This window comes from Solanum lycopersicum, chromosome 5 (genome assembly GCF_036512215.1).
Source record: "Solanum lycopersicum chromosome 5, SLM_r2.1".
Taxonomy (NCBI): Eukaryota; Viridiplantae; Streptophyta; class Magnoliopsida; order Solanales; family Solanaceae; genus Solanum; species Solanum lycopersicum.
The window spans coordinates 12,458,912-12,531,000 of NC_090804.1; the positions used below are offsets into that span (position 1 = coordinate 12,458,912).

The 72,089-nt window shown below is 36.4% G+C and overlaps 1 protein-coding gene, 1 long non-coding RNA gene and 1 pseudogene across 7 annotated transcripts; 2 read left to right on the forward strand and 1 right to left on the reverse strand.

The window, feature by feature from the left end:
• Positions 1–9,661: 9,661 nt before the first annotated feature.
• On the forward strand, positions 9,662–54,951 carry LOC101245547 (methanol O-anthraniloyltransferase-like; annotated as a pseudogene).
• On the reverse strand, positions 42,662–47,481 carry LOC104647356 (uncharacterized). 6 transcript variants are annotated; one of them, XR_011221173.1, is made up of 6 exons: positions 47,031–47,481; positions 45,546–45,646; positions 44,092–44,265; positions 43,837–43,942; positions 43,614–43,718; positions 42,662–42,938 (listed from the first exon to the last, which is right to left on the reverse strand). It is a non-coding gene; the product is annotated as an uncharacterized lncRNA (long non-coding RNA). The 6 variants fall into 6 exon arrangements; XR_011221172.1 differs by having other exon boundaries at positions 46,947–47,087; XR_011221171.1 differs by lacking the exon at positions 47,031–47,481 and adding an exon at positions 46,682–46,813.
• Positions 54,952–58,664: 3,713 nt separating the features above from the next.
• On the forward strand, positions 58,665–60,465 carry LOC101250692 (methanol O-anthraniloyltransferase). The gene is made up of 2 exons (XM_004239188.4): positions 58,665–59,200; positions 59,495–60,465. The coding sequence occupies exons 1-2, from the start codon at positions 58,760–58,762 to the stop codon at positions 60,398–60,400; spliced, it is 1,347 nt and encodes a 448-aa protein (XP_004239236.2). The 5' UTR covers positions 58,665–58,759; the 3' UTR covers positions 60,401–60,465.
• Positions 60,466–72,089: the final 11,624 nt, after the last annotated feature.

Here is a 72,089-nt window from a genome sequence, read left to right on the forward strand (position 1 = left end):
TTGTGATCTTTATATAGTTAAGGTTGAAAGATGTTCCCGATTATTATTACCTAGTAAATGTTGATAGAAATTTTAAAATTTCGAAAGTTAACCATATGTAACATGCAATTTTTATTGGTTTGGGTGGGGACAACCTATTAAAGTTTTATTTGTTTATTAGTGAATAAATTCCAAGGAATTGAAGCCATGATGAGTTGGGAAGAAATTAAAAGCATGGGTAATAAATTGGAATTATATGAAAAAGGGGAAAACTTGGCACTTTGGTCATGTTGTCACCGCCATTGGTTTCTGTAACCAGTGGCTTCGTTTTAAATAATTTTTAATTATTTATTATATCATAAGTTTAGTTTTTAATATATTAAGATAACTAAATAGTGTCACGACCCAAATCCGGACCGTAACTGGCACCCACACTTACCCTCCTATGTGAGCGAACCAACCAATCTGAACTCTAACATTTCAATATAATATCAACAGTAAATAATGCGGAAGACTCAAACTCATTAAATAAAACCAATTCATTAACTTCTAAAATTCAACATTTATTATTCCCCAAAATCTGAAAGTCATCATCACAAGAACATATATGATCAAATTACTAAACTAAGAGTATTCTAAAAGCTAAAACAAGTAAAAGCTAGTCCATGCCGGAACTTCAAGGCATCAAGACATGAGGAAGAAGATCCAGTCCAAGCTAGAAGCATTAGCTCACCCTGAAGATCCGATGTGACGAAGACTGGCTAGAATTGCGGTTGAGTTGAAGATGACGGTACGTTTGCTGCACTCCACAAATAAACAAGAAGAAAACATAAAAGTAGGGGGTCAGTACAAACACAAGTACTGAGTAGGTATCATCGGCCAACTCAAAATAGGAAACAGTATATATTAAGCAATATCATAAAATCAACTAATATCCTTAGCATGCAGCATTTACAATTACCATAACCCTTGGTTACAACACCAAGCTCATCAATGAGGACTCACGCCTCCTCATTATTTGGGAATTAGGTTCATTAGATTGAGTATATTAACATCTTTCAAGATTCATTATCTTTATTCCTCTTGTGTCGGTACGTGACACCCCGCTCCTCATATACTATCCTGGTGTCGGAACGTGACACTCCGATCCTCATTCTATCCTGGTGTCGGAACGTGACACCCGATCCATATTCTATCCTGGTACCGGAACGTGGCACCCGATCCATATACTATCCTGGTGTCGGAACGTGGCACCCGATCCATATACTATCCTGGTGTCGGAACGTGACACCCGATCCATATACTATCCTGATATCGGAACGTGACACTCCGATCCTCATATACTATCCTGGTACCGGAACGTGGCACCCGATCCCCTAATCTCACTACTTTCGTTCATCAAGCCTTCCTTTATATCAAGACATCATCATTAACAAAGTTGATTAGGGTTTCTTTTTCAAGATTTAGGATTCAATAGCTTCATCATGCTTATTTTACCACAATTACATAATCACATTCATGCAAGCATACAATTAAGCATATAGAAGGGTTTACAATACTACCCATACATATCATTCGCTATTAAGAGTTTACTACGAATAGTATAAAAAAAACCATAACCTACCTCCACCGAAGACTAGTGATCAAGCAAGCAAATTCCCAAAGCTTTGTTCTTCTTTCTTCCTCGTTCGATTCTCCCTCTCTCTCTTGTTCTTTCTATTTTCTTTATTCAAATCTTCTTTATTTTACCCTAATTAGTATATAATTAAGAAGAAAAGATGGCAATAATAACCCACTAATTAACTTAAGGTCACCTCTTTTAACCCCCAAGTAATTAGACTTATTAACATTAACCCACTAACTTTATAATTAAAGCAGGAATAGTCAAAAACGCCCCTTAAAACGTATAAAGAAATCCGACCCAGACTGGGATTTCGCAGTCTGTGACGGCCCGTCGCGCCTGTAACGGTCCGTCCTGCTGCTCGTCACAGAGTTCAGAGACTCAATTTCTCTGAAGAGTCTGTGGCGGTCCGTCCTGCCATTCCGTCACGAAGTTCAGAGAGTCGATTTTCAGTACCCAATTTCAGATTTTCTAAGTGTTTTGAAACGAGACCCTGCGACGGTCCGTCGTGCCCATGACGGTTCGTCGTGGGGTCCGTCGCCTCAGCCTGTTTTTCCAGAAATAAAATTTGCTGCTCAAAACGACTAAATAGGTCGTTACAATAGATACCAATTTACCCATCGTTCGTCCCCGAACGATCACAAGAAGGAAAACAAGGGCGAAAAGGAGTACCTGAATCTGTAAACAGATGTGGGTATCTTTCTCGCATATCAGCTTCTTTCTCCCAAGTGGCTTCTTCGACTGGTCAATTCTTCCATTGAACTTTGATGGACGCAATCTCCCTTGATCTCAACTTGCGAATTTCTCTATCTAGAATGGCAACAGGCTCCTCTTCATAAGTCAAATGCTCATCAAGCAAAACTGAATCCCAACGGATAATGTAGTTTCCATCCCCATGGTATCTTTTCAACATCGACACGTGGAATACCGGATGTACTCCGGACAGACCTGGAGGCAAGGCTAACTCATAAGCCACCTCCCCTACTCGCTTAAGTACTTCAAAGGGACCAATGTACCTTGGGCTTAGCTTGCCTCTTTTACCAAACCGCATCACCCCTTTCATTGGCGAAACTTTCAACAAGACTTGTTCGCCCTCCATGAACTCTAAGTCTCTAACCTTTCGATCTGCATATTCTTTTTGCCTACTTTGCGCCGCTAGGAGCTTTTCTTGAATAGATTTCACTTTCTCTATCGAATCCCTCAAAAGATCAGTACCCCAAGGTCTAACCTCGAATGCATCAAACCAACCAATGAGGGACCTACATCTCCTACCATACAATGCTTCAAATGGAGCCATATCAATTCTTGAGTGATAGCTATTATTGTATGAAAACTCCGCTAAGGGTAAGAAGCTATCCCAATGGCCACTAAACTCTATCACACATGCGCGAAGCATATCCTCCAACACTTGAATCGTTCTCTCAGACTAACCATCGGTCTGAGGATGGAACGCAGTACTAAGGTCCAACCTAGTACCCAATTTCTCATGCAATGTTTTCCAAAATTTAGAAGTAAACTGCGTACCTCTATCTGATATGATAGATAGTGGAACCCCATGCAACCGAACGATTTCTGAGATATAGATCTTGGCTAACTTCTCGGCATTGTAAGTCACCTTAACCGGAATAAAATGAGCAGAATTAGTTAACCTATCAACAATCACCCAAATAGAGTCGTACTTACCCATCGTCTTTGGAAGACCAACCACAAAGTCCATTGCGATTCTCTCCCATTTCCATTCCGGAATGGGCATCCTCTGAAGTGTTCCTCCGGGCCTTTGGTGTTCATACTTTACTTGTTGACAGTTTGGACATTTGCCAATAAAATCCACAATATCACGCTTCATTCTACTCCACCAAAAGTGTTGCTTTAGGTCACGGTACATCTTGGTTGCACCAGGATGTATAGAATATCCGGAACTATGAGCCTCTGTAAGAATGGTGTTGATCAAATCATCGACACGGGGTACACACACCCTTCCCTTAATCCTCAAAGCACCTTCCTCATCGATCGTCGCTTCTTTAGCCTCTCCTCGCAACACTTTATCTCGGATCCGGATCAATTTTTCATCATTAAACTGCTTTCCCTTAATCTTGTCAAGGAAGGAAGATCTTGCCTCCACACAAGCTAAAAATCCTCCCTTCTCATTTACTTCTAACCTCATAAGGTCGTTAGCCAGAATCTGAACTTCTCTAGCCAATGGGCGTCTAGAAGCTTGCAAGTGAGCTAGATTTCCCATGCTTCCCGCCTTTCTACTTAAAGCATCCGCTACAACATTCGCCTTCCCCGGATGATACAAAATAGTGATGTCGTAGTCCTTCAGTAGTTCTATCCATCTCCTTAGTCTCAAGTTCAAATCTTTCTGAGTAAAGACATACTGTAGGCTACGATGATCCGTATAGACCTCACACTTAACCCCATATAAATAGTGTCTCCATTGCTTTAATGCAAACACTACCGCGGCCAATTCCAAATCATGAGTTGGATAGTTACGTTCATGCACTTTTAATTGTCTTGAAGCATAAGCAATCACATTCTTCTCTTGCATTAGCACTGCACCCAAACCCGAATAGGATGCATCACAATAGACAATGAAATTCTTACTTTCCACTGGCAAGGTGAGAATTGGTGCAGTAGTCAACAGAGTCTTGAGCTTCTGAAAGCTTTCCTCACACTCATCCGACCATACGAATGGGACATTTTGCTTAGTCAAGTTCGTCAGTTGGGAAGCAATAGAAGAGAATCCCTTGACAAATCGGCGGTAGTAGCTAGCTAACCCAACAAAGCTCCTTATTTCTGACACATTAGTAGGTCTTACCCAATTCTTCACTGTCTCAATCTTAGAAGGATCAACCATCACCCCATCCTTAGAAACCACATGCCCCAAGAAGGACACTGCATCTAGCCAAAACTCACACTTGGAGAATTTGGCATAAAGCTTTTTCTCCCTCAACATTTCCAATACCCTTCTTAAATGCTCTTCATGTTCCTTCTTGCTCTTTGAGTATACCAATATATCATCAATGAATACGATCACAAAGAGATCCAGATATGGCTTAAAAATCCCGTTCATCAAGCTCATGAAAGCAGCAGGAGCATTCGTAAGACCAAAAGACATCACTACAAATTTGTAATGCCCATACCTGGTTCTAAAAGTAGTCTTTGGCACATCCGTTGCCCGTATTTTCAATTGATGATAACCGGATCTCAAGTCAATCTTGGAAAAGACACAAGCACCTTGTAACTGATCGAACAAGTCATCAATGCGAGGAAGAGGATACTTGTTCTTTATGGTTACCTTGTTCAACTTCCGGTAGTCTATGCACATCCGAAAACTCCCATCCTTCTTCTTCACAAACAACACCGGAGCTCCCCAAGGAGATGCACTTGGTCTAATGAAGCCTTTGCTCAACAACTCTTGAAGTTGGGCTTTTAACTCTCTTAACTCCGCGGGGGCCATTCTATAAGGGGGTATAGAAATGGGGCGAGTACCCGGTTCAAGATCAATACAGAAGTCAATATCCCTATCTGGTGGCATACTAGGAAGATCTGCAGGGAACACATCCAGAAACTCACGGACCACCGAAACCGACTCAATCGAAGATACTTAGGTAGTGTCATCCTTGAGATGTGCCAAGAAAGCTAAACACCCTTTACTAACCATTTTAATAGCGCGAAGAAAGGAGATGATACGCACCGGATTGGAAGTGTAGTCACCCTCCCAAACTAACGGATCTGTCCCAGGCTTGGCTAACGTCACCGTTTTAGCATTACAATCCAAGATCGCAAAATTCGAAGAAAGCCAAGTCATACCCAGAATTACATCAAAGTCAACCATTTCTAAGATAACCAAATCTACATAAGTGTTGCTCCCCACAAAATTCACCAAACAAGACCTTTATACTTTTCAACTATCACAGACTCACCCACCGGAGTAGAAACACGAATAGGTATGTCAAGTAATTCACAAGGTAAATTTAGACCATTAACAAATGAAGAAGATACATAAGAAAATGTGGATCCAGGATCAAACAATACAGAAGCCATGCAATCACAAACCGAAAGATTACCTGTGATGACAGCATCTGATGTTTCCGCTTCTGACCGCCCAGGGAAAGCGTAACAACAGGCCCTTTTTTGTTTGTTTGTCCGTTGTCCCTACCATGTTGTGATGTAGTGGCTCCAGTTTTCCCATCACCCCGACCGTTTTGGTGACCACCATTACTTCGACCACCGCGTCCTCCAGAATGACGACCTCTTCCATAACCACCTCTACCTCTAACATTGGGAGGTCTGTAACTATGTTTTGGACAATACCTCTTAATGTGTCCAATCTCCCCACATCCATAACACTCTTTGGGTTCAAGCATAGGTCTCTCAGAGAAGTATTGACCGGTCTGAGGTGGACCCCCAACTACAGTCTGTAGTGAAGACTGAATTGGTCGGACTGAGTAACCTCCTGAACCCTGTCCTCTAGAGTAAGAACCATTAAACTCACCTCCCTTTCGAAACCTTTTTGATGTAGTTGCCATGGTGAAGTCATCTGGCTTCACTCCTTCCACCTCTACCACAAAGTCTACCACTTCTTGGAAAGATTTCGCTGTAGCCGCTACCTGTAAGGCTGAAATCCGCAACTCTGATCTCAACCCTTTCACAAAATGGCGAATCTGCTCTTGTGGACTGAAACACAGTTGGGTGGCATACCGGGATAATGCACGAAACTTAGCCTCATATGCAGTAACCGACATCCTACCTTGCTCTAGGCTCAAGAACTCATCCCTTTTCCTATCCCTCAAAGTTCGGGGGATATACTTCTCCATAAACAAGCTAGAGAATGAGGCCCAAGTCATAGGTGGTGCCTCTGTTGGTTGACACTCAACATGTGACCGCCACCACATTTTGGCTTTCCCTTGAAACTGATAACTCACGAACTCAACACCAAACCGTTCTACTATACCCATCTTGTGTAGTAGCTCATGACAGTCAACCAGAAAATCTTAAGCATCCTCAGATTCAACACCCTTGAAGACTGGAGGTTTCAATTTCAAGAACTTACTGAAAAGTTCATGCTGATCATTTGTCATTATAGTCCCAGTAGTCAGACGTGGAAACGTGCCTATGTCCAATGAGGCATCCATACGAGGAGCCATAGTGGCTGCATGTTGTACCTCTGAAACCGGAGGTGTTGGTGCAGAAAACACTGGAGGTGCCTGACCCTGATCAGACAACCCACTAAGATAAGCGAGAACCTGATTGATCATCTCTGGGGTAGGTTGGGGTGGCGATCCCTCATTATGCACTTGTTCATTTTCCCCATCCTCCCCTTCTCTTATTACTTTCTCAGTCGGTGGAGGAGTCACTGCCCTAGTATCAGATGGGCTAGGTGCTCGTCCTCTTCCCCTAGAGGACGTCCTCCCACGACCTCTACCACGGCCTCTTGCCGCTGCTCTTCTTCGAGCTACAGCCCCAGTGGCTGGCTCAGACGCACCCTGTCCCGCCGGTGCTGGTGTTGGTGTTGGCGTAGTCGTTGATCTAGTTCTAACCATCTGCGAAAGAGAGTGAAGATGGTCAGAATTTGTATCACATAGATACCAATTGGATTCAAGTAGTAGCACGAAAGAAAGAAAGAAAGAATGGAATTTTCCTAAAGTCTTATAGCCTCTCAAAGAAAAGTAAAGGCGTCCCCCTACCGTTCCTTAAGACTCTACTAGACTTGTTCTTGTGTGATAAGACCAATGAACCTAATGCTCTGATACCAAGTTTGTCACGACCCAAATCCGGACCGTGACTGGCACCCACACTTACCCTCCTATGTGAGCGAACCAACCAATCTGAACTCTAACATTTCAATATAATATCAACAGTAAATAATGCGGAAGACTCAAACTCATTAAATAAAACCAATTCATTAACTTGTAAAATTCAACATCTATTATTCCCCAAAATCTGGAAGTCATTATCACAAGAACATCTATGATCAAATTACTAAACTAAGAATATTCTAAAAGCTAAAACAAGTAAAAGCTAGTCCATGCCGGAACTTCAAGGCATCAAGACATGAGGAAGAAGATCCAGTCCAAGCTAGAAGCATTAGCTCACCCTGAAGATCCGATGTGACGAAGACTGGCTAGAGTTGCGGTTGAGTTGAAGATGACGGTACGTTTGCTGCACTCCACAAATAAACAAGAAGAAAAAATAAAAGTAGGGGGTCAGTACAAACACAAGTACTGAGTAGGTATCATCGGCCAACTCAAAATAGAAAACAGTATATATTAAGCAATATCATAAAATCAACTAATATCCTTAGCATGCAGCATTTACAATTACCATAACCCTTGGTTACAACACCAAGCTCATCAATGAGGACTCACGCCTCCTCATTATACTCATTTGGGAATTAGGTTCATTAGATTGAGTATATTAACATCTTTCAAGATTCATTATCTTTATTCCTCTTGTGTCGGTACGTGACACCCCGCTCCGCATATACTATCCTGGTGTCGGAACGTGACACTCCGATCCTCATTCTATCCTGGTGTCGGAACGTGACACCCGATCCATATTCTATCCTGGTACCGGAACGTGGCACCCGATCCATATACTATCCTGGTGTCGGAACGTGGCACCCGATCCATATATTATCCTGGTGTCGGAACTTGACACCCGATCCATATACTATCCTGGTGTCGGAACGTGACACTCCGATCCTCATATACTATCCTGGTACTGGAACGTGGCACCCGATCCCCTAATCTCACTACTTTCGTTCATCAAGCCTTCCTTTATACCAAGGCATCATCATTAACAAAGTAGATTAGGGTTTCTTTTTCAAGATTTAGGATTCAATAGCTTCATCATGCTTATTTTACCACAATTACATAATCACATTCATGCAAGCATACAATTAAGCATATAGAAGGGTTTACAATACTACCCATACATATCATTCGCTATTAAGAGTTTACTACGAATAGTATAAAAAAACCATAACCTATCTCCACCGAAGACTAGTGATCAAGCAAGCAAATTCCCAAAGCTTTGTTCTTCTTTCTTCCTCGTTCGATTCTCCCTCTCTTTCTTGTTCTTTCTATTTTCTTTATTCAAACCTTCTTTCTTTTACCCTAATTAGTATATAATTAAGAAGAAAAGATGGCAATAATAACCCACTAATTAACTTAAGGTCACCTCTTTTAACCCCAAGTAATTAGACTTATTAACATTAACCCACTAACTTTATAATTAAAGCAGGAATAGTCAAAAACATCCCTTAAAACGTATAAAGAAATCCGACCCAGACTGGGATTTCGCAGTCTGTGACGGCCCGTCGCGCCTGCGACGGTCCGTCCTGCTGCCCGTCACACAGTTCAGAGACTCAATTTCTCTGAAGAGTCTGTGACGGTCCGTCACACCTCTGACGGTCCGTCCTGCCATTCCGTCACGAAGTTCAGAGAGTCGATTTTCAGTACCCAATTTCAGATTTTCTAAGTGTTTTGAAACGAGACCCTGCGACGGTCCGTCGTGCCCATGACGGTCCGTCGTGGGGTCCGTCGCCTCAGCCTGTTTTTCCAGAAATAAAATCTGCTGCTCAAAACGACTAAACAGGTCGTTACAAATAGCAAGTGTATTGTAGTATATGAAGAGCATTAAGTTGATGTTATTTAGAGATATTGAAACTCTAGGCTTGATATTTGGAAATAAAAAAAAATTGAAAATATTGACATATTAACTAGTATCTAGATTAAGATAACTTGATTATAGATTCGATGTGGATTTTTGTGGTCAAGGCTAGACATGTACAAACATGAGTGTTACAAGAAAAAAGGAAACCATTTTTGTTCAAAATTTCTAGAATTAAAGCAGCAGACATATGTTATTTATTGTACATTATGTTTGTACTGCCAATCTTTCTTGGTGTGGATCTTCTTACATTATTAGACAAAACACTTAAAAAAATGTCTTTAAAAATACTCAAAAATTGAATGCAAATTAATAAGCTTATGGTCCTTGTTGATACTCTATTAATCCATCTCCAAATATTTTATCAAAAATACATGTTTGTGACACAAAATGCAAATTTCACTTAGACATCACAAACCAAAATTAATAGTTCCATCAAGTGTAACACCTAGTGAAATAAAATATCTCTCTGAAATAGATGATCAAGGAAGTGCTCATTTTCAAATTCCCATAATAATGTTTTAAAAATATAATTCTTTAATGGAAGGTAAAGATCCAGCAAAAATTATTAAAGATGGATTATCTAAAACACTTGTGTTTTATCATCCATTAGCTGGTAGATTCATTGAAGGGCCTAATAAAAAGCTTATGGTAAATTGTAATGGTGAAGGAATCATGTTTATTGAAGGTGATGCTAATGTGGAGCTTGAAAAATTAGGTGAATCATTAACCACCATGTCCATATTTTGATTTACTACTTCACAATGTTCCTGGTTCTGATGGAATCATAGGTTGTCCTTTATGTATAGGTGACTTGTTTTACTTGTGGTGGATTTGCTGTTGGTTTTAGACTTAATCACACAATTATGGATGCTTATGGCTTCACTATGTTTTTTTGGTTCAACTAACATATTTTATTGATTCCATCAAGTATCCCAATTACAATCTATTTCACCAATTGGCTAATGTACATCAATTATATAATTTATCTATCCATTTCGTATCTCTGCTTGTGTGGTTGCTTCCCCTAATTCTACTTCTACTCTCCTCCTTAATCATCTTCAGGATTTTCATTGATCTTGTTACAACTTTTCCCACAAGGCCCCGTTTATCGCCTGCCAGATGTGGTATATTAGTGCCGCAATGATTGCCTTGATTACTGATCTTCTAGTTTTTCCCTGAAATCTTCTTGTTACTCTTTATCCCAATCTTCAGCCATTCAAGTACTCCCTTCAGACATTTCTTTGAAGACTCACATTCAAAGAATAGATGGTTGATACTTTCTGGTTAACTTCCACATAATAGGCATTCCACCTCCTGGCAAATGCTCATATTAGCAAGTCTGTCCCTAGTTAAAGTGCATGACTATCCGACAAATAAAACTATGTTTTGGTATGTTCATTTTGTTCCAGACATCCATCCACCACGGCCATTGACTGTCATTTCCTCATCTCCATCGGTATCCACTTTGAATCGTGTATACTCCTTTATAAGATATCCAAGTATTCTCATCATATCCAGGCGCAAACTTCTCTTTAATGATGCATATTTTCCAACAACTGTCAGTAGTTGGTTGATATTGCCACCAATCTTTTCCTTTTAAGTATATTTGATTCACCCATTTTAACAATAAGTTGTTTGCCTTTTTTGCTATGTTCCATACATACCCAATCTGATTTTTTCCCAAGCTATGAATGGTGACTTATTTTGAATACTTTTTAGAAATTTCTTTGGTAACAGGAAAATAGATGACCAGTAAGTATGTATATGTAGCAGAACTGAGTTTACCAACTGCATACGACAGATTCCTTGTCCCTATGTTCTTATTCGACATACCATTTTGTCCACTAGCATTTAAGTCTACCTCTACCTGTGTTAGTTTCTGAGATGAAATGGGGACCCCCCCCCCCCCCCCCCAGATATTTAAAGGCAGTGATCTTTTTGCATAACCAGTGATCTCACATATATCTTCTAAGTACCTCCTATCCATATTAGCACTAAAGATGTTTGACTTGCCTGTATTCGTAGTTAGCCTAGATGCTTCAGAGAAAGTTAACAATCCTTGTAGCATTAGTTTAATCGACGCAAATTCTCCTTTACAGCACATTAGCATATCATCAAGAAAGCAGAGGTGATTCATCCCCATACTTCTGCACTTTGGATGGAACTTAAATCCTTCTTGTGTAGTAATCCATTTCATCAATCTAGAGAAGTACTCCATGCATATTGCAAATAGGAGAGGGGATACGAAATCCCATTGTCTCAGCCCTCTTCTTCCTTTTATATTTTCGTATAAACCACCATTTATAGCAATCACATATTGAGTTGTAGTGATACAATCCATAATACACTTAATGAATTTGTATGGGAATTGTGATCCATATAGCATTTCTTCTACAAAATCCCATTCAACACTATCATACGCTTTCCTGTGATCAATTTTGAGCAGACAACTTTTAGATGCATTCTTCCTATTATACAATCTCACCAAATCTTGACATATAAGCATGTTTTGTACAATAGTTCTTCCAGCAAAAAAAGCACTTTGATTTTCTGAGATGATGCTTGACAAAACTTGTTTCAGTCTATTGCACAGCATTTTTTAGATCACCTTGTATGTTTTGTTGCAACATGCAATTTACATTCTCAGCATGCCTCCTTTGTGGTAGCAAAGTAATCACTGTGTCATTCACTCCTCTTAGCATATCCCAATTTGAAAGTACTCTAGTATCCCTTTCGTAATATCCTCTCCAACTATTTCCCAGCAATCCTTGAAAATTTGCTTCCATACCCATCAGGTGATTTATTACCATCTATCGCCCATAATGCTTGTTTCACTTCTTCTTTCGTAAGTCCTTTTTGTGTCTCTGTTACCAGATTGCCATTCTGAAGTATGTTACTGCACACATGCTTCCTGTTGTGATTCTTATCTCCCAATAACCTTGTATAATAGTCCACAAATGCTTTACTCACCTCTGCGATTTCAGTATGTTACACCCCAATAGTATATGCGACTGTGAAAATTCTGTTGGTACTCCTCCTTGACTTGAGATAGCTACGAAATTTTTTTGTATTCTGATCCCCTTCTTTAAGCCATTGTATTTTACTTTTTTGTCCCAAGAATTGATTTTTTGTTTTTCCAGTGTCCTCACCTCCTGCGCTAGCTTATTCTCCTCATTATACAGGTCCTTATTCCCTGAGTTTACTATTGGAATTGTGTCAATTTCTCCATCGACATTTCTGCTCTTTTTTCTATTATACTAAACTTGGTCTTTGTTCAGTGTTTTAAGCACTCTTCTGAGTCTATTTAATTTTCCCACTACTTTGAATACATGTCGCCCTTCACATTTCTCTTTCCAGTTTTCTTTAACCTTATTATGGAATTCCGCTGCTAAACCCCACATATTAAAATATCAAAATGGTCGTCTTCCTCCTCTGCTTCCCTCTTGTTCCCATCTAATTATTGCTGGGTAATGATCATAAAGCCCTTCGTTCATGAAATATATCTCTGTTGCTGGCATTTGTGTCACCCATTCACTGTTGATCAGTGTTGAATGCCTTGAATTGGACCCTTAATTATCTGTCAATTATGTATTTTGGGCCCAAGCCTGTTAGGGCGTAGCTTAGCACTATATATAGACGCTATGGTAAACCCTATTCTGTAATTCTGTTTTTTGCCTCTCCATAATAAAACTGCTCCCCCTCTTCCCGTGGACGTAGCCAACTTATTGGTGAACCACGTAAATCTGTTGTCTTGTTTTTCACGTTTATATTTTTTCGTATTATCTCGAATTCCGCACAACAAATTGGTATCAGAGCCTCTCGGTTAATCGGTATTTTTTTGATAATTCGAGATGTCTGCTTTGAACGTGAAAATCAACAAATTCACAGGGAGGAACAGTTTCAGTTTATGGCAGATCAAGATGCGGGCTTTGTTGAAACAGCAAAGCTTCTGGGCGCCGTTGTCGAAAGACAAGAACGCCGTCATTACTCCTGAGATGGCGATTCTGGAGGTAAAGGCGCACTCGACGATCATGTTGTGTCTCGCGGATGACGTCATCACGGAGGTCTCGGATGAAGAGACTGCTGCTGGTCTGTGGTTGAAGCTGGAGAGTTTGTACATGACAAAACCTCTAACCAACAAGCTTCTTCTGATACAACGTCTATTCGGTTTACGAATGGCTGAAGGTACACAACTCAGGGAACATTTAGAGCAATTGAATACTTTGTTATTAGAATTGCGTAATATCGATGTGAAGATCGAGGATGAAGATGCTGCCCTGATTCTGTTAGTATCTCTCCCAATGTCGTTTGAGAATTTTTTTCAATCGTTCATTGTTGGGAAAGATACTGTGTCGCTGGAAGAAGTCAGATCGGCCCTTCATAGCAGGGAATTACGGCATAAGGCTAACGGCACAAGTACGGAAATACAGCCTTCCGATCTGTTCACCAGTAGCGGAAAGGGAAGGAAAAACGGTGGAAAGAAAAATAAGCCGATGTCGAAGGGTTCAAAGCCGGATGATGTTTGTAATTACTGCAAGGAGAAGGGACATTGGAAATTTGATTGTCCGAAGAAGAAGAAGCAATCGGAAAAACAATCAGTTCTGCTGCTGTTGCTGAAGAAGACACCAATTCTGAAGTAGACATTGCCCTAGTTGCGGATGAGCACACTCATCATTCAGATGTGTGGGTTCTCGATTCTGGGGCATCCTATCACATCTGTCCTAGGAGAGAGTGGTTCACGACTTATGAGCAGGTAGACGGAGGCAACATCTCGATGGCCAATAGTTCTGTCTGCAAGGTGGTTGGGACAGGCTCGATTAAGATAAGGACACATGATGGTAGCTTCTGCACATTGAACGAGGTCAGGCACGTTCCATTGATGACGAAAAATCTGATATCTCTCAGTCTTTTGGACAGCAAGGGATTCAGCTGGTCGGGAAAAAATGGAGTCTTGCGGGTCTGGAAGGGTTCAAATCTGATTCTGAAAGGTGTCATGTGTGGTACTTTGTATTTTCTACATGGTTCCACGGTTACAGGTTCAGCCCATGTTGCATCGTCAGAAGTTCACCAGAAGGATATGACTAAGTTATGGCACATGAGACTTGGTCATATGGGTGAAAGAGGGATGCAAATTCTGTCAAAGGAGGATCTTCTTGCTGGTCATAAGGTTAAGAGCCTAGAGTTTTGTGAACATTGTGTTTTTGGAAAACTACATCGCAACAAGTTTCCAAAGGCCATTCACAGAACAAAAGGCACACTTGATTATATCCATTCTGATTGCTGGGGTCCATGCCGTGTTGAGTCTTTGGGGAGGCTGCAGATTTTTTGTGTCCATTATTGATGACTACTCAAGGATGACTTGGGTGTACATGATGAAGCATAAAAGTGAAGCTTTCCAGAAGTTCAAGGAGTGGAAAATTTTGATGGAAAATCAAACAGGGAAGAAGATCAAGAGGTTGCGAACTGATAATGGGCTGGAATTCTGCTGGTCTGAATTTGATCAATTCTGTAAGGATGAAGGGATTGCTCGACATCGTACAGTCAGAAATACACCACAGCAGAACGGTGTAGCTGAGCGGATGAATCAAACACTTCTGGAGAGAGCAAGGTGCATGCTCTCTAATGCTGGGCTAGATAGAAGATTCTGGGTAGAAGCGGTTAGTACAGCTTGCTACTTGATTAACCGCGGACCACATACAGGCATACAGTGCAAAATACCTATGGAGATGTGGTCAGGAAAAGTTGCTGATTATTCAAATCTGAAAGCTTTTGGTTGTACGGCTTACTATCACGTCAGTGAAGGTAAGTTAGAACCAAGAGCTAAAAAGGGAGTATTTGTGGGCTACGAAGATGGAGTGAAAGGTTTCAGAATCTGGTCTCCAGCAGAAAAGAGGGTTATTATGAGCAGGAACGTTGTCTTTGATGAAAGTTCTCTGCTTAGAACCATTGTGAAGCCTACAACTACATCAGAAACTGGGAGTCTTGATAAACAGGTGGAGTTTCAAGTCATTCAGAACGAGAGCGATTTGAAAGAACCTGAAGAGGAGGATCAAGAGCCACAGACAGAAACTGATATTCCAGAATCTATGCCATCAGATATCCATCGGAGTATAGCTCAAGATCGGCCAAGGAGGGTTGGAGTTCGGCCACCTACGAGGTATGGTTTTGAGGACATGGTGGGTTATGCACTGCAGGTTACTGAAGAGGTAGATACATCTGAGCCGTCTACTTACAAAGAAGCCATTTTAAGTCCTGATTCTGAAAAATGGTTTGCTGCTATGGGAGATGAGATGGAGTTCCTACACAAGAATCAGACATGGGATCTGGTCATGCAGCCTTCGGGGAGAAAGACTATTACTTGCAAATGGGTTTTCAAGAAGAAGGAAGGGATATCACCAGCAGAAGGAGTCAAGTATAAAGCCAGGGTTTGTTGCCAGAGGTTTCAACCAAAGAGAGGGAGTGGACTACAATGAGATCTTCTCACCAGTGGTCAGACATACTTCCATCCGAGTGTTACTAGCGATAGTTACAGATCAGAATCTGGAGCTTGAACAACTTGATGTGAAGACAACGTTTCTACATGGAGAGTTGGAGGAAGAGATATACATGACTCAGTCGGATGGTTTCCAAGTTCCAGGGAAGGAAAATCACGTCTGCAAGTTGAAGAAGTCCTTATATGGACTTAAGCAGTCTCCAAGGCAGTGGTACAAAAGGTTTGATAGCTATATGGTGAAGTTGGGCTATACTCGGAGCTCATATGATTGTTGTTTATACTACAATAGGCTCAAGGATGGTTCATTCATCTATCTGGTGCTTTATGTAGATGATATGCTGATAGCTGCAAAGAAGAAGTATGACATTCAGAAGCTGAAGGGTTTACTTAGTGCTGAGTTTGAGATGAAGGATCTGGGAGCCGCTCGGAAGATTCTAGGGATGGAGATCATTAGAGACAGAGAGAGAAGGAAACTTTTCTTGTCACAGAGAAGCTACATTCAGAAGGTCTTGGCGAGGTTTGGCATGTCTTCATCTAAGCCTATTGATACCCCCAGTGCTGCCAATATCCATCTCACTGCCATGTTCGCTCCACAGTCAGAAGAAGAGAAGGAGTATATGTCACGAGTCCCTTATGCCAGTGCCGTAGGAAGTTTGATCTATGTTATGGTCTGTACAAGGCCAGATTTAGCACATGCAGTCAGTGTAGTGAGCAGATTCATGGGACAACCAGGGAAAGAACATTGGCAGGCTGTGAAGAGAATTTTCCGGTACCTTAGAGGTACATCTGACGTTGGTCTCATTTATGGAGGTGATACTCAGTGCTTGGTTACTGCTATTCTGATTCTGACTATGCTGGAGATGTTGACACAAGAAGATCGATGACTGGCTATGTGTTTACCCTTGGAGGATCTGTTGTCAGTTGGAAGGCAACTTTGCAACCTACAGTGACTTTGTCTACTACGGAAGCGGAGTACATGGCCTTGACAGAGGCTGCAAAAGAAGGGATTTGGCTGAAAGGGCTGGTTAGTGATCTTGGTCTGCATCATGATCAGGCTACAGTGTATTGTGACAGTTTGAGCGCAATTTGTCTAGCCAAGGATCAAGTCCATCATGAGAGAACCAAGCATATTAACGTGAGATATCATTTTCTGAGAAGTGAGAAGAGAATCAAGGTGAAGAAAGTAGGAACTGCTGATAATCCTGCTGATATGTTCACAAAGCCGGTTCCACAGAGCAAGTTTCAACACTGTTTGGACTTGCTCAACATCAGAAGCTGTTAATTGCCCTGCGGGGCAATTTTGAGGAAGAGGGGGAGGCCTGACACTATCATAGTGCGTCTGAAGAATCTGTTTGGAGAATTCAAGTCAAGGTGGAGATTTGTTGAATGCCTTGAATTGGGCCCTTAATTATCTGTCAATTATGTATTTTGGGCCCAAGCCTGTTAGGGCGTAGCTTAGCACTATATATAGACGCTATGGCAAACCCTATTCTGTAATTCTGTTTTTTGCCTCTCCATAATAAAACTGATCCCCCTCTTCCTGTGGACGTAGCCAACTTATTGGTGAACCACATAAATCTATTGTCTTGTTTTTCGCGTTTATATTTTCTCGTATTATCTCGAATTCCGCACAACAATCATCACTCTTATCAATTTTACTTTTCACTCTATCATTCTCTACCTGTTTATTGTTCCATGTGAAAAAAGCCCCTGACGATTTCATGTCATGTAGATCACACACCCTTATGCAATGTCTAAGATCTCTTACTTCTGCTAATGTGACTTGTCTACCGAATCTCTCTTCTATATTCAAAACACATTTGAAATTCCCCATCACCGCCCATGGTCCAGAAATTGTGAACTGATTTTCTCCATTTTCATCTATAGTCCTCTTCTTAACCCTTTGTCATTGTACCCACACACCATTTTCTGTACCCCTATGTGTTACTACATTGTGGACTATCAAAGAATCACATTGCATTATATTTATATCATATACTTCTAGTTTACATACCATCCAAATTCTTCCTCTAGGATGATGTGAGAGGTTTGCTATAGACGACCATCCTTTACAAAGATTAAGAGCAACTTATGTAGCTTTTATTCTCTTAATCTTTGTCTGTAGGAGACCAAATAGGCAAACACTGGAATTATGCATGAACATATACATTTCCTTTTGCTTGTGTACCTATTTAGTCCCCTAACATTTCAAAATCCTATGTTATCCATTAGGGATGTGCAATCCCTCTTCCCCTCGTCGCCCATTTTTGGCATACAAACTCGTTTCTCCAGCTCCATTTTTGTCTACTGATTCATTTCTCCCTTCTCCTTATCTAATGCTTATTATTAATTGTTCCCTGTTGGTATATTAATATTTTGAGTATGCAAGATCCTTCTTACATGTGATTTTACTCTATGAAATGGCACTTCCCTCCCTTTTCCACTTTCTATTATTTCTGTTGGTGCTTCTTCTTGATCAGGCTTGCCTCGTTGCTGCCCATCATCTCTCTTGTTATCTGCAGTAACTTCTCTTTGTTATCCTACATTCCTTCAACTCATGCCCATAATTCTTACATTTAGTGCACCACACCGGTTTCCACTCATAGGGCGCCTTCTCGATGAATTCCTTGTTTAATTCTATCTCCGTCCTTCACGGCTTCACAACTACTTGTTTTATTTAAAGAAAAGATATTTTATTGTTCTTGACTTTGTTAGAATCGCCACTTAATTTTTTAGGAAAAATCAAGAAAACTTGATTTTCAAAAGACTAAGACAGGAAATCCGATCGAAAAAGCAACTGTCTTTATTCGCTAAAAAGTCTAACTTAAATTTTGAGATAAAAATTATTTAGAGTTGTTTGAAAATGAAGCATTAAATTTACTATCTAAGTGACTTTTAATTTCTAAAATTTATTTTAAGTTATTTACTTGATTTAATTAAATCGTTAAAACAAAGTGACGTGTTACGAGGATTTAGATTTTTAATCCTAAACTAACAACGTTAATTAGCAAGTAAATAAACAATAAATAAGAGAGAGGGAGAGATAGAGAGAGAGAGAGAGAGAGTTGGGTCCGAATCCGATTTCTGTCTGTCTGGACCAGTATTTGGACCCATTTTGTTTTGGGCCTCTGGCCCATTTCCACCTGTCCTAAATTTCTAATAATACAATAACAAAAAAGAAACAAGGGCTTCGGCCCGAAAATAAAAAAAATACAAAATTTAGAAAATAAATAGAGGCCGTTTGGCTCCAACTTCTTCACTCTCCGATTTCTTCGCTTGTTTCGAATTATTCGCGCTCCAAGACCTGTTGGTCGTTCTTTGCGTCTAACGGACTCGAATGGAAATAGAATTGAGCTCCATGGCCCAATAGGAAAATGCGAGGAGGAGATCAAGCACGAACTCAGAAGGATTCATACAACGAATAAAAAGACAACATTAACATTTAACATAACAAGAATAAATCAGACATACTTCAGTTGGGATTGACTCTTAATTTTATCTATTCTAGTATATATATGGATGCTACTTTTGTGTAAAGGAGAAAAGAGAAATTGTAACTAGAGAAATTTCTAATAATACAATAACAAAAAAGAAACAAGGGCTTCGGCCCGAAAATAAAAAAAAATACAAAATTTAGAAAATAAATAGAGGCCGTTTGGCTCCAACTTCTTCACTCTCCGATTTCTTCGCTTGTTTCGAATTATTCGCGCTCCAAGACCTGTTGGTCGTTCTTTGCGTCTAACAGACTCGAATGGAAATAGAATTGGGCCTCCATGGCCCAATAGGAAAATGCGAGGAGGAGATCAAGCACGAACTCAGAAGGATTCATACAACGAATAAAAAGACAACATTAACATTTAACATAACAAGAATAAATCAGACATACTTCAGTTGGGATAAAGTCAATTAATAAATTTAACATCAAGGGGAACCAAACGCAGCTATCGAGACTAATATAATAAGCAAACTCTTAAGAGAGACAAAAGCAGACAAATTTAATGAATGGCAAGAATTTCTAGTTACAATTTCTCTTTTCTCCTTTACACAAAAGTAGCATCCATATATATACTAGAATAGATAAAATTAAGAGTCAATCAAGAGGGGGACATGAAGAGGAGATCATAATATAGGGATTGAGTCAAGAGCCCACGTTAAACAATAGCAAACCAAAAAAACGAAAAAGGAAATATGTTTCACTATTGGCAAATAAAATGTCTCACACAATAATCAAAACTAACTCTACAAAGGAACTTAATGTTAATTCATTATGCTGAAAGACATAAATTTTAGAGATAACAACCAGCCAAATCATTTTAGAGGAGAATAATATAATGTCATGTCCGACGAACTAAACACACCAGTTATGCTAAGACATACATCATATTTTGAGATTCGAGTTGGAACAAGAATATAATTTGAATGCTTGACATTCCGGACAATAGTCTACTATAGGTTTCAAAACAAGATTATCAGATTAAGGTATGCAAATCGATACAATTTTAAAAGAGAAAACTCGAGCTAAACTTATGCTCTACCAAATAATCACTAACATACTACTTTCAATCAGGGAACAAAGAGTAGAACTGGAATGGGAAGGACATGAACCTAATCAATAATGTAAAGCCAGCTTGTGAAGACAAGAGAACCCTTTCATGTTAAAAACAAAACCATCAGCCAGTGAGAAAGACTTGGAGAAGTCAAAGAAACATGTAATCACCAAAAATTAAACGGGTCCCATAATTTCATACCAAAATTGACATTAAAATAGCAACCAACCATGACGTAAATTGAAATTTTTAGTCTATACTTGAAAATATGCTAGAGGAGGCAACAAAACAGCTTCTTCAGCACTTGAGAACATATAGTCAAAACAAGAAAAATATTTCAACAAATGGAGATAGAATAAAATCACGACGGTTAGCTAATATCGAACTAACTTCGAGACGAACACAATCATAGATTTCAACTCTAAGAACATGGAAGAACAAATTTAGATATGAAACTATCACATATACCCATTTGGGATCCTGAACATAAAATACACCAAAACAACGAAATACATTCAAAATGGACCAAAGGGTGACAAATTGTTTACCATGTTGCGGCCAGCGAACGGGACGAACGAGCTTGAAACTGCACCAACTTCCACAGCAGAGAAGCGACTCCGGACTTGGATGAACAAGATAAAGCCAAAGCCAAGACGGAACCAAATGTCTTCAAGAACTTTTGTTTTAAATGTATTTCTTCTTTGTTTTCTTTCAACTTTCCTCACACCAAAATTTTCCTCTCCAAAATTTCCCTCCCACAAAAATCTTTCTATTTTTCTGTCAAGAAAATCCTAAATTAAAAAAGATATAACTCCAAAATCTTTCTTCCAAAATCGTCTCCCAAGAATAATTTTTTTCTTTATTTTCTTTAGTTAGTTGCTCCCCTAAAAAAATCCTCTTTATAATGAAATACAAGGAACTATATATAGAAGAAAAATTAGGATTGGATTCTTGGGGGGGGGGGGGGGGGGGGAGGAACGAAACCCGGATTTGAGGCCTATGAATTCAAAATTCAAAAGAAAAAATCATCACCAATTTGCACAGACCACCTTTTCTGAAAATTCAGCTTAATCCCAAATAAGGAATAGTGAGATCTACGTTTGAGATCGACTTACCCGTCCTTGGAAGGGTGACGTGGAGCAATCTCGTCATCTCAAGGACGATTCTCGCGTTCCTCTTCTGCTGCGGAGAGTACAATTGAGAGAGATGTGAGGAAGAGACAGAGGATCAGCGATCCGCCATGCGCACGATGTATCCTCTAGGATCGCTTGTTCGCTCAAAATTTGATTGTTGTGCGTTGCTATCACACGCTTTTGTCGCAAAGCGCGTACAAGCGTGCCTGTTGGTGTTAACGCACTTTTGGAAAGCTGTCTTTGGGATTTCTGGGTTTGGTTGCTCTGTCTTTGTCGTTACTAAAGGAGAAAAAGATGAGGCCGGGTCGAGAAAAGGGGAAGATGGGCTAGGTCGTTATTTGGAGATAAAAAAAATTGGGCCCGGGAAATAGGAATTGCTGAAAATGTTTTACAAGGGCCCTAAATTTAATCTTTTAAAATCCAAATGAACTATCGATTAAGTCAAAAGGGAATTCACTAGTGAATTTGACTAAAACTTAGATAAGACGAATTAACATAACTAATTCATGAGCTTCTTAATCTTAACAAAAATAAAATAATTAACTTGCATTTAAACTAATAAATTAAAAATAGGGATAATGCCCAAGTACCCCCTCAACCTATGCCCGAAATCTCAGAGACACACTTATACTATACTAAGGTCCTATTACCCCCCCTGAACTTATTTTATTAATAATTTTTTACCCCTTTTTAGCCTACGTGGCACTATCTTGTGGGCCCAACGATGATTGATTTTTCTTTTCAAACTAGTGTCATGTAGGCTAAAAAGGGGTAGAAAATTACTTATAAAATAAGTTCAGGGAGGTAATAGGACCTTAGTATAGTATGAGTGTGTCTCTGGGATTTCGGGCATAGGTTGAGGGGGTACTTGTGCATTTTCCCTAAAAAATATAAGCATAATTTAAACTAAACTAATTTAATAAAATGCTTACTAAAGTTAGAATCTTTTTAAGGTTATTTTCAAATATTTATAAAATAAACTAGTTATATAAAAAACATATTTACTATTTAAAATTATAAAGTTGCTAAAATTACTTTAAAATAACTTGAAAAACATTTTGAGTTTTATAAAGTTAATTACTTTAAATCTTTCGAAATTAATGAAGCTCGAAAGTTAATTTTTATGTTGGGGAAAGTCAAAATTGGGTGTCAACAATTGTCTCTCATTTTATTTTGATTGGTCCAAGAAATTCAAGGAAAATGAAATTGATAGATCCAATTTTGACTAACCATATCTTCAATTTTAAAAAGGGATTAGTATGGACTTTGAGAATTATGACCGAACCCCGAAAATGAGTTTCCTACTTATCTAAGGATGTATGAGAATTCAGGCCACCTCTAGTTCAACACGTTTGATTTAACGCACGATTTTAAAATAATTCAAAGTCATCCCAATACTAGATATAAGGGGACCGGAATGCTTGAGAACAAGACTTGAGAGCGAATGTTGGAATACAGTCGGGTTTTCAACATTGAGCCCGCCTACATATCCTTAAACCGTAGGAATCATGCTGTTTGTAGTTCGACTCGATCGGTTGAAAAGGAAATCTATTACGTTACATAACCTTTGGTTTTGGACAAGTGACAAATTAAACCGAGTATGAAAATGAATCTTGTAACCTCTTAGTCATGAATGTGGTGCAGTTCACACCCATATTTAAGAAATTACATGGACATAATTTCCAAAGCTCTTTGTGCATTGCCACTCAGATCGAAAACTTGAATCTGGCAGATACCAAAATTTCGGATGCAAAACCAAAATTGACAAAACCCAAAGAAAAACCCACATGCCTCTCGATAGGTGTGTGATTTGATTGTGATGAAAGTCGCTCCTCTGCTCGCGTCCTAGGAGTTTGACACTCCTCTTTGGACTATGTCCTAGTTCGCTACTAAAAAAAAGTTCTACGTTATGCTGCATCCTTTTGATGTCGTCCACACTTGTGGTATGTTTTGGAGAATTCATCCTTTCGGATGCTCTCGACACAGACTGAGATAAACACATTAGCATAAAAATGTAATTCAAATGGGAGATAGTGTATTTTACCATGTTGACATTTAGTTTCTTTTCTTCTTCATTTGACGTCAATTCGATCGATTTGACGTAAAACAAACAAAGCTTATGTCTTATGTTTGCAATATAATGTTAAAAGTACTCTTCATTAGATGTCAAAATGAATAAAAGCTGATGCAATGTTGATATTTCTCTTGATGTCGTCTTCGATGAATCTCTTGGTGTTTACTATTGTCAAAATAAAAGGGTGCAGTTGATGTTGATGGACAAATATTCTCTAGGGATGCACAATTTCTTTATCTTGCAATGTGTGACTTCTTTTCACGATGCATGAATTCCTTCTCTTGCTATGCATGGACTCTTTTCCGTGATGCATGGATTTCTTCTCTTACAATGCATGACTTCTTCTGCCCAATGCATTACTTTTTCGCGATGCATGAATTTCTTCTCTTGCAATGCATGATTTCTTCTCCACAATGCATGACTTTTCCGCTGTGCATGAATTTCGTCTTGCAATGCATGACTTCTTCTCCGCAATGGATGACTTTCCGCGATGCATAAATTTTCTCTTGCAATACATGACTTCTTCTCCGCAATGCATGCATTTACTCTTGCAATGCATGACTTCTTCTCCACAATGCATGATTTTTCCGCGATGCATGAATTTCTCTTGCAATGCATGACTTCTTCTTCGCAATGCATGATTTTTTTGCGATGCCTGAATTTCTTCTCTTGCAATGCATGACTTCTTCTCCACAATGTATGGTTTTTCACGATGCATGTATTTCTATTGCAATGCATGACTTCTTCTCCGCAATGCATGATTTTTCTGCGATGCATGAATATCTCTTGCAATGCATGATTTCTTCTCTGTAATGCATGATTTTTCTGCAATGCATGAATTTCTTCTCTTGCAATGCATGACTTCTTCTCTGTAATGCATGATTTTTCGCGATGCATGAATTTCTCTTGCAATACATGACTTCTTCTCCACAATGCATGATTTTTCTGCGATGTATGAATTTATTCTCTTGCAACGCATGACTTTTTTTTTGCGATGCATGAATATCTTCTCGCGATGCATGAATATCTTTCCGCGATGCATAATTTTTTGCGAGACATGAATATCTTCCCATGATGCATGATTTTTTGCGAGGCCATCCTTGGTACAAAATGAAGATAGTGCTTCAATCGAGTGACATAGTGTCTTCTAGGTGCTTCTGGATAGTGATATCGTCTCAATTGACAATACGATAAAATGACCCTTTAGGTGATGTATCATCTACATCGATAACACAAATAAAACGACCCTCCGGATAGTGCATCACCTCAATCAACAAAACAACTAAAATGACCCTCCGGATAGAGTATAATCTCATTCGACAATACAACTAAATGACCCCTCCGGATAGTAACAATATCATGTTTGATAATGTGAAGCAGATGACGTCCTTGACTAAATTGTAAAATGTCTTTCCTGGGGTTTTCATTTGATTAATCCTTGAACATAAATGTATCTTCGCTATAGACTTCGTGCTGTTGGGAATCGGATGAAATAATGTTGTTCACGTCCCCAAGTCTTCAATATAGGCAGTATAAAATTATTCCTGCATCCATAAAAAATTTAGAAATTTTGGGAGAGCTCTTCGCCCCCTTGACTCCTCCATATTCATCAGTCAGAGGAATTTGTTGATTTTAGAGCAAACCAATAAACCTGCGTCCACAGAAAAATTGTTAGTTTTAAATGTACTGATCTGTGTCAATTTCTTCAGTTGTCTGCTCCTTCCTTACTATCTCCGGTTGATTTTTTGATCTCTTGACTCTTAATAGATAAGAAAAAATATTTCATGCCAAAACAAATGAAACATAAAGGAAAATTTTTTAAGAAAAATAAAATTTCGAAAAGTGGTATTCTGAAAAAAAGTTATTGCTCAGTATCATGTCACGCCAAGCTTAGCCAACTTATTTGAGTTTGATGCTTGGAGGTCTATCTGACTTTCAATGGGGAGTATTCAAAGTTACTATAGACTATCGATAAAACTACATTGAAATTTTGAGGTCATCCTCAAAATTTATGTACCAGTTAACTGTCTCGGCTTATCTTTAACTGTTGATGAGTAAATCACTAAATTTTTGAGCTTCTGTTCTGTCCCAGTTGCAAAATTCAAAACAACTTCAGTCTTGACTTGTTGAGGAAAAATCTTCTTCTCGAGAATTTTTGAGTCCCTCACAAAAATTCTGTCCAATTTCTATTGTAAAGAGGAATAGAAATCTTATGGGAGATATGACCGAACTCTTATGGAGCCTACGTATCCCGTTGAGGCAGGAATTAGGTTAAACGTAGTTCCCCTTCAAGGTTAACAACAATAAGAGATTTTACAAAGAAACCGACAAAGGCCGACATAGGCCGCCTATGTATCTCATTCTTGAGAATTCAGGTCAGACATAGTTTATTACAAGAGGGATAAAATTCAAAACAAATCAATTACAAGCAAAAACTAAATGAATACAAGAAAATGACAGGAATACAAACTAAGCTTCATTTGTAGTATATCTTGACAACATCTGAGTTAATCGGTTTTGGCCATGAGGTGCCGTCCATCTCCGACAGGACCAAAGTACCTCCAAATAATACTTTGCGAACCATGTAAGGACCTTGCCAATTAGGTGCAAATTTTCCTTTGTACTTGTCTTGATAAGAAAAAATGCATTTAAGTACCAACTAACCAATTTCAAAAATTCTGGCTTTAACTCTTTTGTGGTAAGCGCGAATCATTCTCGATCGATATAATTGACCATGACGAACAACAACCATTTTCTTCTCGTTAGTCAAGGTTAACTGATTAATCCGCTTGCTGACCTATACAACATTACTCAAGGCAGATTCTTGTATGATTCTTAAGGACGGTATCTCAACTTCAGCAGGTATGACTGCTTCTATTCCATATACTAGCAAGTATGGAGTAGCTCGATAACCCAACAAAGCATATGACAACATCTCATGTCAACCTCGGTAATTGTCAATCATTTTTATCAGAATTTTCTTGATGTTCTTATTGGCAGCTTCTACAGCTCTTTTCATTTGGGGACGATAAGCGGTTGAATTTCCGTGAGTTATATTAAATTGCTCACATATATCTCTCATCAAGTAATTTTTGAGATTTACACCATTATCAGTAATGATGGATTCTGATACTCCAAACCTGCGTATCAGATTATTGCGAACAAAATCTGCTAAGACTTTCTTGGTTACCGACTTGTACGAAGCTATTTCCACCCACTTGTTGAAGTAGTCAATGGCAAACAAAATGAATCTGTGTCTGTTAGAGGCGGCTGGCTCTATTGGACCGACGACATCCATGCCCCAAGCTACAAAGGTCAAAGGCAAACTCATAGTATTAAGTTCGAGAGGCGGCACTCGAATCAAATCGTCGTGCACTTGACATTTATGGCATTTCTGTACAAACTTGCAACAATCATGCTCCATGGTCATTTAGAAATAACTGACTCCAATGATCTTCCATGCCAAATCGAGTCCATTCATGTGCATACCACAAACCCCAGCATGCACTTGTTCAATAAGCTTTGCAGCTTTAACAACATCACTAGATCTAAGAAGACCTAAATCTAGAGTCCTCCTATAAAGGACTTCTCCACTCAAAAAAAAGTTGAGGGCCAAACGGCGTATCGATTTCTTCTGGTTAAATGTCACATTCTTAGAATAAATCCCAGACTCCAAATACTTCTTGATATCAAAATACCATGGCAATCCATCAGGTTCCGCTTCAACACATGAACAATGGACTGGATGTCCTTTTAGCTCTATATACAGAGGGTCAATATAATTAGTATCTGGATGTTTAATCATTGAAGCGACGGTGGCAAAAGCATCAGCTAACTCATTTTGTATTCTAGGAATATGTCTGAACTCGATCTTACGAAATCTCTTACACAACTTCTGTATATACTGCACGTATGGTGTGATCTTCGATTTCTTCACGACCCATTCTCCTTGAACCTGAGAATCGACAAATCTGAATCTCCAATAACCAACAAATCTTGGACATTCATGTCAATGACCATTTCCAAACCGAGGATACAAGCTTCATATTCAGCCATGTTGTTCGTGCAATTAAGTTGGAGTTTAGCTGTGATCGGATAGTGTTGAATGGATTCTGACACTAAGACCGATCCAATACCTCTTTCTTGGTGATTTGACGCTCCATCAAAGAATACACTCCAACCAAGGTATGCTTTAGAAATATCTTCACCCACGAATGATATTTCCTCGTCAAGGAAATAAGTCTTGAGCGGCTAATACTCTTCATCAATGGGATAAGTCTTGTGCTTTTATCGCCTTCTGAGTCACATAAAAAATATAAAATTCACTCAAAAGCATTTTCCATTTAGCCAATTTTTTTATCTGCATTGTTTTTTAGAAAATGTACTTCAGTGGGTCCATCATGGAAATGAGGTATGTGGTACAAGAAGACAAATAATGCCTCAATTTTTGCGCAATCCACGTTAAGGCACAACATGTTCTCTCATAAAGAGTATAAACAACCTCGTATGGAGTGTCAAATAATAAATAGCTCGCTCTTTCTTACCTATTTCATCATGTTGACCAACTACGCATCCAAATACGCTATCTGAGACAGACAAATACATCAACAATGGACTCCTTTCTCGCAGAGGAACCAACACTGGTGGATTGGACCAATAATTCTTGATCGCATCAAAAGCATTCTGACATTCTTCAGTTCACTTTGTCATAGCATCTTTCTTAAAAACCTTGAAGATAGGCTCACACACCACAATTGATTGAGCTATGAATCGACTGATGTAGCTCAACCTCCCTAAGAAACTCATTACTTCATTCTTAGTCTTCGGATGAGGTAACTCATGAATTGTCTTGATCTTAGAAGGGTCGAGCTCAATACCCCTCCTGCTAAGTATGAATCCCAATAACTTACCGGCTGGCACCCTAAAAGCGCATTTGGCGGGATTTAACTTCAAGTTATAACGGTGCATTCGAACAAAGAACTTCTTTAAATGCGTCAAGTGATTCGAACTCTTGCGGGACTTGATTATGATGTCATATACATACATTTTGGTCTCCTTATGAAACATGTCATGAAATTTGGTTGTCATAGCCGTCATATAAGTAGCACCAGCATTTTTGATACCTAATGACAGCACCCAATAGTGATATATTCCCTAGGGCTTGATATAAGATGTCTTTTTTGCAACTTCTTCATCCATCAAGATCTGATGATAACCTGCGTAACAATCCACAAATGACTGCATTTCATGCTTAGCACAGTTATTGATCGGAATGTGAATGTTCGGTAGTGGAAAATTATCCTTTGGGCTTGCTTTGTTGAGATCTTTGTAATTGACACAAATTCTGATCCTTCCATCTTTTTTGGCTACTAGAACAACATTAACCAACCAAGTCGGGTATTGCTTCACTTCCACTAATCGAGACTCCATCGGTTTAGTGATATTTACTTTAATCTTTAAACTTAAATCAGGCTTGAACTCCGAGCCTTCTGTTTCACTAGACTAAACCTGGATTAATTGGTAACTTGTGAGACACCGCATTGGTACTCAGCCTTAGCATGTAGCTGACCTCCAACACGAACACATCAATGTATTCAGTAAGTAAATGAATCAGATCCTTTCTTTGAGCTTCATTAAGGTGGACACTGATTTTGACCTCTTTGACACACTCTTTGTCTTCCAGATTCACAGTTTCAATTTCTTCAAAATTCGGTTTATGTTGATTCTCAAACTGCCAAAATTCCCCAGAAACATATTCTAGTATCTTATTTTCTTCTTCATACTATTCAACCTCATCTTCACCTGCCTCATTTTGTTCATTCAGCTCGTGACATGACATGACATTAGCAGGTTTTAAATGAAAATTACTGAAATCATAAACAAACAAAGTTGGGAAAGTAAAATAAACAAATAAGAAAAAATAAATGAGTTTTTAATAAAAGAGGCTTTCATTCAAATTGGAAACCATGCAAACTTCGACCATGGGAAAGGGCTATGCTTCCTTTTTAAACATTACAGAGGAATTTCAAAACTCAAGTAATTAAAGAAACTACAAAATGGTGGGTCTCGGGTCTCTTTCGGACTACCACGATTTTTCAAAGCATACATAAACAATGTCCTCTTGGACCGAAAATGACTAGTACAGATAAAATATCAGCCTATCCAATGTTTGATCACCACTTTTCTTCATCTTCTCTTCATCAACTATGAGGACGTAACCAAAACCGTACCTTGCTCCTCTGGCGTGAACCTAAATAGGCTCGATAATTCCTTGGAAATTCCTCCCCAATTCGAAACTCGGCTTGAATACATTTTGGAGCATTACCATTGCAATCATCTTGTACACAGAGGGCATAGGAGGCTGTGAAGCCAAATCATCACCGGTGGCATTAACTAGCTCCAACGTGTAGAAATTAGTGCCTTGAGAGACTTCATCTATGATTGGCGCATGCCCACCGAAGTGGCTTCCTTCACCATGAATAACCAATTCTTGCTCCTTCCAGACAAACTTCATCAGGTGGTGAAGGTTAGAAGGCACCACCCCAGCCATGTGGATGAATGACCTTCCCAAAAGAAGGTTGTAGCTAGTGTCCATGTCGAGGACCTGAAATTGTGTTGACATCTGCAGAACCCATCTGAATGACCAAGTTTACCGCCCCCAGTGTGTCTCTCTGAACTCCATCAAAGCATCTCATGTTGACTTGGTTTTGTTCAAGATTCCCCATATCAAACCTTAACTACCTCAGAGTTTATAGGGGACAAATATTGAGACCAGATCCGTTATCTACCAAGATAGGGTTTATAACCCTTTCTCGACATATGACAGTGACATGCAAAACTTTATTGTGCATACTTCTTTCAAAGGGCAACTCTTCATCACAGAAGATGATTTGATGCCCTCGGATAACCTAGTTGATCATGGTCGCTACATTGTCGCTACTGGTGCCCACGGGCACATACGTATCATCCAAAGCCTTAATCAAGGCCTACCTATGTAGTTGTGAACTCATTAACAGTACCCACACAGAAATCTAAGCTTGGGTTTTCTCCAAATGCTTAACAATCAAATAGTCCTTGGTTGCATCTTTCTCCAAAATTCTTCAGATTCTCCCACGTTTATTAGCCTCTTTCATTGGTCCTTCTTTTGCCCTCCATGGTCCAACTCTTCTGGAGTATGAGGTCATACACTGAGCTGAAGCGGTTTCGATAACAAACCTTGTCCTAGCGGGAGTTTCTATTGGAACCAAGGCAACAACCTTTATGGGTGTCAGAATCACAAACTTTTTTTTCTCCTTGATGCTCAGCGAAGCCATTGCTTTTTCCAACTCATCATCAACAATCGAGACTATCATCTTTGTCATGCACCAATCATCGTTTGTCTCTATTATATTTATATTAACGCCCATATGATTTCACAATGGATTATTGTTGACGTTGGGTGCGGTTGTCTGGAGCGAGACCACGTTCTGGTCGATTAGATCCTGGATTTTGTGCTTGAGATTAATACAGTACTCAGTATCATGCCCAATACAATTGGACTGATATGCACATTTATGATCAGGTCTGTAAAATTGGGAGGTAGTGTCCATTAGCTTGGGTCCCACTAGATGGATATAACCTGCCATAGCTAATGGCTCGTAAAACTTTAATCGGCTTTCGGGAAGCACTGTAAAAGTTCTAGCAGGATTTTTCTCAAATCTTGGATGAGGGGATTGTAGTTTCCTTGAGGAAGAGGCACCTGACGATAGTTTTGGACATCAAGACAGGGAGCTTGATATCTAGGATAGGGATTAGTTTGGAAATTCATAATGGAGCTTGGTAGTTTGTGGGGTTATTTTGGCATACTAGAGCTTGGGATACTAGGGCAAGCCCCTGGTAATTTGACTGCAAATTGGCGCATTTAGGGGCGGCGGTTTGGTAATGAGAAGATGGAGTTTGGTAAGCCAGTAGAGGATTTTGGTAGGTGGAGGTGGAGTTTAATAAATGGAAGGGGAGTATTTCGATAACTTGGGGGACAAGTATTTTGGTAGCTTAGAGGGTAAGCATTTTGATAATCGACTTGCATATAACAAAGCTGGTGTGGACTCTGTGAAGGTCGAGAATGACCTTGGTACGATGATAATCTTCTCAGACTCTTTTTCCCCTCACAAGAAAAAACTGACATGTCTTCTCTTTTCTTTTTTAACAAGCCTGATGATCTGGGCGAAGCAGAAACAAGGGCAATCTTTCCGATTTTCAAACCATCCTCGATAGTCTCACCTACCTTTACTATCTTGGAAAATTTTGCTCCAACGAGGAGCATGATTCTTTCATAGTATTCAGCTTATTGAACTCGCACAAACACCTCAACAATTTATTTTTCAAATATGGGAGATCGAAATCTGGTTTCCTCCTCTCACCATCTGTACGAAAACACTCTTTATCTTTTCTAAGGAATAACGATCCAGGACATTCTCCACATTATAAGCAAACCGTTCTATAAAATCCTTAGCCAAGTCATTCTAGCTGGGCCACTATCTTGTCTCGTGAGATGCAAACCATTCCAAAGTTTCTCCACTCAAACTTCGGCTAAAAAGATGTATTAATAAAACTTCATCTCTCCCAACTCTTACGAGCTTGTCACATTAGGCTCTTAGATGTGCTAAGGGATTTTCTGTTCCTCCAAAAGTGTCAAACTTTAGCATCTTGAACCCTTCTGGGAGGTCCAGATTTGGATGAATGCATAAGTCCTCATAGTTCAAATCGGAGACGGCAGGAACACACTTAAGTTCCTTCATTGCTTTTCGGATCTTTTTCTTTGTCTATCTTTGAAGCCTCTTCTTTCGCCCTCCACTCTCTTTCCTTCTCCTCATAATAGTCGAGCTCAGAACCATTCACGCTGTGCTTATTTGGAAGGTGAATTTTTTGGGTAGAGGTGAAGCTACGGTGGGACTTGGGGCATTTTAAGTAGTTTTGTAATTTTGTGGAAAGATTGGGGGTTAGTGTGTTTATATTGGTGATGGAGGGATATTTCGAGGTTGAATGTATTTTGGTTTTGTGGGAGTGGAGCGGTTTGGTGATGGGCATTTTGAGTGCAGGTGGTTTTTAGGCATTGTGGTTTTGATGAGGTGGTGGAGTCAGGTAGGAGGCTGAGGCATATTGAGGATTTTGTGTGGTTAAATCGATTACTGAGGGATTTCAAGCAGGAGTAGACAACGCAATTTGAGTTGGTTCCATGCTTGAAGAGGGATAGTATAGCGGAGGCCTTCATCAATAGCAATGTTGGCAGTAAAACCTGGTGGAGGCAGATTCTTTCTCTTTTCCATTTCCACCCTCATCTCGGCAATCTGCTGCATTAACTGCATAATAAATTCATTATGTCCGCTATGGTGGGCTGAGCCACCACAACGTCAGTAAGACTAATTTATTCGTTGTTGTCCCCTATTACAGATTTTCAGCTATCTGAACTTCGACCTGGAAAGCAATCTGCAGGTTTTTTAGATCTAGTGAAGTATGGATGATCAACTAGTTTAACCGACACAGACTAGTTTGTAAGTACCTGGGGATAAAAACAACTCAAAGGCAAATTTGTTAATTTGAGTTCGCAATAAATAACATAAAATATCACATAGATAGAATATAAATACACAGAAATTGCTTTCTTTGAGGATATGCCAACCCACGATTAAAGAGGAAACTGATTTTAAAGAAGCAAGAGTTTGATCTTTTTAATTTGGGATAATCTTAGGAAGGTTAAATCACGTTGAGATAAGGTCTTCTCGTTGCATCTCTTTCGACGTCCATTGATCTATGCCTCATATTTCTTCTGGAATGGATATGGGGAGAATGCAATTTTTGAAAGATAGGGGAAGGGCCTTAAAGGCTACCTACGTATCTCAATAAGAGAATCCATACCCCACATAATTCGAATATAGAAGGAAATATTTGTTTTCATTCATTCTCAAACGATTACAGGGAAATTAAAAAACAAATAACAAAACATTAAAGATAAAGGGTGGCTCCATCTCAGCCATTCTTCTTCTCATTGTCACATCAGTCACGGTGAAAAAACTCGACTCAAATCTTTCCCATGTTGACAAAGGCTTCTATGTCGTAGCGAAACCTGAGCACCTTTCGAGGCTATGATCTACAAAATTATATTGCAGAAGGTTTCCATATTTTTACCCCAATGGGATCTAGTGCTCTATCATCATCTACGATAGAGACTAAGACTCAATTCTTCACCAAATCACTATAGATCTCCAGCAACGTCTTCCTGAACGGTGTGAAATAATGACAAATAAACCGGGTGTGCTCACTTAGCTCCGGCTGGTCATAGGTGAGAGTGGTGTTATCACCCCACATGTGTGGGATGTTCCCAAGTCGATCTAGTGGCAGATTCTTGCCTTAAGTTGCACACATTCTTCTATAGTGTGCCCTCGCTGGTTCGGGTGGAAGGCACACACCTTTGTGGAGTTTTCATGCCCAAAGCCTGAAGATATTCCCTTATGAGGTTTCCACTTAAGATGCTCGTACAAAAGAACACATGATACAACCTTGCTCTCACGCTATGTGTTGGCTCGTAAGCCGGGAGAGTGATCCACTTGTCTCCTCCTTTTAGACGTCCTAGGAATAGGGACATGTAAATTATTTCCGCATCGAATTCTTTCCCAGTTGCTCCAGGGTGAGTATCCTCGAGACTACTATTAGCCTCTTGATCGTAGATAGAGTACTTCTCGCGCATCTTCTAAAGTTTGGAGATCATATCCTTGTGGAAAGCATTATGTTTCCTCTGCACTTCGATCATTTTTTCGTTCATGGCAGTCAATTCTTCCATCTCAACCTCCAATTCCTCGTCAAGTGCTGCATTTCTGGCTAGCGCATTTGCAGTGGCTAAATCTATCTCTGTTTCTCTTGCTTCCCTTTCCTAAATTTTCTATCAGAGCATATCCATTTTCTTCCCCAATTCCTCCCTTTCTATATCGATGTCTTTGTTTTTCGTCATCCTCATCTAGTGTCGCAGTTGCGGCTTTGTAGATTGCCATGGAAATTTTGACCCTGAGTCCTTCTCTAATCTCTCTAATTTCTCGCGTGATTTTTTTCTATTTTCCTCTACAACTCTTTTTCAGTGGGTTCTATCTTGATACTCTTACCTTTCCCATAGTTGTTATCTTGCTTTTCCTAAAATGATAGAGTAGTGTTTTAGGATTTGGTAATAAGATTACACTCTAGTTGAGAAACTTAAGACTCAAGAAATTTGATTGGACATTTTGTAATAGTGACTATTGTATATTTCTGGAAGTTTTTGACAGGGTGTGGGTTTGTAATGCCCTCATTCAAAGAAACAAATCACATAAATAGTTGAAGACACATATATTGCGTCATAAACATATAGGGGGCTTTTTTAGTTCCAAGGGGAGGACTAGTGCATTTGAACAATGTACGTAAGGAATTGAATCAGTGAATTACCCCCAAACAAATTTCACATATGAACAGTTAATGTTCACAAGAGGAATAAACGGGGGAAATGAGGAAAAAATACAAAGTGAAAGACCCAAATAGGGGCCATTTAAACGTATGGAAATATAAGAAAGGCAAGCCCAAGTATGTTCTTATAATGACGGAAATACATATAGAAAAACCCACGCAGGGGCGAAGTCCACTATGTTGTCCCTGATGGCCCTACTTCTCTGGTGCTTTCTTGAGTCTTGTCTTGCATAAACATGTAACGTAGTATCAGCAAGTAACCCTCGCTATGGCATCCTTTTTCTTCTCAATCCTCGTATTTCATCCCCTCTATCTTCTCTTTAGCCCATAAGTCGAACTCATCAAAACTACGTCTTAGCCTTTCCAATTCATGAGTTGTCTTCTCAAGATATCTTGATTTTCAATAAATTTGGCGTACATTATTGGGAGTCCCGTTTTAGCTCTCTTATCTCAATCACAGATTTATCCTCTTTGTCTTCTACACCGCGACAACTATTCGGGACTAGAAAGGAGATACTATGTATGTTCTTTTTCAGCCAAGCCTTATAAGTTCCATCATTTCAGACGTCAAATCAATCAAGAGCGATGCTGCCTTTCTTCATTCGCTAGGTCCCTTTCTATTCACTTTGCATATCTATAGTGTCATCCACTTTGTCATCCTCAATATCATACACTTAGGAGCTACCGTACGCCTCTCGAGGCGTGATTTAGAACTCGCAAGGGTGCGTAAGGACGGATTTCCCGAATACCTAGTAGTGGAAGAACAAGTTGTTTGCGCCCCCCTACGACGACATCCTTCGACATGAAGCGATCAAGCAACCATTGGAGATCTTAATCCCTTAATTCGAAAAAAATTTGAGCCCATCTTTTTCTAGTCTTTCGGTTTTCCAGATTTGCTCAAAAAAAACATATTATTCAAATCCCTGAGATTGTTCTTATTATCCATTGTATGTAGTTCCTGAGTCCCATGCCCTTTTGCTAAATGACTTGAAATCCACTATTCAAGCAGCAGGTTAACATCCTTGAAAATATTGATGTCCCTCTTTGCATTTCCCTATGGATCGATACATGCCTGAAAGTATGATCGAGTCAATGGAATAATACTTTACTTGTCCTTTATTCTTAAACCCGTTGAACAAAGTGTGCGCAAGCATTATAACTTGAGTGTTGATACTTAGGCTCAGGTCGTGTGGAAAGACCATTGTTTCCAATACCGCGACAACAAATACCAAAGATCGGACTACATTCCATTCTTTGTAGGTAAATTTGAACTATTTGTTATATTTTGCATAAAAAATTACATGCCCGAATCTAACATGGTGGTCCCTAAATGATATACTAGATTCTTGGGCCCAATAATCGTAATCTTTTCCTAACTCAAACAAGCTAGTGATAGCTTTGATAGAAGGTTTATAAGAGATCAAGATGTCTTCTTGCTTTCTCACCCTTCTTTCTAACCTTGTACCAAGCATGTCGATGCAGTCTCAAAGTTCCTCAATTGTCGGGATGATTTCTGTAGTTCCAAATCAGAACACCATTTTCTCTTTGTCCCAATAACCTGTGAGGACTTCAATTAGCTCAGGCCAACCAGTAATGTTAAGTAGCTCGGTCAGGGCACCCCTATATTTGTTGAGGTTTTTTTGTGATCTCCGTCGAGGTCGTTATACCACATTTTGAGTAAAGGTAGTGCTTCTACAACCATGTCGAACCTTGGAAAACGATTCATACCTAAAAAATAAAAACCAATTAAGTTTCCCCATCCCACATTTTGGTTTCCACATGTACATCATTCAAATGTCAAACAAAATGATATGTCTTGAGGTTGGAGACCTTGGACATGATTTTGGCGGTTTCAATTAATGGACTTAATACACCTTGGGTATTAAGCCGTCTCAGGCTAATGCTTAGATTTCGTTTGGGTTTCGCTTTATACTAGCTTGAATAGAATTGTTTCAAACGTGATGGTTACCCGAGTCGGACAGACGACGGGGTGAAGCTAACAAACGATGTCGGATGACTGCAAGCCAACTATTCGTTTGTTTGTCCAAATATAGATTTGTGTGTTTTTTGAAAGAAGTTGTGGAAGCCACATAACTCCCTTTGTCCTAATGCAAACTATTTGTTATTTGGCGGATTTGATGCCATGAAAATGCAATAGTTTTAATAATACGACAAATAAACAAGTAAACAATTATTTCACATAGCCAAATAAATTAAATTTTAAAGTTAGAATACTCATCCCCAGTGGAGTCACCATTCTGTTTTATTTAAAGAAAAAATATTTTATTGTTCTTGACTTTGTTAGAGTCGCCACTTAATTTTCTAAGAAAAATCAAGAAAACTTGGTTTTCAAAAGAGTAAGACAAGAAATCAATTGAAAAACCTAACCGGGGGGGGGGGGGGGGGGGGGTTACAGGTATTATTATTTATATTTTGGGAAGGTTATTACGGCACCTAAAATATTCGTTAACTCGCGATTATCCAACAACCATCTTTATTTGGCTAAACTGTCTTACTTAAATTTTGAGATAAAAACTATTTAGAGTTGTTTGATAATGAAGTATTAATTTTACTATATAAGTGAATTTAATTTGTAAAATTTATTTTAAGTTATTTACTTGATTTAATTAAGTCGTCAAAAAAAGTGGCGTCTTGCGGAATTTGGATTCTTTAACCCTAAACTAACCACGATTAATTAGCAAGTAAATAACCAATAAATAAGAGAGAGGGAGAGAGAGAGTTGGATCGAAATTCGATTTCTATCTGCCTAGACCGGTATTTGGGCCCATTTTGTTCTGATTTCCACCTGTCCTAAATTTCATATGATACAATAACAACAAAGAAACAAGGGCTTAGGCCCGAAAATAACAAAAATACAAAATTTAGAAAATAATAGAGGTTGTTTGGCTTTAACTTCTTCAATTCTCCGATGTCTTAGCTTGTTTCAAACTATTCGCGCACCAAGACCTGTTGGTCGATCTTTGCGTCTAACTAAATCAAATGGAAATAGAATTGGGCCTCCATGGCCCAATAGGAAAATGCGAGGAGGAGATCCAACACGAACTCAGATGGGTTCATACAACAAATAAAAAGACAACATTAACATTCAACATAACAAGAATAAATGAGAGATACTTCAGTCGGGATAAAGTCAATTAATAAATTTAACATCAAACGAAACCAAACTCGGCTATCGAGACTAATATAATAAGCAAACTCTTAAGAGAGACAAAAGCAGATAAATTTAATGAATGGAAAAAATTTCAAGTTATAATTTCTCTTTTCTCCTTTACACAAAAGTAGCATGCAAAACATATAGTAAAACAAATAAAAGTAAGATTCAATCAAGAGGGGGACATGGATAGGAGATCATATTATGGTGATTGAACCAGGAATCCATGTTAATCATTAGCAAACCAAAAAATGAAAAAAGAAATATGTTTCACTGTTGGCAAATAAAATGTCTCACGCAATAATCAAAACTAACTCTACTAAAGGAACCAAATGTTAATGCCTTATGCATAAAGGCATAAATTTTAAAGACAACAACCAACCAAAATTATTTTAAAGGAGAATAATATCATGTCCAACGAACTAAACACACCGGTTATGCTAAGACATACATCATATTATGAGATCCGAGTTGAACAAGAATATAATTTTAATGCTTGACATTTTAGACAGTAGTCTACTACAGGTTTCAAGACAAGATTATCAGATTAAGGTATGCGATGGGAAAAACATCGATATAATTTTAGAAGAGAAATCTCGAGCTAAACTTATGCTCTACCAAATAATGACTAACATACTACTTTAAATCAGGGAACAAAGAGTAGAACTAGAATGGGGATGACATGAACCAAATCAATAATATAGAGCCATGAATGTGAAGACAAGACAACCCTTTCATGTTAAAATCAAAACCATCAGCCAGCGAGAAAGATTTGGACAAGTCGAAGAAACATGTAAATACCAAGTACTAAAAAGGTCCCATAATTTCATACCATAAGTTGATATTAAAATAGCAACCAAACATGACGGGAATTGAAATTTCTAGTCTAAACTCGAAAATATGCTAGAGGAGGAAATGAAATAGTTGTTCGGCACTTGAGGACATATAGTCAAAACAAGAAAAATATTTAACAAATGAGATAGAATTAAATCACGACGGTTAGATAATATATAACTAAGCTCGAGACGAACACAACAAAAAATTTCAACTCTAAGAACATGGAAGAACAAATTTAGATATGAAACGATCACATAAACCCATTTGGGATCCTTAACAGAAAATACACCAAACCAATGAAATACATTCAAAATGGACCAAAGGGTGACGAATTGTGTAGCTTGTTGCGGCCAATGAACGGGATGGACGAGCTTGAAAGAGAACCAACTTCCACACCAGAGAAACGACTCCGAAGACTTGGAAGAACAAGATAAATCGAAAGTCAAGACGGAACGAAATGTCTTCAAGAACTTTTGTTTTAAATGTATTTCTTCTTTGTTTTCTTTCAACTTTCCTCACACCAAAATTTTCCTCTCCAAATTTCCCTCCCACAAAAATCTCTCTGTTTTCTGTCAAGAAAATCCTAAATTAAAAAATATAACTCTGAAATCTTTCTTCCAAGATCGTCTCCCAAGAATCGTTTTTCTCGTTTTTTTAGTCGGCTGCTCCCCCTAAAAAAATACTCTTTGCAGTGAACTACAAGGAACTATATATAGAAGGCAAATTAGGGTTAGATTCTTGGGGAGGACAGGGGGAGAAGAAACGAAACCCAGATTTGAGGCCCATGAATTCAAAATTCGAAATAAAAAATCTTTGCCAATTTGCACACACCACCTTTTCTGAAAATCAGCTCAATCCCAAAGAAGGAATGGTGTGATTGACGTCTGAGATCGACTTACCTGTCCTTGGAAGGTTGGCGTGGAGAAATCTCGTCGTCTCAAGGACGATTCTCGAGTGCCTCTTCTGCTGCGAGAGTATAGTTGAGAGAGATATGAGGAAGACACAGCGGATCAGCGCTCCACCATGCACACGATGTTGCCTCTAGGATCATTTGCTCGCTGGGAATTTGATTGTTGCGCGTCGCTATCGCACGCTATTGTCAGGAAGCTCGACAAACATGGCTACTGATGTTAACGCGCTTTTGGGAAGCTGTCGCTGGGATTTTTGGGTTTGGATGCTATGTCTTTCTCGTGACTAAAGGAGAAAGAGATACGGTCGGATCGAGAAAAAAAAAGATGGGCTGGGGCGTTATTTGAAGGATAAAAAAAATTGGGCCTGGGAAATAGGGTTAGCAGAAAATGTTTTATAATGGCCCCAAAATTTAATCTTTTAAAAGCCAAATGAACTTTGATTAAGTCAAAAGGGAATTCACTAGTGAATTTGATTAAAACTTAGATAAGAAAAATTAATAACTAGGGATAATGCACAAGTACCCCCTCAACCTATGCTAAAAATCTCAGACACACTTATAGCATACTAAGGTCCTATTACCTCCCCTGAACTTATTTTATTAATAATTTTCTATCCCTTTTTGGCCTACGTAGCACTATCTTGTATGTCCAACGCTGGTTGACTTTTTTTTTTCAAGCTAGTGCCACGTAGGTCGAAAAGGGAATGAAAATTACTTATAAAATAAGTTTAGGGGGATAATAGGACCTTAATATAGTATAATTGTGTTTCTGGAATTTCGGGCATATGTTGAGGGGTACTTGTGCATTTTCCCATCAAACTAATTATATAAAAAACACATTTACTATTTAAAATTATAAAGTTACTAAAATTACTTTAAAATAACTTTAAAACATTTTGAATTTTATAAAGCTAATTATTTAAATCGTTCGAAATCAATGAAAGCACGAAAGTTAATTTTTATGTCTGAGAGAGTCAAAATTGGGTGTCAACATTACTGGTTTCTGATCGAACATTTGTACCCCACTCTACCCGCTTTGCTTCTTAAAACTCTCTTGACAGTGGAATCTAACAAGAAAAACTCCTCTGTTGACCTGTGCAATTTTTTAAATTCCCATTCCTTCTAGATCCTATTAAAATATCCCTCCATGACTGATTGTGGAGTATTAGAGCCTAATACGTAGCATATCATTATTGTATTACAGTATTCAACTTCTTCCTAGATGTCTTCTAGGGTAATTTTAACATTTGAAATCCCTTTGCTACCGGTCAAGTCAAAACCCTCAGTTGCATCCCCCTTACCCATAATTTTACTCCACGAGCTAGGGTGATAAGTGTGACTCACCTGATATTTTTCCAACATAGCCTCCTCCTCCACCTGATATGCCCAGGAGCTAGGGATTCCCAATACTGGATTTCCCATTTGTGGTGGCATTTTGACAAAATTGAGCAGTGCAATTCCTTATAATACATTGATGCTTTTTGTCTGCCTAGCATCACCTGATTGTAGCACTTTATTTTTACCCATCATATCATTTGTGTCTTCGACTTGGATCTGTGGCCCCCTCCCTGCTTGTTTTTATTTCTTAGCCATTTCAGGTGTTACTGAGAGAAATCGTCATTCCATAGAGAGAAGCTCTATAAGAACTTGTATAGTGTATACTCACACATGCTTCAATATGTTTCTAAATGCATTAAGAAGTTGTTTGGTAGAGTATATTAAGAAATATAATGTATGCATTAGGTGTGTGTATTAATAACACATTGTTTGGTACATTTTTCTTGCCATGTATAACTAATTCTTGCATTAGTTATACACTTTATTGTATATGTATTAAGTTGTATATATTATTAATACCAAGTAACATTTTCTCTTCTTTTCATTTTCATTCTTGCCTTTGTATTTTTATTTGTTTTTCAGTGTCTTTTAATTTGTTGGCGTCTTAATAGATTTAATGGCCTTTTAGTATCTTTAAAAAAAATCATATTTTAACATAGTTTAATCAAATTTTTTACTACTATGGTGATAAATTTGATAACAAGAATTCTTTGCCAACTTTTCACAAAAATATTTCGACTCAAATAGTACAACTATTTAATATTATTTTTGAGAAAAAGAAGAAGAAAAGGTAATGATATTTTAGCAAAGAATTTTTTTTTAATGTTTTAGCAAAGAACTTTGTTGCAAAGGAAGTATGTAAATAAATGAAATGTAAAGGGTATTTGTAAACATATATTTCTGAATAGAAATTATGCAAAATTTGTTATTTATAATATATCAAATCAAACAGTGTATAAGAAATAATGCTTGCATAAATAATGCAAACATTACTAATGCAAGCAGTCAAGCACTACTAACATTACAAAAAAATACTTAAATAGTGGGGGTTAAAATTACATGTTGTGACACTCAATAACCCCCACAATTTAGTGTTGCGGCAGTTGGGACAACCCCTACAAATAGGTGTGTCATTTAATAAGCGAGAGTTTTTGACCAACCCCTGGTACCATTAATAGGGGTTATAACCCCAAAAATGTATATTAAAAAAACTGCAGTTCAAGTTCGGGGAGTCAAAACACCAACAATATGTGAACTTTGGGAGTCAAAACCCCCACAAATCATGAATTTTAAATTAAGAATAACAAGAGTTCTAACCCCTGTAATTTATGAACATGTAACCTTTTAGAGCATTACGCTGGAAAAGTTATATTTTAAATATTAATGACTAATTAACATGTACATCATAATCTGACCTAAAAGGGCTTATTAGCATTAAGAAATAACATTTCAACACAAAAAATATATTACAAAGTGTAATATTAGTTTTACAAACTAAACTGAAAAAATATCATTCACTTCAACCATTATGATTACTAGAAACTTCAAATCAGTATAAAAACTATTAGTCAGTAGTCTTGCTTTTATTGATGAAAAGATTCACTACCATCCAAACTCAAGAAAAGGTTTGCAACTATTCATAGAACTTCAACGATGTCACTACGACTAGTATCACTAGCATCGCCTGTCTGCAAAGGAAAATACACAATAAGTGATATGATAAATGCTCTCACCCTTCTTTTGTAACCTCTTTTGAATGCCATAAAATGAGTAGGACCGAAACCTAATCCAACGATCATGGTAGTTTATAAAAAGAGACTTACATACTGTAGGAGTTATAAAATGCAGCAATTACAGGAATGTGACCTCGATTATGAAATAATGCAAGCTGACACTAAGCATGTGAACAACAATACCAAATTCTCTACTATGAGTTTCAATACAAAATGCCAAAAATAAATAAATAGGTCTATACTAACATACACATTCATATTCCTCTTATAAAGAACATAGTCAATAATACTTTTATCAAATGGAAGGAGGAGGGAAGTCAGAGTAGCATATGTGCACTTCCACTAAAAATAAATTTTGAGCAACACAGTATTATTTAAACAACAATTAGATTACTAGACCCACGACTTGCTTATCATCTCTCCCTCTCAGTGTTTACACATCAGACAAGATTTCTACATGGATCAAGAATACACATCATTGATGTTGGGCTAGTATATTAGCAGTTATAGATTTCTTTTCATGCAATCTGAGAATTAGTATTAGATCAATTTCAAAAGAATGCCACTATGTGATCTCCATAACCAATTAAGTGATGAACATACAGAGAGGTAGTGGGATGAGAAAATTACCTCAGGTATTAGAGCGGTGACAAAAAGAGCGGTACGAGTAGGATAGACACAATCATACATGTCAGCACCTAAAGCACTATACAATGTCTAGTGAGTAACCCACCCCTGTAGTACAACAGTCGAGTTATCAGAAGTCAGAAGGCATCACATATAAAACTAGAGAATTTGAAAATAGAGGCATCAAGATATATCTACCAAGGAATATCATAAGAGTGAAACATACCATTACATATCATGGTTTATGCTTAGGTAGCGCAGCAGTACACTGAGCCACGACATGCCAAATGGAGTCTATATCTTCACCGCCTGCTAGACCATCAATAGCATAGCTGTCACACAAGTAAATTCAGTCATTTCACTGTAAAAAGGTAAATGGCCTATGCACAAATAAAAAGTATTTTGGGGAAAAACATTGCCAGCCCCTCCAACACGAGAAGAAGAAGAAGAAAGATGGAGAAGAAAATAAGAAAAAGAATACCTATTGCTTCTATGGTCCAATATTCCGTAGACTCATGTCTAACAACACGCTTCTTGAATAGTTCTTGTTATGATTCGGCCTAATTTAATGAAGTTGATTGTGATTCAGCCTGATTTGAGGAAATTGGTTGTGATGCAGCCTGAGTTGACTGAACCGGCTGTAATGTGGCCTGAACTAAGAAAGCCAAACATCTCTTTTGAACCCTCTATCTCAAGTAGAATCAACTCACATGCATTTTATAAGATAATGAAAAAAGTGAGAAAAAATTCTAATTATTTCTGTCTACAGAGAATTATGTACCAATATATGCAGAAATGTACATATATGTAGAAGAATGTAAGTCATAGTACAATTTTTCATCTAGTTAGTTTCCATTTCAAGTCAATAGATTTATTCAGTCATAATGTTTATATTTTTATGCCAAAATTGTAACATAATGGACACCAACAAGAAGTTTATTTACAGAACAACAATCAGATCCTTAGAGTAGTGTTGGGCAGAACAATAATTGAGAGCGCTTAACATCAGCATCAACAGATGAACTTAATGCCAGGGAATTGTTGTTGAATGACTACTTGTTTCATATATAATTACATTAACCTTATCTAATACAATCTCAGTATCTACTTTGTCTTAAAATTGGACCAAAATATTACTTGCTATTGGATTGATTTAATTAAAGTAAAGTTAGCAGAGAAGACCTTGACCATCACCATCAGAGAACCACAACCTCTAATTTGCATCAACTTGTTGCTTAGAAAATGATTGATTTAAATAGAGTTGGCAAAGAAGAATTCCAAAATGGAAGACCTTGAAAAGTTGACTATCACCATCAGAGACAAACTTCGATTTTCTTGCGCCTACATTACGCCTCTTACCACTTGGAATATAACAACACACCCATAGACTTGATGTCTGGGGAGGGTGGTGTGTACACAACCTAACCCCTACCTTATGAAGGTAGAGAGATTGTTTCTGATAGATCCTCTCTTACCATTAAAAATATGTCACTTAATTTCAAGCTATCTTCAATAAAGAAATTTAAGCAAGTTCATATAATCACGCTTAATTTCTAAGCATAGTATTAAGTCACAAACAAAACTCATCCTTCACCCTAGTCTGCGATTTTATATTTACAGTCTTTTGGTGGTGTAAAATGGATATAGTTGAGGATGTTGAAGCCCCCTTATTGACTGTACTAGAAATTCCCTACAAGTTGAGAATCTGTTGTCACTTCGAACTCTATATGACATCTTCTACACCAACTATGTCGCTATATTTATTATGTATAACATCTACTTATGATTATAGATTACACAAAAAAATGGATATTGACAAGTGATGCATCATTGTATTGATCAATGTTTATACAAGGAAGAAACTTTAAAATCTCTTATTCACAAGTCAGGAGAAAGATCCATTAGAAAAAGTAAAAAGGAATTGAATGTTGTTACTGTTTATAGCTGAGAAAAAGCCCATTGGCAAGATTATTTTCTTGACAAGCCCCTGTTGTTCAACGAAAAATAGTAGCTTGTGGTTGTCCAGACTACTTCCCCTGCATAACCAAAGCAAAACCTACTACTTTTAGTATTTTTCACATCCAAGTACTATATATCACAAAACAAAGGGGAAGATGGGAAAGAAATAAACAAATTGTAGGAACAAGAATACTAGAGATTGAGGACAAGATCAAATTAACAGACTTTTATCTCAAGAAAAAGTAGAGACTATTCCTATCAGAGAAGCACAAGGAAGATGTGAAAATGATAGAAATACTCATAGAAATAAGGCTATCCAGTACTTTTGTTTTGAATGGACATACTTTAATCAAGGCGGGCGAGTGATCCCAATGTGATTGGTTATTAACTACACCCTCCATTTCAATATGTTTGTCATATTTCCCTTTTCTAGTTCATTTTTAAAAATTCATCTTGATGTTTTGTTATCATCTTTTACCTTTCAATCTTGTCTTGATTATATTCTTTTGAGTCGATGGTCTAATCAGGAACAATATCTCTACCCAACAAAGGTAGAAATAAGGTTTGCATGCACCCTACCTTCCTAGATCTCATTTGTGGAATTATACCGATATTTTACAAAATGAGATGAACATCAGTTATAAAAGATTCAGATATAAAGAACTAACATAAAATTCCGTACAACTCAATTTATTCACCTTTATGACTCCTCAAATTATTATAGCTCTTATGGCTTTGAAAACAAACTACTTTGGCAACATGCCAAGACACTCAATAACAAGTTTACTACACAACAAACCCAAATTTCTGGTCAAGTCATGAGAAAAAATAAAGCTTAATACACAACACAAGATTACAAGAAAGAAGGATTAGAACAGACTGTTATAACTCTCTGGAGCATACAAGATTATCAGAAAATTGGCTCATAACGAGTATCACCATGTTTAGTAGCAAACGTCCATTTCTAGAAATGTTCAGTACAAATGTATAATTAATTGCCTTTCCATCCAATCACCAACCTTTGATTTGTTCTACCTTTGATGGACAAATTAACTTTATACAATTGAGTGAGTTATAACAGATTACTCCATAGAGAGAGAAAAATTTCTTACTTATCTTTCCGAAGCTTAAAGGCTATTCAATTTAGTTTCACCGAGGCTGAAAGCAGGACACATTAATTTCACTATAATCACAACAAAAAGCAGAACAGAGAAGTAAATTACAAAGCTAAGAATAAATTGCATAACAGGGACAAAAAGCAGTGTAGAGTAGTTAAAGAACTATAGCATGCATAGCTGCCACTTGGACCTCAAAAGAACCAGAAATACAGGAATATACTTGTCTAAGCTCTGTTATGTGGTCAGAGTTACCCGATACCTGTGTTGGTGAAAAATAATGAGCACATGATATAATAGTTGAGATGCACGCAAGCTGACTTGAACAGAGGCATAAAAAACTTACTCCCTCCATGGCATCTAACTTTTGCAACCCATTAAGCATCTCAATTATTCAAGATTCAACCACCAGAGAAGGTTCATCTCGAGAATATATGTTCCAAACCTACTTGTGGTCAAGTCTCTATTAAACATTTCACTATCCATCATCAAAGAACCTTTAAATAAATATAAATTTAGAACCACCAAAACTGTACTACTATACCAATAATTTAAGATTTCGCTTAAAGGCATTGAGCAGAATTGATCGACCTTATAATCACAGTTGTCAATTATCAGATTCAGAAACATTTGTCGTGGACTTCTTCTAAACAGATTTTGTTATTCGTTCAGTGGTGAACTGTGTAATAATCTGATAACGAATCAACCAAAGACTTGATAGCACCCTTTTTAGGCACAAATATGAACTCATCTCATCAAAGAAAAACATCCATTTGGCTAGAAATCTTTATTTCTGCAAACAATCATTCACAATGAGAAATTTATTGTTATAATAGCCATCAAACCTTTCCTGATCTCTGATATCATGTCGCGTAACATATCCTTTTTCAATCCATGGCTACAATACCTCCATTACTCTTTCGTGCACACCTCCAGCATCATGAATTACAAAATGAGACTTTATGGTGAAACTGTTGGGTTATGGGTCTTTTTTCCCTTCCTATGTGGATAAATAAAACCCCAATTTGGACCAACCCATTTTTGTCCAAAAGCCCATTCTTATGAAACAAATATAAGCCTATTTTAGGTCTTATTTTCAGATTTTTTAGAGAGAGTTTTTCAGCAGCCAAAAGAGAGAAAAAAAGAGAGAAATTCGCAGTCAAAAATCCAGCCATAACAACCAACTTCAAATTGCGATTCCCGCTTCGTTTCTTGTCCGATTGAGCTGATTTTTGGACAGCATATTATCTTCATCTCAATCTTTGATTAGGAACTGACAGAGTTGGATTTGGTGGTCTGCAACTTCAGTTTTGCTGTCATGAACAGTAGCTGCGAAATTGGTGATTTTGCTCCTGTAATTCTCTAGATTTGGTGCAATCTTATTTTGTTGTTGCTCGTTGTTTGGCACTTTGTTTTGTGGCCAATTTTGGAGAAAAATATTGTAACTCTTGGTGATTAGAGTGGAGCTTTTGGTCCCGTGGTTTTTTACTCTTCACATCGAAGGGTTTTCCACGTAAATATTGGTGTCTTGTGTGATTGGTTTATTATTGTCTTGTTATATTTGTTTGGTTGAATTACTTGTTGCCTTACTATCATATTGCTTGTGGTTGTTTGTTTTCTCTTGGTTTAAATCGAAAAGGGAAAGTATAGACTTGGGTATTCTTCCGCTGTTATCCTGTCAGGCATTCTTTGTTAGTGCCTTGTCTTTCCCAACAAAGTGGTATCAGAGCATTGGTTATTGTTGATTGTCGTTTTGAATGATGGAGGCAAATATGAGAAAAATGGTGTGTTTAACTGGTAGTAACTATCATATTTGGAAAGGCAAGATGAAAGATCTTCTATTTGTCAAGAAGATGCATTTACCTGTGTTTGGTTCTAATAAGCCTCAGTCTTTGAATGATGAAGAATGGGAATTTGAGCATCTGCAGGTTTGTGGCTATATTAGACAATGGGTTGAAGATAATGTTAGAAATCATATTGTGAATGAGACACATGCCAAAAGTTTGTGGGACAAGCTCGAGACACTTTATGCTTCGAAGACTGGCAACAACAAGTTGTTCCTATTGAAACAATTAATGAATATCAGGTATAAAGAGGGCACTCCTATTTCTGATCATATTAATGATTTTCAGGGTATTCTTGACCAGCTATCCGGAATGGGTGTAAAGTTTGATGATGAGATACAGGGACTTTGGCTTCTTAATACTCTGCCAGACTCTTGGGAAACTCTTCGAGTTTCTTTAACTAATTCTGCTCCCAGTGGTGTTGTAACCATGGAATATACTAAGAGTGGTGTCTTGAATGAAGAAATGAGAAGAAGATCTCAAGCCTCATCTTCTTCAGCTTCACACTCCGATGTTTTGGTTACTGAAGATAGGGGAGAAACAAGTCCAGAGGTCAAAATGATAGAGGTAAAAGTAGAAGCAAGTCAAAGTCTAAATACAAGAATACTACATGTGACTATTGCCACAAGAATGGGCATATCATGAAATATTGTTACAAGCACAAGAGAGATATGAGACAACAAAAGAGAGAAGGGGATAATGAAAATCGTGTTGGTGTTGTTGCTAATAATGATCTTCTTGTTTCTTGTGATGAAAATGCCATTAATCTTGTTCGTGATGAGTCTAGCTGGTTTGTGGATTCTGGTGCTACTTCTCATGTCACGCCAAAGAAGGAATTATTTTCTTCTTATACTCCAGGTAATTTTGGAACGTTGAAAATGGGCAATAATCATGAAGTTGAAGTTATTGGCATTGTGACAGTTTGTTTGGAAAGTAACAATGGTTCCAAACTAGTTCTTAATAATGTCAAGCATGCTCCAGATGTTCTCTTGAATTTGATTTCTATGGGATATATTGATGATGAGGGTTATGTTAATACACTTGGTCCTGGCCAGTGGAAGCTTACTAGAGGTTTGATGGTTGTGGCCCGTGGTGACAAGTTGTCTAACTTGTATGTATTTCAGGGCTCCATGTCCAGAGACTCAGTAAATTTGGTGGAGAATGATACTTCATCAGAGTTATGGCATAGAAGGCTGAGTCATATGAGCGAGAAGGGGATTGATAGTTTGGCTAAGAAAAATTTGCTTTCTGGAGTGAAACAAGCAAAGTTGAAGAAATGTGTTCATTGCTTAGCCGGTAAACAGAAAAGAGTTTCTTTTCAGAGTCATCCGCCTTCAAGAAAGCTCGATTTGCTGGAGTTGGTACATTCTGATTTGTGTGGTCCTTTTAAGGTAAGATCTCATGGTGGTGCACTTTACTTTGTGACTTTTATTGATGATCATTCTCGCAAACTCTGGGTATTTCCTTTGAAGTCCAAGGATCAAGTACTTGATGTGTTCAAGGATTTTCAGGCCTTGGTTGAAAGACAAACTGGGAAGACATTGAAATGCATCCGCTCAGATAATGGTGGTGAGTATATTGGTCCTTTTGATAGATATTGCAGAGAGCAGGGTATTAGGCATCAGAAAACTCCTCCAAAGACTCTTCAGTTAAATGGTTTAGCAGAGAGGACGAACAGAACTCTAGTTGAGAGGGTTAGATGTATGCTTTCAGATGCTAAGCTGTCAGATTCCTTTTGGGCAGAAGCACTTAATACTGCTGCTTATGTTATCAATTTATCTCCTGCTGTTGCTTTAGATGGTGATGTCCCTGACAGAGTTTGGACTGGTAAGAATTTTTGTTATGATCATCTTAGAGTCTTTGGGTGTAAAGCCTTTGTACACGTTCCTAAGGATGAAAGGTCAAAGTTGGATGTTAAAACTAGGCAGTGTATCTTCATTGGTTATGGTCAAGATGAATATGGCTATCGTTTCTATGATCCTGTTGAGAAGAAACTTGTTAGAAGCTGTGATGTTGTGTTCTTTGAAGACCAAACAATTGAAGATTTTGACAAAGCTGACAAGGCTGATTTTCATACTAGTGAGAGCTTAGTTGATGTTGATCCAGTTTCGTTGACTATTGCACCGGAAGAAAATCTTCATAATGATGAAAATCAAGTTGATAATGAAGATGGTGATCATGTTCAGAATGACCGGCATGATGTTGTTGATGCTCCAGTGCAAGATGATGTGGTTGTCCAACAACCAATTATAGATGCTCCAGAGAGTTCTCTCAGACGATCTAGTAGAGAGAGAATTCCTTCATCTCGTTATTCTCCCAATGAGTATGTACTCTTGACTGATGGGGGAGAACCTGAGAGTCTTGATGAGGCCATGGAAAGTGAAGAAAAAGAAAGGTGGTTTAATGCTATGGAAGATGAGATTAAATCCTTGCATGATAATCATACCTTTGATTTGGTTAAGTTACCTAAAGACAGAAAAGCTTTGAAAAACAGGTGGGTTTTTCGGGTGAAACATGAAGATGGTAATCCAGTTCCACGGTACAAAGCTAGATTAGTTGTCAAGGGATTTAATCAGAAAAAGGGAGTTGATTTTGATGAGATATTCTCTCCAGTTGTGAAGATGTCATCCATTCGTGTGGTTCTAGGCTTGGCTGCAAGTCTAGATTTAGAGGTTGAGCAAATGGATGTTAAAACTGCTTTCCTCCATGGTGACTTAGATGAAGAAAATTATATGGAGCAACCGGAAGGTTTTGAAGTTAAGGGTAAAGAGAATTATGTTTGCAAATTGAAGAAGAGCTTGTATGGTTTGAAACAAGCTCCCAGGCAGTGGTGCAGGAAGTTTGGTTCTTTTATGAGTCAGCAGGGCTTCAAGAAGACTTCTTCAGACCATTGTGTTTTTGTGCAAAAGTTCTCTGATGGTGACTTTATTATTGTGTTGCTTTATGTTGATGACATGCTTGTTGTTGGTCATAATACTTGCAGGATTCAGAAGTTGAAGCAAGAGTTGAGTAAGTCTTTTGCTATAAAAGACTTAGGACCAGCAAGGCAGATTCTTGGCATGCAGATTGTCCGTGATAGAAAGGCCAAGAAATTGGTATTATCACAAGAGAAGTACATTCAGAAAGTACTTCGCAGATTCAGCATGGACAAAGCTAAGGTTGTCAGTACACCTTTAGCTATGCACTTCAAATTGAGCACGAAACAGTGTCCTTCTAGTGATGATGAGAAGGAAGATATGAAGAAAGTTCCTTATGCTTCAGTTGTTGGTAGTTTGATGTATGCGATGGTTTGTACAAGACCGGATATTTCTCACGCTGTTGGAGTTGTTAATCGTTTTCTTTCTAATCCGGGAAGAGAACATTGGAATGCTGTGAAGTGGGTTATGAGATATCTTTGTGGCACTTCTAGTCTGAGTTTGTGTTTTGGTATAGGGAAACCTATTCTTTGTGGTTATACTAATTCAGACATGGCTGGTGATGTTGATACTCGCAAGTCTACTTCAGGGTACTTGGTTACTTTTGCAAGGGGAGCTGTGTCTTGGCAATCTAGGTTGCAAAAATGTGTTGCTCTATCTACTACAGAAGCTGAGCTTATTGCTGTCGTTGAAGCTTGTAAAGAATTGCTTTGGATGAAGAGATTCTTGGGGAACTTGGTTGTGCTCAAGAGAGGTATGTGCTTTATTGTGACAGTCAAAGTGCTATACATCTTGGCAAGAATTCTAAGTTCCATGGTCGGTCTAAACACATTGATGTGAGATACCATTGGATTCGAGATGTGTTGGATTCTAAGTTGCTTGAGCTTGAAAAGATTCATACAAATGACAATGGTTCCGATATGATGACTAAAGCTTTGCCAAGAGGGAATTTTGAAGATTGTTGCATGGTCGCCGGGATGACGGTCTCCTCCACATAGTCCTGAGGGGGAGAATTGTTGGGTTATGGGTCTTTTTTCCCTTCCTATGTGGATAAATAAAACCCCAATTTGGACCAACCCATTTTTGTCCATAAGCCCATTCTTATGAGGCAAATATAAGCCTATTTTAGGTCTTATTTTCAGATTTTTTAGAGAGAGTTTTTCAGCAGCCAAAAGAGAGAAAAAAAGAGAGAAATTCGCAGTCAAAAATCCAGCCATAACAACCAACTTCAAATTGCGATTCCCGCTTCGTTTCTTGTCCGATTGAGCTGATTTTTGGACAGCATATTATCTTCATCTCAATCTTTGATTAGGAACTGACAGAGTTGGATTTGGTGGTCTGCAGCTTCAGTTTTACTGTCGTGAACAGTAGCTGCGAAATTGGTGATTTTGCTCCTGTAATTCTCTAGATTTGGTGCAATCTTATTTTGTTGTTGCTCGTTGTTTGGCACTTTGTTTTGTGGCCAATTTTGGAGAAAAATATTGTAACTCTTGGTGATTATAGTGGAGCTTTTGGTCCCGTGGTTTTTTACTCTTCACATCGAAGGGTTTTCCACGTAAATTTTGGTGTCTTGTGTGATTGGTTTATTATTGTCTTGTTATATTTGTTTGGTTGAATTACTTGCTGCCTTACTATCATATTGCTTGTGGTTGTTTGTTTTCTTTTGGTTCAAATCGAAAAGGGAAAGTATAGACTTGGGTATTCTTCCGCTGTTATCCTGTCAGGCATTCTTTGTTAGTGCCTTGTCTTTCCCAACAGAAACTTCTCCATGGTGCAGGACATAGGACTACAAGCCGATAAAAGTTTACATTTGCTCCTAAATCCACAAAGGTTCGAAACTTTCTAGAAAGAATTCAAAATTGAAAAAGAATTAGTTGATTTACAAATTGAAAAATGCATGAAAACGAGGAAACAGAACTCGCGAGTATGGTGGCTCATCTTCAAAGCTTTCGAATGTGATAAAAGGAGAAGAGAGGCATATATGTAGAGCGTTCGGGACTTGATTGTGGATGATGATGTCTGTACAAATCTCATAACCAAAAACTAAAAACTTAGTAATACTTAACAGAAATTGAAGATGCTAACAAGTCAGAGGATAACATAGAGAGCAGCTACTATATGCGATCTGCAATTAGAAACCTTCGAGAAGTTTCTCCTGGCCAAGTATAGAACAACCAATAGTGAAGGCACCATCTTTAACACAATTATTTCATAAACCTCCGTAATTTATGTGTTTTTTTTTGTAGTATAATGCAAGCACTACTAGGACTCGATAAATAGAAATATTTCTTTCTAACTTAATCAACATTCACAATATAGTTCTAGGGTTTTGAGAGTTTAGTTTTTGGAGGAAAATTTGTGAACCTCCTTATATTCAGAGTGAATATTGGTCAAGGTTATTTGTCTCTATATTTTATACTCTCATATTTATAGTAGATTGATCATCTCTTTTGTGGGATATAGGTTGATTAGCCGGACAACGTTAAATTTTTGTGTCTTTGATATATTTTTCACTTGTATATTTTTATTCATAGTCTTTCGAGGTTTGCTTTGTTATCTTCCACATAACACCTAATTATTTTCGATATAGTTGACCTTCATTCCCTTTATGTTTAGGTGACTCATTTTACTTGTGGTAGATTTGTTGTTGGATTTAGAGTTAATCACACAATGATGGATGTTTCTGGCTTCAAAATGTTTATAAATGCATTAAGTGAATTAATTCAAGGAGCTTCAACACTTTCTATATTGCCTATATGGAAAAGGCATCTCCTAAGTGCTAGAATATCACCATGTATTATATGTACTCAATGAATTCGATAAGCAAATTGAATCAAAAATTTCATGAGAATCAATTGAAGACAAGTTGATACAACAATCATTTTTTCTCTGGAAATATGGAGATGGAAGTTATTAAAATCAAGTTCCTTCAAATTATGAATGTACGAAATATGAGTTATTAACGGCATTTTTATGAAAATGTCGTACCATTGCTTTTGATTTGCACCCTAAAGAAATTGTTCGTTTCACGTTACTAATGAACATACGTGGAAAATCACTCAACTTTGAACTGCCACGTGAATATGGAATGCATATATTACTCCAGCTACAATATCAAAAGCGGGATTATTATGTTCAAATTCACTGACATATGCTGTAGAATTGGTCAAAAATCTCAAAGATAATATGCATGAAGATTGCATTAAATCAATAATAGTTTTAGTGGTTATTAAAGAATGACCAGAGTTGACAAAATCTTGAAATTTTCAAATATCATCAGATAATAAATATGTTGGATTTGATGAATTTGATTTTGGACGGGGAAACCCTAATTTTGGTGGGGTTCCAAAAGCTATATCAGTAAATAGTTTTGGGATGCAAGTTAAAAATATAATAAGGGGGGTAAGGTATTTCGATAGCTATAAATTTGCCTCCATTGATCATGGAAAAGTTTCAACAAGTTATCTACAAGACTTTAAGAAATGTGAAGGAGTCAATACAATTTTAGTGATGAATTAATTTTTTTTCCTGCATTTGTATGTTTTGGAAGTTAATAAATCAAAATTCTAAAGCTCGTAATATTCCACCCTTTTTCCATTAATAAGTAATACTTGTCCATTATTTTTTATATTTATAATTGAAATAATTAAATATGTTGCAAGCAAATGTTAATCCTCCAGGAAAATTAGAGTTTTACAACAAACATGAGGCATTACATCATCAAATAAAATGAGTGAGCTAATGTCTTTAAATTTAATCAGCCCTACTGTGACGTCCCACCACAATTCCAGTCTGATTCCGCGTTCGGATAGGGACAGAATGTTCTAGAGTTGTGTGGAGAACTCTAGAACCTTTTGGAAGACTTAAGAAGGCTAGAGAAGGTCCCAAAGTAGTGTAGAATTCTCTAGAAAAGGGACTAAAGTGTAAATATTTTAGGGACTTGTAAAGTAAATATTAATTACACTTTAGTCCCTAGGAAGTAGTATAAATAGAGGTGCCCCTCACTTGCAAAGGTACCAAGCAAGTTGTAAGCATTCTCTTAGCGATCTAAGTCTTAAAGGCTTTCATGAACTTACAAGATCTAGAAAGAGTAGTAAGTAAGTCGTCGAGGGTCACATGGAGTTCTTAGCAAATACTCTAAGTCCGTGACAAAGTGGTATTAGAGAGAGATTTGATACTAAGGGAATGGTTAACGACGGAGACGTAAACGGCGCTAGCACCACCAACGTCTGTATGGATGGTGGTAAGAAAAAACCGAAAGGGGAAGAAACATCAAAAGGGTAATGAGGAGGTGTTGCCCGAACTCACACTTAGCGAGGCTCTAAAATCTCATCCACCCTCGACTGCCGAAGCAAGTGACGAAGAATTGGACGAAGATGCCATAGACGTCACCGCTGGAAAATAATGGGTCGCAAGGGTGGAAGTGGCAAGGCAGGCCGTAGAGATATTAGGTCATCAACATGGGAGACGGCAAGTTCAAGACCCTTGAGGACTTCACCCTTGAAGATACCGAGAAATCCGTAAGGAGTTAGAGGGTCGCCAAGGGCTGAGTTCGAGATGAAGGAGGCCATAACTTCCTTGTAGTGCCGGCTTATGGACGCGCTTAGCACAATTGAGACGTTGAAGGCCGAAGTGAAAACACTCAAGGAAGGCGTGGAGGTTAGAAGAACTGCATCACCTGACCGTGATAGGGAGTCCAGGGTCGAGGCTCCCAAGCCACCTATATTCAAGGGCATCTGTGGTGCTCAAGAGGTGGAAAATTTTCTATGGCACTTGAAGAATTACTTCAAGTGTAGTCGGGTGAGAAGCGACGAAAATAAGATAAACACTGTCATATTGTATCTGTTCGAGATGGCTATGCTATGGTGGAGATGCAAAGAAGCTGAGATTAGGAAGGAAGGACATGCCCACTTATTGGTCATGCAGATAGTGAAGGGCCTAAAGAAAGGAGAACTGATGTTCCTAGCTACCATTGCAAGTTCAGGAGAAGACAATGGTACTATGGATTCCTTGCCACCAATCATAGAGATTGTCCTTAAAGAGAAAAAGAATGTGATGCCTGATGAGCTGCCAAAGACTCTACCTCTAAGGCGCGAGGTAGATCACAAGATAGAGTTTGAGGTCGGAACCAAGCCACCCGCACAAGCACCTTACCGTATGGCTCCACCCGAGTTAGAGGAGCTAAGGAAGCAGTTGAAGGAGATCCTCGAGGCCGGTCACATCAGTCCATCCAAGGCACCTTATGGCGCACCAGTACTATTTCAGAAAAAGAAAGATGGGTCATTGCGCTTATGCATCGACTATCGTACGCTCAATAAGGTAACAATCAAGAACAAGTATCATATCCCACTGATTGTAGATTTGTTTGATAGACTTGGGCAAGCCAAATACTTCACCAAGATGGATCTCAAAAAGGCTACAACCAAGTGTGTATCGCGGAGGGGGACGAGCCGAAGACAGCGTGTGTGAGTAGATACGGAGCATACGAGTGATTGGTGATATCTTTCGGCTTAATCAACGCACCCGCCACCTTTTGCACGGTGATGAACAAAATCTTTCATCTCTACTTAGACTATCTTATTAATGATGAATCCAAATCCGAATGAACATTAATTTTCTATTTGTTATTAACTAACATGTTAGTTTCTACATTTTTTTTATATATATTAATCTTAATTTAATTGTTATGAGTTGTGGAATTAAAGGTGCAAGAGTTGTAACATGACATTGCAATCGAAATCAATTTTCTTTGTTTATACGAAGAAACCTGTAGAAAGGGACAAAAGAGAAAATCAATTTTCAACCATCTTCTATGTAACTTCTAACAAAGTTAAAAGAAAAATGTCACAACAATAGCATAAAGAGTTGTCATACTTACATGAATCACTACGACTTATAGTAAAGATTAAGCTCCATGAAATAGGAGGATGAAAACTTTTAGGAATGAAACAAAGTTCATAAGAAGCTGAATCCATTCAATGGAAAAAATCTTCAAATAATAGTGGCAGCAAATCACTCTATTTATAGATTACAAAGGGTAGTGTGAATAAATATTTATTGTGCCTTATCGGAAAGGTCACAACTTTCTGAAAAAGTTGCAACCATTTGGAAATGTCACAACCTCTCATAAAAGTCACAATTTTCATAAAAGTCGCAACTCTTCATAAAAGTCACAACTTTTGATATAAAAGTTGCAAATCTTCATAAAAGTTGCAACTTTCATAAAAGTTGCGACTTTTCATAAAAGTCACAACTCTTCATAAAAGTCGTAACTATTCATAAAAGTCACAACTTTTAATAAAAATCACATATCTTCATTAAAATTGCATATTTTTCTTGAAAGGGGAAGGCTAGTTTTGGAAATAAATAAATTTACAAGGGAATTCTGGTTAGTGATGGTGCCACGTAGGCGGGCCTAATATTTTCTTTTATATATATATATATATATATATATATATATATATAAAATTATTATTATTATTAAATACCTTTTCAATTTAATACAGCAGAAGGGGTAGAATTTTATATAAAAACACATGTTTCTCATCTTTTATTTGATTTAACAGCCAACGTAGCTGTTTTTTTTCTTTGTTTTATTAAACATAGAAATATTCGATCAGACTAATATGAATCATTATACACTTTGACATTGAATGGTCATTGATAAATTTTTATTCTTTTTTTTACTTATTAATGTAACGTTCACGAACAATGAAATTAAAAAGAAACAAAAACGTTTTCTTTTTAAAATGGTTGGACATACATATATGTTCCTTACATATTTTCTAGTCACCGACAAAAAAGTAATTAGTGAATCCCCTTTTTACTTGTCTATTATTTTAGAAATTAATTTTTTCCTTAACATTCATTTTTTGTTCTTCAAATCATTTTTCAAAATCTAACCATAATATAATATTAATTAATATGACCCAAATGAATACTAATTTGCTAGAATTATTTATTAACCTGTCAATTATTAATTTTAAATATTAAATAATTAATTTCTTATATACTAATACCTTATATTTTAATAGTGCTTGTGTTAAACGCTTTTTTTTCGAAAAAACAAAGTAATGGTTACACCACACATTTTATTTTTGTTTGTAGTAGTGTAGGGTCCAACATTCCTACACCACACATTTTTTGTGTTTGTGTTTGTGTTTGTGATAGAATGACACTCACTTGATGCAATTGACACACTATAAATCTCATTCCAAATGCTTACAAATAATTCATATTTCAAAATAACAACTCAATCAATCGTTGCTAGCACTCTAAATTCTATTAAACCGAATAAAAGTACGTTACACGTACGTATGGCACATAATACTATGCCAATTTCAGTTACACATGACAAGCCAAAATTAGTTGTTCCATCAATTGTAACACCTCATGAGATAAAGCATCTTTCTGAAATAGATGATCAAGGGAGTACTCGTTTCCATGTTTCTGTATTAATGTTTTATAAATATAATTCTTTAATGGAAGGTAATGATCCAGCAAAAATTATTAAAAATGGATTATCTAAAACACTTGTATTTTATTATCCATTAGCTGGTAGACTCATTGAAGGGCCTAATAAAAAGCTTATGGTAAATTGCAATGGTGAAGGAGTCTTGTTTATTGAAGCTGATGCTAATGTGGAGCTTGAAAAATTAGGTGACTCTATTAAACCACCATGTCCATATATGGATTTACTACTCCACAATGTTCCTGGTTCTGATGGAATGATTGGTTGCCCTCTTTTGCTAATTCAGGTAAATAACCTTTTATATAAATCTTCTTTTCTTATTTAAAAAAAAATACTAAACTAGTCCTTCGGGATGACTAAGTTGGTTTAGAGGGTGGTTATCTGACCCTTCTCAATGTATTCTGAGTTGAGCTTGTGACATAGAACTTGCCTAGTGTTGTTTACATAACCACACAAGCTATTACACAGCAAGGGGTTAACCTCGTGCTCACCTGCAGGGCAGAGGCTATAGCAGAGGTTATAGCTATTGCAAATTACAATTTATTTATTTTTAACTAAACTACAATATCTCTATGTATAGGTGACTCGTTTTACTTGTGGTGGATTTGCTATTGGATTTAGAGTAAATCACACAATGATGGATGCATATGGTATCAAATTGTTTCTAAATGCATTAAGTGAATTAATTCAAGGAGCTTCAACACCTTCTATATTACCTGTATGGCAAAGGGATATACTAAGAGCTAGATCACCACCATGCATTACATGTACTCACCATGAGTTTGATGAGCAAATTGAATCAAAAATTGCATGGGAATCAATTGCAGACAAGTTGATACAACAATCATTTTTCTTTGGAAATAAGGAGATGGAAGTCATTAAAAATCAACTTCCTCCAAATTATGGATGTACGGAATTCGAGTTGTTAGTGGCATTTTTATGGAAATGTCGTACCATTGCTCTTGATTTGCACCCTGACGAAATAGTTCATTTGACATATCTTATTAATATACGTAGAAAGCTACTCAACTTTGAACTACCATCCGGATATTATGGGAATGCATTTATTACTCCAGCTGCGGTATCGAAAGCAGGATTGTTATGTTCAAATTCATTGACATATGCAGTTGAAATGATTAAGAAACTTAAAGATCATATGAATGAAGAGTACATTAAATCAGTAACAGATTTAATTGTAATCAAAGGGAGACCACAGTTATCAAAATCTTGGAATTTCATTATTTCAGATAATAGATCTGGTGGTTTTGATAAATTTGATTTTGGATGGGGCGAGCCTATTTTTGGCGGAGTTCCTAAAGCTGTATCTTTAATTAGTTTTGGTGTGCCTGTTAAAAATGAAAGAGGTGAAAAGGGTATTTTGATAGCCATAAGTTTGCCTCCTCTTGCTATGAAAAAATTTCAAGAGGTTGTGTATAACTTGACATTAAGAAATATGCAAGGAGTTAACATAATTTCAAAAATGTAGAATTAACTACTTGTCCATCTTGTATGTATAATATTAATAAATCAATGATTTTTTTTTATCTTCCATTGGAGATGAAAATTAAGTTCAATATTTTCAATTTGTCAAGAGTTAAAACTTTTTCTTGACATTTCGCTTAGTTGAATGTCATGCAACATGCCACCTCACCCTAGCACTATTTTAATGAGTTAAGAGCCTAAATGGTGAATTATGTTAACTAAAATTTTAAAAAGGTACATCAAAATTTCTTTTTAATCAAAATAGCAAAATCGCTTACGAAGTAACAATTTTATCCGTTGAAAAAAGCAAAATCGCTGCTATAGCAGCGATTTGTTAAATTCAAGTTTTTTTTAAAAAAAAAAATAAATAAAATCGCTCCTTTGAGAGCGATTTTCAAAATACAATTTTTTCTTATAATCTTTTTAATATGTCGCTACCTCACCAGCGACTTAAGATTAATTTTTTTTATTATTAACTTTTGCTTCTTTTTTTAAAAAAAGAAGTTTAAATCAATTTTTTTATATCTCCAGTAATTTTTAATTAATTTTTTTAAAAAATCAAATAAATCAAAAAAGAATTAGCGATTTAATTTTAAAAAATAAATAAATAAATTTAATTAAAACTCGCTGCCTTGACAGGGATTTGATTTTTAAAAATAAAAAATAAAAATTGATTTAAACTTTTTTTTAAAAAAAAAAACAAAAGTTAATAATAAAAAAAGTTTAAACTTAAGTCGCTGCTGAGGCAGCGACATTAGAAAAATTATTTAAAAAAAGATTTATTTTGAAAATCGCTTCTTTTGGGAGCGATTTTGTTTTTTTAAAAAAAAAATCAAATTAACAAATCGATGTAACAGTAGCGATTTTGCTTTTTCCGACAGCTAACATTGCTACTTCGTCAGCGATTTTGCCGTTTTAGTTAAAAACAAATTTCATATACTATTTTGGAATTTTCGTTAATATTTGTCACCCTGTAGGCTCCGAACTCCTATTTTAATGGGGGTAATATTTATGAAAATCACCTATACTTTCTTATTTTTTGGTTTAACAACCAATCCACATTGCCAAAAGATTGATGTTGAAGGATCAAGTAAAGAACAAACTTTTTAAATCATTGATTTTCATTTTTAGTGAAAGAAAGAGAGACAATTTCTGAAAAAGACAGTTGGAGTGTGTTTGTTTAGAGCCATACATATGTATCCCCTCATTCATTTTTCGATTTCTGAACACAAAATTTAAGCAAAAAAGAAATGATTTAAAATTTGATAATTTAAAATAAAGTTATCAGTATTTTTGTCAGTTATAAATTATTTTATCAAGAATTAAAATGAGAAGTAATTTAAAATTTTAACTTTTTTTTAAATAAACATGTATAACCGATCATAACATTTATACTATGCCCTTTCTCCCTTAGTCCCTTTGTATCTCTAATTTTTAATATGTCTGGAATGTATATTGGATTCAAATACATGTATCTAGTGTGAATGTGTGATCTGCATACAGACTCTCTCATTCGCTTTCCTCTTATGTATCTCAAAATGTATTATGATAATTAAAATGTATTATATTTTGGTGTATCTGAATTAAAATCTTATATGAAATCATTAATTAGTGATATAATAAGTATCTATTATCAGACTATTGGGAGAATAATAAATATGGAAGGAATGTTTGTATAATCAAATAATTTTCATAAAACTATCCAAGTCATTGAGTTTCAAAGAGATAAAGAGAAAAATGTTTTCTCTAAAAGACATTTGAAGTGCAGGCTAAAGAAAACTAATAATGTGTTTATGAGCCTTTATGAGTCAATTAATCACCAACAATGTAGTACAAGACAGCGACATAAGCCTAACTATTTTAAGATTGAATTAAAAAGAAAAATATTACACGTAAGTTGATTAAGAAAAAATATAACAATATAAGCTAAACTCAAGTTAAATTAAAACAAATTAAGTTCTCTAAATTATTGAAATTGATTCTTAGTATAGGGGTGTCACTAAGATGGTTTGACCTATTCTATTATAGAATTCATATCATACTAATTTTTCAATTATTTTATTTAGAATTAGATTTTTCGATATCATCTTATCATCTATCATCTGGATTTCTCTTTGTTAGTGGTATCAATATAGTTTGATTAATTTTCTTTTTATATATTTTTAAATCGTCATGACAGAGTCACAAGTAAAGAGTAGGTGATAGTTATTACGATGGGGTGATGTTGGTTGTTGGGGAGGAATGAAGTAGTGGAAGAGGAAGTAAGGGAGGGGGGCAATGGCTATACAATGCTTGAAGTGTTTTTCTTTTTATAGAATGTATTTGGCAAGTGGACTAATTAATGCGAGATACAAAGTTATTTTTGTTGGATTTTAGCAAGTGTGAATGGGAAAAGAAAAGAAAGAATATCAAAAGTGAGGGAACTACTTTGGAGAGAAAATGAAAAGTCATTTGCAAAGTACAAATGAAAAGTTATTTCTTTGGATTTGGATTTGGATTTGGCAAATGATGTGATTGATCGATAAATTTTTTGGTCAAAATTTATTTAATTAATTTTTGTTAAATCAAATAAATCATGTTAATATTATCTCTTATAAATTTGCGGGTAACAGTAATATTCCAAAAAGTCGTTACTTTTCCGAAAAGTCGTTACTTTCCAAAAAGTAGTTATTTTCCTAACACACAATTTTTCAAAGTTTTTTCCAAAAGACACAACTTTCTGGATAAAATGGGTCTGAACAGATTTCACTGAACAGACATGTTCCTTGCTGAAAAATGGCTATAAAAGGAAGTCAATTTTTGATTTTTTTTAAAAACACTGAAAATTTTTCTTTCTCTGCATTTATTTTTCTCTCAAATAAAATTAAAGTGTCGATCGACTGAGTCTATGTGACTTGTTGTTGTTCTTAAGTTCGTTGAAGTTAAAGAAGTTTGAGGTACCGCTATTTCTTTAACAGGTTTAATCTGTTTTATCTTGGGAGAAATTAATCCATAACCTTGGGTACAGTGAGGGGATTAAATTTCTTAAGGACACACAGTAGTTTCTGTGGACTCGAATTAATTCTTGTATTCTATATTATTTTCTGCTTCATCTTATTTCTGTTTCTGTTTCTGTTTATTAACTTTATAAATACAAGTTATTGTAAGAATAACAATCTTAAGAAATTTAAACAGTTTCTGTATTTGAGGTTTCTAGAGATTAAAACCTTTATGGTTTTCTACTCTGCTTGAATTTTTAAAATTCATTCGATTAACGATTAAAAGAACATAAAAACTTTATCGTTAAATCAGAAACAGTTTGTGTAAAGATTTGTTCTTTATTGTTAGTATTTTAAATACTTAATTTATCTGCCATTTGTGACAAAAAATGACTAATTCAAGTCAAACAAATGCTGGAACAGTAAGTGCTGCAACAACAACGGTTGCACATAATCGTTCAAATGTTGCCTTAGCACCGGCTGAGAAACCTGCAAAGTTTTCTGGAGTCGACTTTAAGAGATGGCAGCAAAAGATGTTCTTCTATCTCACTACGTTGAGTCTGCAGAAGTTCATCAATGAGAATGTTCCTGTTATGTTAGATAAAACTCTGGCTGATGAACGATTCTTGGTAACAGAAGCATGGACACACTCAGATTTTTTGTGTAAAAATTATATTTTGAGTGGTCTGCAAGATGATCTGTACAATGTGTACAGCAATGCAAAAACCTCAAAAGAACTCTGGGATGCTTTAGAAAAGAAGTACAAAACAGAAGATGCCGGAATGAAGAAATTCATTGTGGCAAAATTTCTAGACTTTAAGATGATAGACAGTAAGACTGTCGTCACCCAAGTTCAAGAATCGCAGGTCATAACCCATGATCTCCTTGCTGAAGGATTGATTGTGAATGATGCTTTTCAAGTGGCTGCAATTATTGAAAAGTTACTTCCATTGTGGAAGGACTTTAAAAACTACATGAAACACAAACGCAAGGAGATGACTGTTGAAGATCTCATAGTAAGGTTGAGAATCGAAGAGGATAATAAGGCTCCAGAAAAGAGGTCACGTGGTAATTCAGCAATATCTGGAGTAAATTTTGTTGAAGAAGATTCCACAAAATTAAAGAAAAGAAAGAAAGCATCTGGTCCAAAAAGCAATCCTCCTAAGAAGAAATTCAATGGAAACTGCTTTAATTGTGGTAAACATGGTCATAGGGCTAATGAATGCCGGGGTCCTAAGAAGGACAAGAAAAAAAAGGATCAAGCAAACTTAGCTGAATCCAAAGGAGAAATGGACGATTTCTGTGCAATGCTTTCAGAATGTAACTTGGTTGGAAATCGAAGAGAATGGTGAATAGATTCTGGTGCCTCATGCCATGTTTGTGCCAACAAAGAATTATTTTCATCATATACTCCAGCACTTACAGATGAAAAATTGTTTATGGCAAACTTCGTTGTTGCAAAGGTGGAAGGAACTGGCAAAGTCCTATTAAATATGACATCAGGCAAGGTGGTGACTTTAAATAGGGTCTCATATGTTCCAGAATTGAGAAAGAATTTAGTTTCAATTCCAGTTCTGACCAAGAATGGATTTAAATATGTATTTGTTTCTGATAAAGTAGTAGTAAGCAAAAATGATATGTATGTAGGAAAAGGCTACCTTAGTGATGGCCTTTTCAAACTCTATGTAATTGCAGTTGATATGAATAAATATTTTGCTTCTTCTTACTTGCTTGAGTCTAAATGTTTATGACATGAACGGTTGGGACACGTTAATAACAAAATCTTGCAAAAACTGATTAACTTAAATATTTTGCCAAAATTTGAGTGCAATAAATTAAAATGTCAAATTTGTGTTGAATCTAAGTATGCTAAGCATTCTTATAAATCTGTTGAAAGGAATTCAAATCCTTTAGAATTGATTCACACTGATATTTGTGACATGAAGTCAACACCATCACGTGGTGGAAAAAAAATATTTGATAACATTTATTGACGATTGCACTAGATATTGTTATGTCTATTTGCTAAATAGTAAGGATAAAGCAATAGATGCATTTAGGCAATATAAAACTGAAGTTGAAAATCAGTTAGATAAAAAGATCAAAATGATCAGAGGTGGAGAATATGAATCTCCATTTGCAGAAATATGTTTAGAAAATGGAATAATTCATCAAACTACTGCTCCATACACTCCTCAGTCTAAGGGAATTGCAGAAAGAAAAAATCGAACTTTAAAAGAAATGATGAATGCATTACTTATAAGTTCAGGTTTACCACAGAACTTGTGGGGGGAAGCTATCCTTACAACAAATCAGATACTTAACAGAGTGTCTCACTCAAAGACAAATGTAATTCCATATGACAAATGGAAAGGTAGAAAACCCAATTTGAAATATTTCAAAGTGTGGGGGTGTCTAGCCAAAGTCCAAGTTCCTATGCCTAAGAGAGTAAAAATAGGACCTAAGACTGTGGATTGTGTATTCATTGGATATGCGACAAACAGTAAGGCATGTCAATTTTTTGTTCATAAGTCCGAACATCCGGATATTCATGATAATACGGTAATGGAATCAGATAGTGCTGAATTTTTTGAACATATCTATCCGTATAAAACTAGACTTGAGTCATCTAGTGGGGGATCTAAACAACCCAGAGAAGAACCAAAAGAGAATGAACAAAATGAAGAAAGTCCAAGACGCAGTAAACGTCAAAAGACATCTACTTCATTTGGATCAGATTTTGTAACATTTCTTCTTGAAAGTGAGCCTCAAACATTCAAGAAAGCAATGTTGTCTAGTGACTCAACCTCTTGGAAGGAGGCTGTTAATAGTGAAATTGAATCAATCTTAAGCAATCATACTTGGGAGTTGATTGATCTTCCTCCAGGGAACAAACCCTTGGGTTCAAAATGGATCTTTAAAAGGAAGATGAAAGACGATAGAACTATTGACAAATATAAAGCAAGACTTGTTGTCAAAGGTTTTAGACAAAAAGAAGGTCTTGATTATTTTGACACATACTCACCAGTGACTAGGATTACATCAATTCGGATGTTAATTGCACTAGCTGCAGTATACGGTCTTGAAATTCATCAAATGGACGTAAAAATAGTCTTCTTAAATGGAGAGCTTGAAGAGGAAATATACATAGAACAGCCTGAGGGTTTTGTAGTTCCTGGTAAAGAAAAGAAAGTGTGCAAACTTACTAAGTCACTTTATGGGCTAATACAAGCACCAAAACAATGGCATGCAAAGTTTGATCAAACCATGTTGTCAAATGGATTTAAGATTAATGAATGTGATAAATGTGTTTACATTAAAGATACTCCAAATCAGGAAGTTATTTTATGCCTATATGTAGATGATATGCTTATAATGAGCAAAGACATTGCTAATATAAAAGCTACAAAGCGTATGCTTGCTAGTAAGTTTGATATGAAAGATTTAGGAGTTGCTGATGTGATATTAGGAATTAAAATTCTTAAAAATCCTAACGGTCTAGCATTGTCTTAAACTCATTATATTCAAAAGATACTTGAAAAATTCAAATTTTTGAATTTTAAAAGGTCAAAGACTCCAATTTATGTAAATCTTCATCTTGCAAAAAATAAAGGAGAAAGTCAGTCTCAATTGGACTATGCTAGCGTATTGGGAAGCTTAATGTATGTCATGAATTGTACACGACCAGACATAGCTTGCGCTACCAGTAAACTGAGTCGATACACAAGTAATCCTAATCATAATCATTGGTTGGCAATGAAGAGAGTTTTGGAATACTTAGATGACACTCAAAACTATGCTTTACATTACAACATATATTCAGCCGTTCTTGAAGGATATAGTGATGCAAATTGGATTACTGGGTCAACTGAAATAAAATCCACAAGTGGATACGTTTTTACTATTGGTGGAGGATCAATATCTTGGAAATCATCCAAACAAACATGTATAGCTCGCTCTACAATGGAGTCTGAATTCATTGCTTTAGACAAGGCAGGTGAAGAAACTGAATGGCTACGGAATTTCTTAGAAGATATTCCATTTTGGCCCAAACCAATGGCCCCTATATGCATAAATTGTGATAGTCAAGCTGCAATAGGAAGGGCTGGAAGCATTATGTATAACGGCAAGTCTCGTCATATAAGACGAAGACATAACTCTGTGAGACAACTACTCTCTAGTGGAATTATCACAATTGACTATGTGAAGTCAAAAGATAATGTGTCCTATCCACTTACAAAAGTCCTAAATAGAGAGGGAGTTGAGAAATCATCGACGGGAATGGGACTATGGTTGAGAACAAGTCATCGTGACGGTAACTCTACCTAGAAGACTGGAGATCCCAAGATCTAGGTTCAAGGAGATAAAACAAAGTCATTGATGACGTTTCAACATTGTCAAAGGAAAAAAAATAAAATAAAATTATTATTATTATTTTATGGTCCATTCTCATGATGAGACAATGTTTAGTAACCAGGATAAAGACATAAAGACTTTTTAATGGTTTCTAAGTTTGATACAGGGAATATCAAATGGTGTATCTATGGGATAACACATTTAGAAATCACCTATGTAAGTGTGAAGTGTAAGCCGCTTCAAGGAGAATCCGGTAAGGCCAGTTCTTTAAGCACTTACTATCCAAGATGTGTTCATGGCTGAAACGAACAAAACAATGAGAACTAAGAACAGTTCAAGGGTTGATTGTGTGACATATATTGTCTAGGTATACACCAAAGCTCGACGGTTCAAAGATATCAAATCTACCGATTGACCGAGTATATCCGATATATGTTCACTACGGAAAGTTTAAAGGGAAACCTACTTATTCAGATGCGATTAACCTTTACCTACAAGACACACAAGTTTTTTCATGCATATATTTTAACAATAGCCTTCCCCATTCATGTGGGGGATTGTTGGGTTTTAGCAAGTGTGAATGGGAAAAGAAAAGAGAGAATATCAAAAGTGAGGGAACTACTTTGGAGAGAATCATTTCTTTGGATTTGGATTTGGATTTGGCAAATGATGTGATTGATTGATAAATTTTTTGGTCAAAATTTATTTAATCAATTTTTGTTAAATCAAATAAATCCTGTTAATATTATCTCTTATAAATTTGCGGGTAACAGTAACATTCCAAAAAGTCGTTACTTTTCCGAAAAGTCGTTACTTTCCAAAAAGTAGTTATTTTCCTAACAGACATAATTTTTCAAAAAAAGTTGTTATTTTTTCCAAAAGACACAACTTTCTGGATAAAATGGGTCTGAACAGATTTCACTGAAGAGACATGTTCCTTGCTGAAAAATGGCTATAAAAGGAAGTCAATTTTTGATTTTTTTTAAAAGCACTGAAAATTTTTCTTTCTCTGCATTTATTTTTCTCTCAAATAAAATCAAAGTGTCGATCGAATGAGTCTGTGTGACTTGTTGCTGTTCTTAAGTTCGTTGAAGTTAAAGAACCGCTATTTCTTTAACAGGTTTAATCCGTTTTATCTTGGGAGAAATTAATTCATAACCTTGGGTACAGTGAGGGGATTAAATTTCTTAAGGACACACAGTAGTTTCTGTGGACTCGGATTAATTCTTGTATTCTATATTATTTTCTGCTTCATCTTATTTCTGTTTCTATTTCTGTTTATTAACTTTATAAATACAAGTTATTATAAGAATAACAATTTTTGAGACAGAACAAATTGAAATGACTGATGAGAAAATTAAATATTTACATACAAGTAAGAGTAAAATTTTCTCTCGATAATAATCATAAATTTCCACAATATTTTGTTACACTAGATGTTTGTGTGGCAATACATGACTACTCTTATTGGTGAAGTTATTCCTAAATTAAATGATTATCATCCTCTTTATTATCACCATAGAACTGTGAGAAATGAGTTATAAAGAATTATTATACAATTTTTTTCACAGAGATGACATTAGTAAGTATCATTGTTAAGACAACACATATAATGATTCATCAATTTTTTTAAAAAAAAATTGTGCTCTTTTCAATATATTTTCTCAAAGCCTATATCAAATATGCATAATAATGTCCCGTGTACTTTATTTTGTTTAAAAATATAATGTGTTTATTAGGTTTTATTTCACTTTTCTTTTATTTGAAATAAAAATTTATTTATTTTTAACTGTGGTTCATCTAACACCAATATAAGTATTATTTTGTGTTTTAATCAATAAAACAGAGCTAAAATTTATTTCTTATATAGGAATTTATAAACATATTATTTTCAATTTATTGACTTTTTAATAAATCACGTGAAGTGCGGTCAAGTTCATTACTTTATATATAAAAAAGGGATTGTCAAAAACACTAGGGTTTTACTTTCAAAAATATTTCAGGGGTCATGGTAAGTCCAAGCATACTACTCCCCAAACTAATTGCAAAGGATCTCGTAATGGATTTTCATTATAAAAAACGCTCGAAATTCATATCACTAAAATATTTATCAGCTAACTCATATGAAAAACTAATAATATTGCTTAATTCTTGTGAAATGATCCCTAAATGTCAAAAAATATGGTGCATCATAGTGAGGCTATATATATACATATTGTCCCCCCCCCCCCCCCCCCTCTTTCTCTCCGCCAACTCATAACGAAGGGTTTCGTAAAGCTTTTGCAATAAAGTTGTTCAAAAGTCATCTCACCCAAATATTCATAAGCTAGCACACACGAAAAATTGTGAATATCGCTTAATGTTATTGAATGAACCCTAATGCTAAAAATATGGCATGGATCATGGTATAATCATATATATATATATATATATATATATATATATTTATATATAGTTGCGATTTTAATGAGAAGCTGCGACTTAAATGAAGAGTTGCAACTTTAATGAAGAGTTACCACTTTTATGAAAAGTTACGACTCTACGAAAGGTTGTGACCTTTCCGAAGGGCTGCAACTTTTTCAACTAGTTGTAACATTTTCGATAAAGCACAATAAATATTTGTTCACACTACCCTTTGTTATCTATAAATAGAGGAATTTCCTCTCATTTTAAAATATAAAAAATTCTTCTTCTTCTTCTTCTTTTTCACAAATAAATATTTGTGTACTTTGCTCAAGTTGAGTGACTCATTGACACCATTGTTTATGTTACAGATCCTGATATGTATTTTTTTCAGTCATTAACTTATTCTTACATTATTAAGAATAAATGATAAGATGTGATAATTTTCATTGTCCTGTACATTATTAATGTTTGTTACTACATAATCTTGTATGTAAGATGATATACTGTTTTAGTTTTAATGATTGATCGATTTTAAATATTATTTATATATTCCATGATGATAAATTCTCGCACAAAGTGCGAGTAATTTTACTAGTTTTGAATAATTATAAACACATATATTCAAAAACAAAATTGATATATAAATCACTTATGAATGTCAACTTATATCAATTAATCATATATTATATAATGAATTAATAATATTAAATGTCAACTAATTTGGTACTTTGAACTCCATATACATTTAGCATTTTTTTTTTGAAAATAAAATAGAATGTGAATAATATTTATATTAGAAAAATTAATTTTTATCTTTATTTATCAGCTTACTAATCTCATAGAGTATTTATATTATTGGATTAAAATAGGAAATTCAATTAATTATTACTTGTGTTTCATAAATTTGAGATGAGATAAGAATATATATTGGTGCTTAATTGTATGAGAAGTTAAAATATAATATAATAAAAAATTAAATTAGATTAACATTTAAAAAAGTTAAATAAAAATTTTCCCTTTCCTATCAATCTTTTGTCAACCTTACAAATTTATTTGAATACTTTTATGAAAAAAATTACTTAAAATTTTCTAATAATTTACTTAGAAATTTTAAAAATTACCAAGTAATAATCGCACATAGAGATTTGTTTACTGAATTTTGTATGGTATATATAAAGTTATTAGATTTTTTAAATTTTTTTATAATCTTCATAAATTTTCATATAATTTGTATATTTTTTTTTGTAGAGACATAAGTTTGATGAATTAAATACGTCTATTATTTTTTAAAATTACGATTTATTGACATGACGTATCAACTAGAATAGAAGAAGACTTTTGAGGTATTTAATATTGTTTTTTAGATAAAAAATTATAATAATATTCACTTTCTATTTTTTCATAAAAAATTGTAAGCATTAATTTCAAAATACACAATTAATATTATTATAATAGTTAATTGACATTCAGTATTATTAATTCATTATACAATTTATGATTAATTGATGTAAGTTAGCATTCATGAGTGATTTGTATATCAATATTCTTTTTGAATGTATGTTTTTATAAACATTCAAAATTGTTGATATTATAGTACTTTTTAAAAACCTATTCGACATAACATAAAAAAATAAAAAACTTTAATTATGATAAAAGATTCTCAAGAATGAAAATTTATTCTTAATAAACTAATATATCTTTTTAAGAAAATATTATGATCATTATTTTAGTTTAATGAGTTTAATGAATTAAATTAGTTTATTATTAAGAAAAGACTTTAATGATATGTCATGCCAACTAGGAGAGAGAGTGGGCTTTTGGATTGTTAAGTATATTTGGAGAAAAATATTGATAGTTGAGTGATATTTTGATCCTAAATGAAATATAAATGACAAATCAAGGCAATTTCCAAAATTTGAATGACCATTTAGAGAATCGACTCAAGAATATAAT

What these genes read in the sequence shown, in the direction of transcription:
- LOC101250692 (XM_004239188.4), top strand. Translation starts at nt 58,760, where the DNA reads ATGGCACATAATACTATGCCAATTTCAGTTACACATGACAAGCCAAAA. An exon ending in GCCCTCTTTTGCTAATTCAG is followed by an intron (nt 59,201 to 59,494) that starts GTAAATAACCTT and finishes CTCTATGTATAG; the next exon opens with GTGACTCGTTTTACTTGTGG.